The sequence below is a fragment of the Anomaloglossus baeobatrachus genome, chromosome 1, assembly GCF_048569485.1.
Source record: "Anomaloglossus baeobatrachus isolate aAnoBae1 chromosome 1, aAnoBae1.hap1, whole genome shotgun sequence".
Taxonomy (NCBI): Eukaryota; Metazoa; Chordata; class Amphibia; order Anura; family Aromobatidae; genus Anomaloglossus; species Anomaloglossus baeobatrachus.
This window is the reverse complement of record NC_134353.1, coordinates 72,491,732-72,563,820: the sequence shown is the minus strand read 5'-3', so window position 1 is coordinate 72,563,820 and position 72,089 is coordinate 72,491,732. Positions and strand designations below refer to the sequence as shown.

At 47.9% G+C, this 72,089-nt stretch overlaps 2 protein-coding genes and 1 long non-coding RNA gene across 3 annotated transcripts; all 3 read left to right on the top strand.

Annotated features, from left to right (window-relative positions):
* Positions 1-24,417: 24,417 nt before the first annotated feature.
* Positions 24,418-27,463, top strand: LOC142273424 (microtubule-associated serine/threonine-protein kinase 2-like). Its single transcript, XM_075332549.1, has 5 exons — positions 24,418-24,639; positions 24,859-24,960; positions 26,747-26,834; positions 26,999-27,180; positions 27,458-27,463. The coding sequence occupies exons 1-5, from the start codon at positions 24,418-24,420 to the stop codon at positions 27,461-27,463; spliced, it is 600 nt and encodes a 199-aa protein (XP_075188664.1).
* An 18-nt stretch (positions 27,464-27,481) lies between these two features.
* Positions 27,482-29,967, top strand: LOC142285237 (uncharacterized). The gene is made up of 3 exons (XR_012746707.1): positions 27,482-27,577; positions 28,051-28,118; positions 29,897-29,967. It is a non-coding gene; the product is annotated as an uncharacterized LOC142285237 (long non-coding RNA).
* A 3,185-nt stretch (positions 29,968-33,152) lies between these two features.
* LOC142285080 (uncharacterized) lies at positions 33,153-46,422 on the top strand. Its single transcript, XM_075333251.1, has 11 exons — positions 33,153-33,356; positions 34,347-34,485; positions 34,580-34,709; positions 34,881-35,046; positions 35,153-35,251; positions 35,482-35,604; positions 35,755-35,855; positions 35,947-36,947; positions 37,351-37,424; positions 45,541-45,621; positions 45,840-46,422. Exons 1-11 carry the CDS (start codon positions 33,185-33,187, stop codon positions 45,935-45,937), a joined length of 2,184 nt encoding a protein of 727 aa, XP_075189366.1. The 5' UTR covers positions 33,153-33,184; the 3' UTR covers positions 45,938-46,422.
* Positions 46,423-72,089: the final 25,667 nt, after the last annotated feature.

The following is a 72,089-nucleotide window of genomic DNA, read 5'->3' as shown; positions in this document are numbered from 1 at the left end:
GTCACTTCAACCAGCCAATCGGACTGCAGGAAGATCCATGTGACAAACTCAATTACCTCATATCCGGTTTTCCACGATCGCGTCTATGTAAGCATCGTGATACGTCATTTCCGGTCCCAGGACGCTTATGTTACTATGGGAATTGGCGATTCGTCACTTCCTATCCCAGCAGTCATCTGGGACATATTGTAGGCGGGACTATACGTCATGTGGTGCTCTTATATATCCAAAACACTGAGCATCCCTTTGCCATATATAGACATCATATACAACGGGAAGGACCCCTCCTTTCCCCGCCTCAAAAATTTGCCTACAAATATACAATAATTAGGGGGAGGTGCAATAATGATAGGTATTGCAGCCAATAAGGCTGCCTATGCCATGGGAGGTGGCCTATAACTCCGCCCCCATTAGTGGCCATTTTTTTGGTTTGATAGCAACACAGCCTAAATATGGGGATTTCTATTCTCTGTGTCGGTTTGGATAATAAGTGAACGTCACTAGTCTAAGTGTTTCCTACTGGGGCTTAATCAATAGGCTAATAGTACTTCAGTAGTCAGTCGTTATTAAGTGGGGGGAAGGGTGGGAGGGGGATTATGAAAACCATGGCGCAACTAGACCAGGTGTAAAGTATATAGAGTCTAACCTACACTTATTCATCTTATAATTGAAATAATTTTAATGTCATGGACCACTCCTATACAGCGGCCTTTTATTAAAGGGACACTCCCCTTCCTTGGAAGGTGCTCTCTGTGTCTACTGGAAAATTTCTGTATGATGATTAATCTTAAATAAAGCTCACAAAACTGAGCTGCTCATTTAGCCCTTTAGGGTGGGTCGATTGTTGCCAGAAAATCCATCGTGTCTCTCTTTGTATGATGGTTTTATCCCAGACACCCCTTCTTATTGATTTCGGAATGGTCTCAATGCTTCTAAAAGACAGGGATCCTACATCCCCACCGTGACTGCTATTTACATGGCGGGCGATGGGGGTATCCCTCTTATTCCTTACATCTCCCAGGTGTTCACTGATTCTAATCCTTAATTGTCTTTTCGTTTTGCCCACGTAGTTCAATGGGCAGGTACATGTGCACAGGTACACCACCCCTTCCGTCCTGCAGTTGACAAAATTCCTATTTTTATATGTCCTGCCTGTACTAACACTGCTGAATTCCTTCGATGGGGTGATGTACTTGCAAAAGGAACATTTCCCACACTTAAATGTGCCCATTTCTCTATGGTCTAGCCATGTTCCTGCCTTATGTGGGGATGTATAAAAGCTGTGTACCACCTGATCCCCGATGGTTCGTCCCCTTCTGTATGTCACTGACGGGGTACCCGTTATTGAGGCATTAATATCCGGGTCACTAAGGAGTATCCCCCAATATTTTCTCAGGATCCCCATTACTTTGTTGTTTTGGTCGTAGAATGTGCCAATTAGCCTTGTTTTGGCATCACTTTCACCCCTATGTCTCGGGACCAACAATTCTGTCCTCTGTTTTTTCCATGCATGGTTATGGGCCCTATTTATAGTATCCAAAGGGTATCCCCTCTGGAAAAATCTATTTTTTAGATGCCTTGCCTGCTTCTCAAAGTCATCAGCCAAGGAACAGTTCCTGCGCAACCTCAGGAACTGTCTCTTGGGGACGCCCCTTTTCAGGGGAGGGGGATGGTAACTTTTCCAATGTAGCAGACTGTTTGTACAATTGGGCTTCCTATAAATATCAGTCTTTAGTTGCCCATTTTCATCCTTTTGGATGAAAATGTCCAAAAATGGGATTTTGTCCCCTCCTATTTCATACGTCCGTTTAAGACCCAGACTGTTTACATTCAGATGTTCCACAAATGCCACAAAGGATTCTTTGGTCCCGGCCCATATCACAATGACATCGTCAATATATCGCCCCCAGAAATTTATCTGGGTGCTCCACTCAGTATCCTCGTCTCCAAAAACCACCGTAATCTCCCACCAGCCCAGGAACAAGTTTGCATATGTGGGAGCACAAGGGCTCCCCATCGCGGTGCCCCTGAGCTGGTGGAAAAATTGAGAATTAAATACAAAGTAGTTTCTGGTGAGGACGAATTTCATGAGTTTTAATATGAATTCATTGTGAAGGTTGTATTGAATCCCACGGGATGAAAGGAAATATTCTATGGCTCTAAGGCCACAGGAATGGGGGATACGGCTATATAGTGACTCGACATCAATTGATGCTAAAATGGTCTCTTTGTCCACCGTCATCCCTTCTAATCTCTTGAGTAAATCCATGGTGTCCTTAGTGTGTGAAGGGAGGGCTGTCACGAATGATCGTAGGATTTGGTCAATGTATGTGCTACTATTTTGACATAAGGCATCGATCCCTGAGACGATAGGTCGTCCTTTTAGGGGGTCACATCCCTTATGTACTTTGGGTACTGTATAGAATGTGGCTATCCTGGGGTGTTTGGGTAGGAGGAAATCCATTTCCTCCTTAGAGATAAGTTTGTTTTCCTTAGCCTCAATTAGTAATGACTTTAGTTCTCCACTGTAAATATCCGTTGGATCAAACTTGAGCACCTCATAGGTTTCTTTATCTTTAAGAAGTATCGAACACATTTGTAAATATTTACCTCTATCCATGACGACTGTGTTCCCGCCTTTGTCAGATGGCTTTATTATAATCTCATGATTTTTTCCAAGATTATTTAGAGCCTCTTTTTCTTGTCTGGTTAAGTTGTCTGGGGCGGGATTGTGTTTTGGATTAATTCTCATCAATTCCATAGTAACCAATTTACAAAATATTTCGGTGCTATCCTGTTCTCCCTGAGGTGGCATCTTTGTGCTTTTGTTCTTTAATGATGAGAAGGGGCCTTCACCCTGATTCCTTCTCCCCTCCTCCTCCAAGACTATTAGATTGTCCAGATCATTTATCATGTCAATTGGAATGTCCAATTGCTGACATCTTGTCCGATTATTTATCGCAAAGTGTTTTTTCCACCTAAGCTTGCGTATAAAAAGGTTTAGATCTTTTACCCAGGTGAAAGCATCGTACCTCATTATTGGCACAAAGTCTAAACCTGCCCTCAGTACTGACAGTTCTATTTCAGATAATTCATAATTCGATAAATTAATAACCTGTGCCTTTGTAGATGTTTCATCTTGAAACCCACTCCGGCCTTGTTCACTCCTTGTGGTGCTCTTTTCCTCAGATCGTAGGGTCTCATCTCTCTCCTTTCTAAAAAAAGAGGAGGTGAGAGGGGGGGTGTAGCTACAGAGGCAGAGGGCTGTCCAGAAGCAGATGAACTTGGTCCATCTGTTCCCCCATAGTAATTGTCCTGATTGTGTCTTCCCCCTCCTCCTCTCCCCCTTCCTGTGTTTCCCTTCCATCTCCTCCTTGTAGATCCTCTAGGAGTCCAACGGTTCCTGTTATTTCGGTTCTCTGAATCTGATGATTCAGCCTCAGTGGATGATATGTCGCTAGGAGGAACTTTCTGATTACTGTTTACAAAATCATAAGCTTGTCTATCCCTAAAGTCTTTCAAGTCCCTAGAGAATCTCTTGTGCTTTCTATCTTTGATGTTTAATCTGTAACACTCCACTGACGTCTTTAGGGCTGCTTCTCTATTGGCAAAATCTGCCTCAGTTTTATGTTTTAGAGCTGCCTCTATATTTTTTTGCAGTCTCTCAGTGGTTTTCTGTAAGGTTTTTTTTTCCTCCTCAAGTAAGATCCCCATAAATCTCAGTGATGAAGAGATAGATTCCTCCTCCCACTTCGTCAAAAGCTCCGCCGATCTAGACCTTGGAGCTGAGGCGATAGAAATCCTTAACCCTCTAGGGACAATTCGTTTTTTTATGTAATTGTCAAGAGACTGCACTTCCCACCATGATTTTAAAATTCTCTTTATATCCGATAAGTAATTCTGAAAAAATCGATCTTAAGGCTTGTGTCTGTGTGGGGGCTTCCTCAGTGAGCAGTTCAGAAAATGCTTCCTTGGCGTCCTTTAGCCAAGAGTTATCATCAATCGGTCCGGACAGAAATCCAGCCATTCCAAATCAGTGACAAACCTCAAAACAGATTCCTCTCTTTACTATAAGGGTATCAGTCAAAAGAAACCATTAAAAAAACCCTTATAAAATATATAAACTTTATTTATGATTACCTAATACACATGTGCAAGTTAAAAATTGTTGGTGCATAGATTATGGTTTGGGGTGGGTCCCTGGGCTCATTCCCTATTCTCACCCCTTCCTAACCGTGGAGGTCGGCACCCTCAATTGGACGCCGTGGTGCCCCCACTCAACGTAGACTATCCCTGAATGGCCCTTTACTGCAGACTAATTTGTGCTGCTATGCTAAAATGAGGGGTCTTACATAATATATAGTAATTCACACACTCTCACAATGCTGTCCGTTTGTGTCAGAAATACTGACAGATCTAGTATCAGGTTCCCCCTTATTTTTATATATATTCTCAATTAAGCAGATACAGGATGAAGTTTTTCAAATAAAGGGAACTAATCAAAGGCATAGTCTTGTTTCCTATGCAACCACATATGGATGTATCATCTGTGATAGATCAGCCCAATGGCCTGTCCTTTGCCGTCAACCGCGGCTCTCTGCCCAACGCGTTTCCCCTCCAGGACTTCCAATCAAACGGAGGTTCCTCAGGGGCTGTCCATAATGGGGTCATAAACACGATATACTGAAACAACAATTTGTCTTAATCAATAAGCAGCCTGGTCATCATTACACCTAAGTTCTCAAATTACTCCCTGATAAATCAGTACTCACATTTTGTTTATAACATCAAAGAGTGAATTGGTCCTTCAGTAAGGAGTTTCTTAATCACTGTGAACACACATATATGGATATAAGTTTCAAGGATATCCCCTCCCTATAAAGGAGAAACTCCCCAAAGATCAGAGTACTTACTAGCCGATAGGGCCTGCAAAGATGCATTTACTGGGCGTCTGCTGGTGATGCAGTGGATGATTAACGCCTTCCTGTTGTTATAATGCATAGAGATAAATTCTAGATAGTCCCCTCATTCTCTAGATATACCTCCCCTTTCATCAAAGTACTTACTTGCAGGTCCGACTGTATAGATGTATATGCTAGACGTCTGGCGATAAAAGCAATGGATAGTGGACGCCTGCCCATTGTCACCACTCTGGGGTTTAAATATCCCTCCATCTGGGCGTATTGTTAGACCATTTCCGGTTCCAGACATTCTGGAGGCATGATTGTCACTTCAACCAGCCAATCGGGCTGCAGGAAGATCTATGTGACAAACTCAATTACCTCATATCCGGTTTTCCACGATCGCGTCTATGTAAGCATTGCGATACGTCATTTCCGGTCCCAGGACGCTTATGTTACTATGGGAATTGGCGATTCGTCACTTCCTATCCCAGCAGTCATCTGGGACATATTGTAGGCGGGACTATACGTCATGTGGTGCTCTTATATATCCAAAACACGGAGCATCCCTTTGCCATATATAGACATCAGGTGAAAACCAAACCAAACCAAAATTATAGAAAAAAAACCCCATCAAAGTAGCAGAGCTAGCCCTATTATCAAGAGCAAACTCTGCCAATGGCAAAAAAGAAACCTAATCATCCTGATCTGCAGATACAAAACACCTCAAATAAGTTTCCAATGTCTGGTTTGTTCTCTCCGTCTGACCATTGGTCTGCAGATGAAAAGCAGAAGAGAAGGACAAATCATTTCCCAATTTGGAACAAAATGCCCTCCAAAACCTAGACACAAACTAAACCCCTCTATCTGACACAACGATCTCAGGAACCCCATGAAGACGAGCCACATGTTAAAAAAAAAAATTGGAAACAACTCTGAAGAAGATGGCAATTTGGGAAATAGTACCAAATGGACCATCTTAGAGAATCTATCACAAATAACCCAAATAATGTAACTATCATCCTCTGAGAAACCGGAAGATCCAAAATAAAATTCATAGCAATATGAGCCCAAGGTCTCCTGAATACAGTCAATGGTGACAACAACCCACTAGAACGTGAGCAACAAGACTAGGATCTTGAGCAAATCTCACAAGACTCCACAAAACCCCTAACATCTTTAGATAAAGAATGCCACCATAAAGACCTACTCACCAAATCTCTAGTACCAAAAATCACTGAATGACCAGCCAAGACCGAGCAATGAACCTCTGATATAACTCTACTCCTCCACTGATCAGGAACAAACAATTTTCCTACAGGACATCTCTCAGGTTTTTCACTCTAGAACTTTTCAAGTTCTAACCTTAAATCTGGTGAAATAGCAGAGAGAACCACACCATCATTCAAGATGGCAAATGGTTCACCAACATCAAGTGAATCAGCCAAAAAACTTCTAGATAGGGCATCAGCTTTAACATTCTTGGTACCTTGAAGAAAAGAGACCACAAAATCAAAGCGAGTAAAAAATAAGGCCCACCTAGCCTTCCTAGGATTCAGTCTCTTGGCTGATTCAAGATAAGTCAGATTTTTATGATCTGTGACCACCACACAATTTGATGTCTCACCCCCTCCAACCAGTGTCTCCATTCTTCAAAAGCCCACTTCATAGCCAATAATCCCCGACATCATAGGTTTGTTCAGAAGGAGAGAACTTCCGAGAAAAGAAAGCACAAAGTTTCATTTTAGAAGTTACATGATCTCTTTGAGACAAAACAGCTCCTGCTCCAATCTTTGAGGCATCAACCTTCACTTGAAATGGAAGAGAAGTATCAGGTTGCCTCAGGACTAGAGCAGAGGTGAACCTCTCCTTAAGCTCTTGAAAGGCTTTAATAGCCTCCGGAGTCCAATTCTCAACATCCGCCCCCTTCTTAGTCAAATCAGTCAAAGTCTTGACAATACTGGAGAAATTTTCTTCGATAGAAATTAGCAAAGCCCAAAAATGTTTTGAAGGAACTTGAAAGATGTGGGCTGAACCCAGTCATAAATGGCCTGAACCTTGACCGGATCAATCCCAATAGAAGACAGGGGCAAAATATACCCCAAAAATGAAATATTTTGTATGCCAAAGAGACATTTAGACCTCTTAACATAAAATACATTCTCCTTGTGTGACGCCCTGGCAAAACCAGGTAGTAACACATAGGTCTCCGCATAACACCTTCCCTCACAGGGTTACATACAGCTGACCTGAAACCCTAGTTACCCCCCTTAGGGAAAGACAGACAAAACAGTGGGTGGGACCAGGCGGTAAGGAAACGCCCACCTAGGGGTCTAGACAGCCCGGGGCGGGAAAACAGACAGTTTTTTTTTGTAGAATTCAAGTTGAGAGGAGTGGAGGCTGGGGCTAGGTGTAGCTCCAGCAAGAGGAAAAGCTCAAGTTGAACGGTGCCAGGGTCGGAGCCCTGGTACCTTGGCTAGGTGGCAGACGGGGGTCTCCGTCAGCAGGAGACAGGAAGACAGCTCGGCAGATGCGAGGTGGACCGGGGCAGGGTTGTAGCCCGCCGGTACCGACACCGGAGAACCGACCCGGAAACCGTGCACAGAGGGAGTACTCAGACTCTGAAGCCAGGACTGGAACCAACGGCCTAGCTAATCAACCGATGGAGGGCAGGATTATAGGTCCTGTCCCAACCAAAGTCCCTAAAGCAGACAACCACCTACAGAGAGGGATAGGGCAGCCGCCAGGGCCCATAGATCCCACGGGTCAGCGTCAGCGGGTACAGCTCCTCAGGTACACAACAAGCCGGGAGCGGACTCCTGAGTTCCATACCAGGAAGTCCAACACAAGCAAAAACAGTGCAGAGGGAAAGACGGCGATCACCAGCCCAGATGGGGGACCAGAGTACAACAGGCCGCGGCGGCCGGCCACCAGCACCTTGGTTTACCAAAAGACTCGTGTGATTCATTTACTTGTATCTAAACATCCCCTCGCACATCTGGGCGCGCAGGCTCTTGCTATTGCCATACCCTGCACAGAGATACTGGGTCCTGGGGCAACCATCACTACCCACTGAGGGGTTAACATCCAGCTGCCATTACATCTCCCCCGAGTGTCCCACAACAGCAGTGGTGGTGTCCCACTTCACCACACACTGGGGGTGGCGTCATGAACTGAATACGGCCAAGCCCGTACATCTATGTCCCCCTTTTCATTAGGCGTGTCCACATGACCCCAGGGTCCGGAGGATCCCTCGGGCCACACACAGCGGGTCCGGTTCCGAGCAGCCAGGCTGCTGGCACGGGGGCGGCACACTTGAGTACCTGAAATACTGTACGAACCTGTTCAACATGGGACCCCCAATCATCAGAGAAGATCAAAATATCATCCAAATATACAACCAGAAATTTACCAATGAACTCTCAAAATATCATTCATAAATGACTGGAAGACGGAGTGAGCCCAAAAGGTATTGTCGCGGGCGGAGGAGGGGACGCCGCGCTCTCCCACTGCTCGAGTCCGGCTGCCGCTGCGGCCTGCTGCTGCTGCTCGGTGGCTCGAGCGATGGGCCGGATCCCGGGGACTCGAGCGGCGCTCCTCGCCCGTGAGTGAAAGGGGATTGGGTTTTGGGATAGTTTATTGTCCGTGACGCCACCCACGGTTGTGGTGATTAAGTGGACACCACCGCTGCTCTTTCTGGGGAGCCCGGGAGTGATGGTATGGAGCAGCCAGTTGTTGGTTTGCCTCTCCGTGGGTAGGGTTTTGGTGGTCCCGGGGCCCAGTGATGGGGTTGGTATGGTGGACAGGCGGGTATGGGGCCTGCGGAGGTGCAGGGGCGCAGGGACAGCGCTGTGCCGCACGGCACGGAGGTACTCACTCAGCCAGTAAACACGACACAGTTCTCGGTAAACAAACGGCTGGTTGGACGGGTCCCTCGGACGGTTACGGTGCTGATGTTCCCTGCAGTTAGCGGTGACGGCCTCTTCCCTGCACCTATGTAAAGTCTTTTTGGTAGCGATGGGTTCCCACCGGTTACCCCCTCCCCGACCTGGACATGAGCCGGAGGAGCCCCTCTCTTGCCCGCAGGCGCTGGCCCTGGGAAACTGGTGCCTTGGCGGTGGCGGTGTCTCCCCTTAACGGTCGGACTGTTGCCTTCAATCGGGACTTGGTTGTTAGGAGACAGAGGTCCCCTTCACTGACGGATTTGGCAAATTATGGCGACTCCTAGCCTTGCTGGGATCCGAAAGGCCCCTGCCCTGGTGCTGACTGTTCTTCGTATACCGCTCTGGTACCGCCGGGTCACCACCCGTCCGCGGTCCTTCCGGCAACCTCCAAGCAGTCCCCCTGCAGACTATCACCGCCGTCTGCTGACCTTGCTGTCTCAGTCCGGGGCACACACCCGGACCAACTTCAGGCTTTACAAACTGTTCCTTTTCACTGTCTCTTCTCTCACTGTTTACTCCTTCACTTCCCTAGCTTAACTCATCTCTCTCTTATCTGCCTGGTTTTCCCGCCTCCAGGGCTGTGAACTCCTCGGTGGGCGGAGCCAACCGCCTGGCCCACCCCCTGGTGTGGACATCAGCCCTGGAGGAAGGCAACAAGGATTTTAGGTTAGCCTTGGTGTACCTGCCGGGAATGTGGGGTGCATGTGATGTTGTGACCTGTGATCCCTGGCTTGCCCAGGGCGTCACATTCCCCCTTAGCAAAACGCAGACCGTCCTCGGGCTTCCCGTCCAACACCGGTTTTATTTTCCTTTTGTTTTTCTGAAAAGATAAGAAAAATGGCAACATATATACAAGTAGAAAAACATCATCCCACATCGGGAGGTTCAGTTCTTAAACGTTACAGTTTTTAACGGTTAACGGTTACGGTCTCCGCTCTCTCCCACCCAAGTAACCTGGCCCTGATGCTGCCCCTAAAACCCAGGCAGCACCCCTTGACCCCAGTCCTGAACCAGTTACCCGAGTGGGATCTGTCCTTCCCCTCCAGAGGGTAGCCACCGGTTCCTGTGGTGGCTGGGCCCCAGCCTGCTCCGCTGTGGGCCCTCCCTCCAACCTGCCTCTCCGGAGGCGGCAATTGCGGAAACGGTAACACAACTTATTTACAAGCCACTAGCTTCTGTGGTTGCCCTGCAAGTTCACGGGCTTGTCCATAGAAAGTTCTCTATGCAACTAAGGGGTTCCCACGGGGACAACGGTGCCGGCAACGGCCGGTTGCAAATCATGGTGCAATCAGGTGACTGTTCAGTAATCAATTCTTCATTTTCACAACTTTTTAAACAACCACACTGGTGGTCCCAACGGGGACTGGACAACAGGGTTCCGCTGCCCTACTCAGAGTCTTCGACTTCTTCTGGGGGAGGAGGTGCAGCACTTACACGGGACTCTTGGCTGCCCCTCAACTTCGCATCTAGGGCAAACCACCCCCTCTCTCCACAGTGCCGGGTGTACTGCACTATGTCGCCCGGCATCAAGTTACGACCGGGGTGCTCCTCGGGCAGGTGGGCATTCACATCCCGCCGGGCTATAAACACTTCGGCCTCCAGGCCCGGTTCATAAATAAACCCATAGCCCCGGCGGACATCAAACCGCCTCACCTGTCCCTCATACAGCGGGCCCCGGATACGGAAAGTCGCTTGTCTCAGACTCTCCTTTTCTCTGATTGCACGGGCCACCAGCTCCGCTTTCTTCCTCTCCCTCTCACCGATCTCCGGGCCCAACGGTACCGGCTCCCTGTCCCAGTACGGCGCTGCTGCGAGCTCCAGCGCACGGGTCGGGCCCCGCGGGACATTCTGAACGCTGCCCACTGTCAGGGATCTGAGCGGCTGGTCCCGCGGCGTCTTGGCCTTGGTCGCCGCCTTGCAGCGGCAACCCGGCGCAACCTCAGCCGAGGTGTGGGGGATGGGCACAGGGGCTTTCCGCGGTTGGGCCTTCGGCACGGAACGGGTTATCAGCTCCGGCTCGGGGGACTTCTCGGAAGACGCCTCCGGTTCGATTTTCGGGGCTTTCCAGGGCAGCACCTCCGGTCGACTACGGGCTCCGGCTACAGGTCGGCCCGCCTGGGCGGGCATGCTGGGTATCGCTACCGGTGGCGGTGGTAGCGGGCCTAGTGGCGGGGTCACGGCTTCCGAGACGGGTGGTGAGGGAGGCAGCAGGGGGAGAGGGTTTGGACCGAGTCCCGCAGCCGCGATGACCGGCCCTTCAAGGGCATCGGGGCGTGGGTCACTCACCCTCCCTTCCTCCGCTTCCTCCTCGCATCTCCGCACAGTCGCTATGACGTCCGCCATGTCGGTCTCCCACTCCTCCATGAGGAGCTGCATCTTGACCTGCAGCCTCTGGTAGAGCTGCGCGGTCCGGATCTCCACCCACGCCGCGGTTCCAGGCGCGGGGGCTACGGTGCTGCGGGACGGCATGAACATGTTGCTGGCGGCCTCTCCCAGGAACAAGATGTCTGCAGAGTCCTGGCATCCCTGCTTTTATAGCCGCGGCTACATGCGACCAGTCGCCATTTCGTCCCCCTTAGCCTTTTTTCGGCCCCTCCTCTATCGGGGCGGGGTTTTGGCCTTCGCACCTCTACTACTCGAGAAGACGCTCGAGCGGGAACTTTTCGCGCCAAAGATGGCGACTTCTGAAATTTTCCGGCCGGATACCTCCGGCGGTCACAAGGCGCACCTCAACCCAATGGCAGAGCGGTAAGAACCTGTTCGTGACGCCAAGTTGTCGCGGGCGGAGGAGGGGACGCCGCGCTCTCCCACTGCTTTGGTCCGGCTGCCGTTGCGGCCTGCTGCTGCTGCTCGGTGGCTCGAGCGATGGGCCGGATCCCGGGGACTCGAGCGGCGCTCCTCGCCCGTGAGTGAAAGGGGATTGGGTTTTGGGATAGTTTATTGTCCGTGACGCCACCCACGGTTGTGGTGATTAAGTGGACACCACCGCTGCTCTTTCTGGGGAGCCCGGGAGTGATGGTATGGAGCAGCCAGTTGTTGGTTTGCCCCTCCGTGGGTAGGGGTTTTGGTGGTCCCGGGGCCCAGTGATGGGGTTGGTATGGTGGACAGGCGGGTATGGGGCCTGCGGAGGTGCAGGGGCGCAGGGACAGCGCTGTGCCGCACGGCACGGAGCTACTCACTCAGCCAGTAAACACGACACAGTTCTCGGTAAACAAACGGCTGGTTGGACGGGTCCCTCGGACGGTTATGGTGCTGATGTTCCCTGCAGTTAGCGGTGACGGCCTCTTCCCTGCACCTATGTAAAGTCTTTTTGGTAGCGATGGGTTCCCACCGGTTACCCCCTCCCCGACCTGGACATGAGCCGGAGGAGCCCCTCTCTTGCCCGCAGGCGCCGGCCCTGGGAAACTGGTGCCTTGGCGGTGGCGGTGTCTCCCCTTAACGGTCGGACTGTTGCCTTCAATCGGGACTTGATTGTTAGGAGACAGAGGTCCCCTTCACTGACGGATTCGGCAAATTATGGCGACTCCTAGCCTTGCCGGGATCCGAAAGGCCCCTGCCCTGGTGCTGACTTTTCTTCGTATACCGCTCTGGTACCGCCGGGTCACCACCCGTCCGCGGTCCTTCTGGCAACCTCCAAGCAGTCCCCCTGCAGACTATCACCGCCGTCTGCTGACCTTGCTGTCTCAGTCCGGGGCACACACCCGGACCAACTTCAGGCTTTACAAACTGTTCCTTTTCACTGTCTCTACTCTCACTGTTTACTCCTTCACTTCCCTAGCTTAACTCATCTCTCTCTTATCTGCCTGGTTTTCCCGCCTCCAGGGCTGTGAACTCCTCGGTGGGCGGAGCCAACCGCCTGGCCCACCCCCTGGTGTGGACATCAGCCCCTGGAGGAAGGCAACAAGGATTTTAGGTTAGCCTTGGTGTACCTGCCGGGAATGTGGGGTGCATGTGATGTTGTGACCTGTGACCCCTGGCTTGCCCAGGGCGTCACATTCCCCCTTAGCAAAACGCAAACCGTCCTCGGGCTGCCCGTCCAACACCGGTTTTATTTTCCTTTTGTTTTTCTGAAAAGATAAGAAAAATGGCAACATATATACAAGTAGAAAAACATCATCCCACATCGGGAGGTTCAGTTCTTAAACGTTACGGTTTTTAACGGTTAACGGTTACGGTGTCCGCTCTCTCCCACCCAAGTAACCTGGCCCTGATGCTGCCCCTAAAACCCAGGCAGCACCCCTTGACCCCAGTCCTGAACCAGTTACCCGAGTGGGATCTGTCCTTCCCCTCCAGAGGGTAGCCACCGGTTCCTGTGGTGGCTGGGCCCCAGCCTGCTCCGCTGTGGGCCCTCCCTCCAACCTGCCTCTCCGGAGGCGGCAATTGCGGAAACGGTAACGGTAACACAACTTATTTATAAGCCACTAGCTTCTGTGGTTGCCCTGCAAGTTCACGGGCTTGTCCATAGAAAGTTCTCTATGCAACTAAGGGGTTCCCGCGGGGACAACGGTGCCGGCAACGGCCGGTTGCAAATCACGGTGCAATCAGGTGACTGTTCGGTAATCAATTCTTCATTTTCACAACTTTTTAAACAACCACACTGGTGGTCCCAACGGGGACTGGACAACAGGGTTCCGCTGCCCTACTCAGAGTCTTCGACTTCTTCTGGGGGAGGAGGTGCAGCACTTACACGGGACTCTTGGCTGCCCCTCAACTTCGCATCTAGGGCAAACCACCCCCTCTCTCCACAGTGCCGGGTGTACTGCACTATGTCGCCCGGCATCAAGTTACGACCGGGGTGCTCCTCGGGCAGGTGGGCATTCACATCCCGCCGGGCTATAAACACTTCGGCCTCCAGGCCCGGTTCATAAATAAACCCATAGCCCCGGCGGACATCAAACCACCTCACCTGTCCCTCATACAGCGGGCCCCGGATACGGAAAGTCGCTTGTCTCAGACTCTCCTTTTCTCTGATTGCACGGGCCACCAGCTCCGCTTTCTTCCTCTCCCTCTCACCGATCTCCGGGCCCAACGGTACCGGCTCCCTGTCCCAGTACGGCGCTGCTGCGAGCTCCGGCGCACGGGTCGGGCCCCGCGGGACATTCTGAACGCTGCCCACTGTCAGGGATCTGAGCGGCTGGTCCCGCGGCGTCTTGGCCTTGGTCGCCGCCTTGCAGCGGCAACCCGGCGCAACCTCAGCCGAGGTGTGGGGGATGGGCACAGGGGTTTTCCGTGGTTGGGCCTTCGGCACGGAACGGGTTATCAGCTCCGGCTCGGGGGACTTCTCGGAAGACGCCTCCGGTTCGATTTTCGGGGCTTTCCAGGGCAGCACCTCCGGTCGACTACGGGCTCCGGCTACAGGTCGGCCCGCCTGGGCGGGCATGCTGGGTATCGCTACCGGTGGCGGTGGTAGCGGGCCTAGTGGCGGGGTCACGGCTTCCGAGACGGGTGGTGAGGGAGGCAGCAGGGGGAGAGGGTTTGGACCGGGTCCCGCAGCCGCGATGACCGGCCCTTCAAGGGCATCGGGGCGTGGGTCACTCACCCTCCCTTCCTCCGCTTCCTCCTCGCATCTCCGCACAGTCGCTATGACGTCCGCCATGTCGGTCTCCCACTCCTCCATGAGGAGCTGCATCTTGACCTGCAGCCTCTGGTAGAGCTGCGCGGTCAGGATCTCCACCCACGCCGCGGTTGCAGGCGCGGGGGCTACGGTGCTGCGGGACGGCATGAACATGTTGCTGGCGGCCTCTCCCAGGAACAAGATGTCTGCAGAGTCCTGGCATCCCTGCTTTTATAGCCGCGGCTACATGCGACCAGTCGCCATTTCGTCCCCCTTAGCCTTTTTTCGGCCCTTCCTCTATCGGGGCGGGGTTTTGGCCTTCGCGCCTCTACTACTCGAGAAGACGCTCGAGCGGGAACTTTTCGCGCCAAAGATGGCGACTTCTGAAATTTTCCGGCCGGATACCTCCGGCGGTCACAAGGCGCACCTCAACCCAACGGCAGAGCGGTAAGAACCTGTTCGTGACGCCAAGTTGTCGCGGGCGGAGGAGGGGACGCCGCGCTCTCCCACTGCTCGGGTCCGGCTGCGGCTGCTGCGGCCTGCTGCTGCTGCTCGGTGGCTCGAGCGATGGGCCGGATCCCGGGGACTCGAGCGGCGCTCCTCGCCCGTGAGTGAAAGGGGATTGGGTTTTGGGATAGTTTATTGTCCGTGACGCCACCCACGGTTGTGGTGATTAAGTGGACACCACCGCTGCTCTTTCTGGGGAGCCCGGGAGTGATGGTATGGAGCAGCCAGTTGTTGGTTTGCCCCTCCGTGGGTAGGGGTTTTGGTGGTCCCGGGGCCCAGTGATGGGGTTGGTATGGTGGACAAGCGGGTATGGGGCCTGCGGAGGTGCAGTGGCGCAGGGACAGCGCTGTGCCGCATGGCACGGAGCTACTCACTCAGCCAGTAAACACGACACAGTTCTCGGTAAACAAACGGCTGGTTGGACGGGTCCCTCGGACGGTTACGGTGCTGATGTTCCCTGCAGTTAGCGGTGACGGCCTCTTCCCTGCACCTATGTAAAGTCTTTTTGGTAGCGATGGGTTCCCACCGGTTACCCGCTCCCCGACCTGGACATGAGCCGGAGGAGCCCCTCTCTTGCCCGCAGGCGCTGGCCCTGGGAAACTGGTGCCTTGGCGGTGGCGGTGTCTCCCCTTAACGGTCGGACTGTTGCCTTCAATTTTGACTTGGTTGTTAGGAGACAGAGGTCCCCTTCACTGATGGATTTGGCAAATTATGGCGACTCCTAGCCTTGCCGGGATCCGAAAGGCCCCTGCCCTGGTGCTGACTGTTCTTCGTATACCGCTCTGGTACCGCCGGGTCACCACCCGTCCGCGGTCCTTCCGGCAACCTCCAAGCAGTCCCCCTGCAGACTATCACCGCCGTCTGCTGACCTTGCTGTCTCAGTCCGGGGCACACACCCGGACCAACTTCAGGCTTTACAAACTGTTCCTTTTCACTGTCTCTACTCTCACTGTTTACTCCTTCACTTCCCTAGCTTAACTCATCTCTCTCTTATCTGCCTGGTTTTCCCGCCTCCAGGGCTGTGAACTCCTCAGTGGGCGGAGCCAACCGCCTGGCCCACCCCCTGGTGTGGACATCAGCCCCTGGAGGAAGGCAACAAGGATTTTAGGTTAGCCTTGGTGTACCTGCCGGGAATGTGGGGTGCATGTGATGTTGTGACCTGTGACCCCTGGCTTGCCCAGGGCGTCACAGTATCACTAGGTACTCAAAATGCCCCTCAGGTGTGTTGAAAGCCGTCATTCATTCATTACCCTCCTTAATTCGAATAACATTATACGCCCCACTAAGGTCAAGTTTGGTAAACCATTTAGCACCCTTTACTCTAGAGAACAAGTCTGACATCAGAGGCAATGGATACTGATATTTCACAGTGATTTATTAAGCAAGCGATAATCAATGCAGGGTCTCAATGATCCATCCTTCTTGGCCACAAAGACACAAAGAAAAAGACCGCACCAAGGGGCGAAGATGACGGTCTAGTATGACCTTTCTCTAATGACTCCTTAATATATTTGCTCATAGCATCATGTTCAGTCACTGACAAATTGAAAAACCTTCCTTTAGGAAATTTGGATCCCGGCAATAATTCAATAGCACAATCACATTCCCTATGGGGAGGTAAAAAATCAGATTTAGTCTCACTAAATACATCAATGAAAATCAGACAAAAATTCAGGTACTCCATCTACTTTAGAAGAAATAGCCAAAACAGAGAGGTCATTATGCATACATTGACAACCCCAATTAACAACAGACAAAGATCTCCAATCCAATGCGAGCTTTATACGTTGCGACATCGCTAGCGATGTCGAGCGCGATAGCACCCGCCCCGTCGCACATGCGATATCTGGTGATTGCTGCCGTAGCGAATATTATTGCTACGGCATCTTCACACGCGCATACCTGTGCAGCGACGTCGCCGTGATCGCCGAACAATCCCTCCTTCAAGGGGGAGGTGCGTTCGGCGTCACCGCGACGTCACTAATCGGTCGGCCAATAGAAGCGGAGGGGCGGAGATGAGCGGGACGTAACATCCCGCCCACCTTTTTCCTTCCGCATTGCTGGTGGACGCAGGTAAGGAGATGTTTGTCGTTCCTGCGGGTTTACACACAGCGATGTGTGGAGATGCAGGAACGACAAACAACATCGTACCTGCAGAGGTAGCAACATTATGAAAATGAACGACGTGACACAGATCAGCGATTTTTGTCACTTTTGCGCTCGTTCATCATCGCACCTAGGATTTACACATTGCGATGTCGCTACCGACGCCGGATGTGCGTCACAACAATCGTGACCCCGACGATATATCGGTAGCGATGTCGCAACGTGTAAAGTACCCCTAAGACCGGATCATGGGTCTGCAGCCAAGGGAATCCCAACACCAAATCATCATGTAAGTTATGTAATACCAAAAATTCGCATTCTTCCTGATGACCTGGTTCAACCTTCATAGTTACCTGAACCCTAAACTGGGGCTTATTCTTAGCAAGAGTAGCATCAATCCACCTTAAAGGAATCGGAGTTTGAAGAGGTGCCAAAGAAAAGCCACACCTCTTAGCAAATCCAAAATCCATCAAGTTCAAAGCGGCCCCTGAATCAAGAAAGGCCATAGCAGAAAATGATGATAGAGAACAAATCAAAGAAACAGACAATAGGAATTTAGTTTGCAAGGTACCCACCTTACATGAACGAGCAGATCTCTCTCATTTCGAGCAGACAGCAATACTATGAGAAGCGTCCCCACAATACAAACAAAGCTTATTTCTCCCTCTAAAAACCTGTCACACAACACTAGAAAAAGAACCCCATCACAATGCATAGGTTCACAGATCTCTTCCTTAGCCAATACATCAGCTTGTAAATTTTTACGCTCGCGCAGACGTCTATCAATCTGGATGGCCAAAGTCATAGACTCATTGAGACCCGTGGGAATTCGAAATCCCACCATTACATCTTTCACTGTGTCTGCCAGACCTTTTCTAAACAGTGCTGCAAGAGCATCATCATTCCACCTAGTGAGGACAGCCCACTTTGTAAACTTCTGACAAAATAATTCAGCTGAATCCTGCCCTGGGACAAGGCCAACGAGGCCTTCTCAGCTTGATCAACAACCTTAGGTTCATCATACAACAATCCCAGGGCCTGAAAAAAAACCCACATTATCAATAGCAGGAACCAAAGAAAAGGCCCAGTATTGAGAGTCACCACGCAACAAGGAGATAACAATCTTGACTTGCTGCACGGAACTCCCTGAGAATTTAGGTCTTAATGCAAAAAATAATAATAATTTACAAGGATTTTTAAAATTCAAAAATTTAGCTCTATCCCCCAAGAATAGTTCAGGAATAGGGATTTTAAGTTCCAATACAGGACTCTGAGTAAGATAAGCAGATATTCCCTGAACCTCAGCAGCAAGATGACTAACATGATCAGCTAACTGATCAATATCCATGATAACAGAAGATCTCCTATGTGACCCAGAGAAAAAGAGGAAAAATAAACAGAATTCCCTTCTTTTGAGTACTTATTTTTTGTGTGGCCGGTGATAGTGTTTTGGTCAGGAGACCACAAAAGATCTTGCAAAAATCCCATAAAAATGGTATAAGATAATACACAAGAATAGTTGGAAACTTAGCTGGCTGCAATCCACTGACTACACAAACACAACTAGAAGTAACGGTGGAGCGTTCCTAACAAACCTAAACGCCTCCTCACCACCGGAGAACTAACTAATCTCAAAGATGAAATGAGGAATCCTGACTTGCATCAGAGCAGCCCCAAAGGAAAGTCAAAGCCCCCAACATATAACAACGGTGATGTAAGAAAAAACAACACACAGATGGGAGATATAAAATTAAGCAAAGTAAGGCCCTGCTAGTTAGATACAAAAGTATAGGATAGATTGCTGGTTGCAGCCAGAAAAAACCCTGAATAATACCAAAACCTTACAATTAAAAATTCCCTTAAAGATCACGCGATCTTCCTCCCACTATATCAGGAACTCTTGTGCAAATACATTTAATTAGAAAATGCAGATATAATAGTAAAGATCTTAACATACAAAAATACAAAACTCCTGATCAAACAGGGAGTAAAAGCTCCCTCTCTTGCTGGGAATAAATAGTCCTCCAAAAATAGTGCAGGAAGAGCACTTATTCACTTGCAAGAAACAAAAAGGGAATATTCTCAAACATAGATTTAGAAAAAGACATAGATTAAGCAGAAACGCCCTTCAGTGCAAATTCAGCCTTTAACCAAGCCCAGACTAAGAGAACAAAATACTTCTCAGGCATAGCTGCAGACTCAGGAAGACATGGAAACAAAACCGATGCAAAGGAATGAAAAACCGCTGTGGAAATCATTCCTGGAATATCCAAAAAGGCGCTAAAAAAAGGCAAAACACAACCTACAGGAAAAGGCAAAAGCCTAAAGACTGGAGGACAAATTCAGGACATCTTAACATCGAACAGAAACAATTATCACCGGCAAAGGTTAGACTGCCTTTTTATATGCCCCCAGGCTGGACTCCATAGGCTTCCTGAAACAGCAATCATCTCCAATACCTGTGAGCGACATATGCAGAATCAGACTCACTACCAGCACTAGCCACCAGAGGGAGCACAGAAACACTCCCGGGAAGAGCATCATCTCTGATGATATTCACAACAGGGTCTACCCCTTAACAAGTGTAGACCCTTGTGTATTTTGGGAAGACAGTAAAACGTGGCCATAACTGCATCTTTCTGATACAAAAAATCATATTCAGCCCTATTGATCACCTGGACTGCCAGACCATCATCCAGGATATGCTTAAGTTCTTCAAGATACGCACCCAAGGGATTAGATGAAAGTATCTCATATCACGTGAGATCATTTAAGAGATCCATACACATCTTCTCCATATCCATGACAACCACATTGCCTCCCTTGTCAGAGCGTTTAATGACAATGTGGTTGTCATGTTCAAGTCACCTTAGGGTTTTAATCTCCAACTTAGACAAACTGAACTGGGTATATTGGGATGTTTGTGACAACATCTCCAGCTCCCGTGTTACCAATTCCTCAAAAATGTCAATGGCCGATTTATCCCCAAGAGGAGGAGGGAATTTAGCACTCTATTCTTCAGGTCAGTAAACGGTCCCTGGCCATGAAGATAAGGATTAACCATTCCGATGCTGTCAAGTAAATGGACATCTGGTAACAGATCCAGTGGAATTTCCAGATCCTGACATAGTTTGTTTTCTTGGTGAAGTTGAGTTCACTCTCTCCTGCCCCTTCCTCTCCCTCTTTTCCTTTTGCGCCTAGGTCATCGTCGGCCCTCGCTGTCAGAAATATCAGTATCCGTAGAGGAGGGTTCTGCCTCTGTCCCCTGGCCACCTATCTGGTTTCCAATGTATTGATATGCTCAATTATCCTTAAAGTCAGCAATGTCCCTCGTGTAGTGATTATGCTTCCTTTCTTTTAGATGGTATTGAAACCGGTCTAAAGTATCCTTAAGTCTAATCACCTTGGTGATGAAGTCCGGCACGTTCAAAAAATTTTTGATAACTCAATACATTTTTTAAGTTTGTCATTCAGCTGTGAGAGACTGGTTCTTTCCTCATCAAGCATCAACTGCATAAGACGTACAGAACTGTTGGTTGCCACTCTCTCCCAGCTGGTAACAAAATTAGGGATGCTATATCTTGACCTAGCAGATAGGTGAATCCTCAAGCCATGTGGGACGATACCCGCCTTCATGTAACTATCCAGGCTCTGGACGTCCCACCAAGATACAATATGGTCCTTGTACACCTGTTTTAGCTCCCTGAATGCTGCTCCATATGAGGGTGTATATTTATTCTGAGTAAAACCCTGATCAGAGAAAACCTCCTTTACTTCGGCCAGCAACTGGTCTGTATTAAGTCCCGTAGATAGAAATCCAGCCATACCTTGTAGTCAAAGTCAGTATTAGATAGCAGCAAAATATGCAATATATGCCACTTATTAGATAAGAATGAAATAAGCAAATAAGGGGCTAAAATATAACCTTTAATATGTCAAAGTTATTAAAAACCTATACTCATAGGTCAGACGGTAACCATAAGCACCTCTGAATTCCAAAATACACCCAAGAAATTAATGAGATGTGGCCAGCTACAAGAAAAATAGCAAGACCAGCCCAGGGATGCCACTAATGTATAACAAAAAGAACAAACCAAACAAAACAGGGACGAGGTACACGTCAGGGGTGCCCTTTGTCTCCTGCTCTATTTGCGTTAGTCATCGAGGCCTTGGCAATTCGGATCCGTACTCATCCATCTATCACGGGAATTACCATAGCAGATCGCACAGACACTATTGGCCTATACGCAGATGATATGGTTGTCTTCATGGATAGGGCAAGTGTCACTTTGCCAGTCGTCATTGATACTATAAATAAATATGGAGAATTCTCCAACCTGTATATCAACTGGGACAAGTCAGCCCAAATGCCGTTAACACATTGGTCAGAGGTCCTGATGGATGATATGTCACCCTTGCCTGTTGTATCTAGCTTCAAAAATCTAGGTATACATATCCAGAAAGACTACACACTTGATGTTAAGATGAATATATCACCATTTTTAGATCATGTCAAACTTAAGTATAACTTGTGGGGAAAGTTGCCACTCTCAGTGATTGGAAGGATAAATTTAATTAAACTGATTTTGCTTCCTAAGCTTAGCTATGCTCTGCAACATAGTGTGGTGCTGGTGCCCAGGACCTTCTTCTCCACACTTAACTCACTCACCTCATCCTTTATTTGGGGGAAGGCTCGGCCTAAACTCCGGATGTCCATCCTACAGAGATCTAAGTCATTGGGAGGGATGGCCTTACCAGAATTTTTCCTATACTATTTAGGAGGACAACTCAAGATGCTAGGTACATGGATGCTGGACTGTCAGCTGCCTAACTCAGAGGATCATTTGGCACGTGCGGTAGGGGCAGATTGTCTGTTGGGCTTTCTGGAGTCGGACAGGGCGGGTGTCCCGAGGCTGTTGCCTATCCTAAGGTTGGCACGATCAGTGTGGCGACAAGCCAAAAAAGTAGCGTGCTTTGAGTGGGCAGTGGCAGAGCTTCCATTATGAGTCAATGGTTACTTCCCCACCCTAAAGGGCCACCCGTTGGCACAGTTTTGGATAGCTCATACAGTCCTTGAGTTGGGAAATCTTTATGTCTCAGGAACTGCGGTCTTTAAATCTTTTGGACAGATACAAACCGATTATAACATTCCACGTTCACAATTCTTTAGGTATCTGCAGCTCCGTACAGCGATTCAATCTCATCTGCGGAGAACAGGGTCAGGGGCATTGATATCATCGTTCCCAATGATAGACATACTGAAGTCACAGGAGCCCTGGGGTATGATCTCGGCTATCTATACACACCTGTTATCGGTTGGAGTAGAATCTGTGCTGTTGCTGGTACAGGACAAATGGAGGCTCCTAATTCCCTCTCTACAGGGAGAGGAGTGGGAGGAGGCATGGGAGTCTCCAACTATGGTATCTCCGTCCGTCAACAATAGATTGATACAATGCTATTTTATACATCAGGCATACTTAACTCCTGCTCGCTTATTTACTATGGGCCAGCGCCGAACGTCGGAATGCCCACTATGCCATGGACCAGATGCAAACTTTCTGCACATGGTGTGGAATTGCCCGATCATATACATGTAATGGCAGGAAGTGACTTTCCTGTTGTTCTCAATAGTGTTGATGCCTGTTCCATGCGACCCTCTGTTGTGCCTATTTGGAGTAATGGAGGACGGGGTGGGAGATCACTACGTAAGAATACTTCTTAGAGAGACATTGTTCCTGGCCAGGAAATTAATTGCCTTGAGGTGGATGGGGGGTTCAAATCCAGCTGTGTGAGCCTGGATTAAACTGGTTAACTCGATAATTCCATATGAGCGGGTGGTATACTTTAATAGAGGACGTCCAGAAAAATTCAGGAAAATTTGGGATATGTGGAATTCTTCCCCCGGCACACTCGAAGAAGCCTCAGGTTGATTACTGTTACAATAACAGATTCATACTCGGTATTGGATAATGAAGCACATTCGGGTGCATAGCTAGGCGGTATAGAATAGGAATAGCTATTGTTACTAATTTTTGTTTTCTTTAGGTTTAGAGACTACAGATTACATTGAATAAAATTGACTACATTCTATATATCAGTATGTACTGGCAGGATCAGTGCTGTAGCATGTCGTTCACAAGGTTGACAGAGGTGCAGATAGTGCTATGAAAATCTTATCTTATCCGTTAATGTTACTATTTGTTGATGCTATTGACAGATATTCCTGGAAAGTACTTGAGTAATGCTATGTGTGATTTATTCTATACCACATGTTTTTGGAATTAATAAAACGAAGTAAAAAAAAAAACAACTAAACAAACAAAACAAAAACCATAAATTGTGTATGTTCTGAACCCTAAGCGGACAGTGGTCCTTATAGGAAGAAATAACTAAATAGAAAAACACAATATAATAAAATCAAAAAGTCTGTTGACAGTGGTCATCAATTAAAACATAAACAATGGCAGTACATATGAAAAAGGACCAATCTCACCGGAGGGGTGGGGGGTGGGGGTGAACCAGCATCTCCTTCAGATGGGTCTTCTAGTTGCCATGTTTATGTTTGGGGTCATTTGAATTGTTCACCACTGTCAACAGACTTTTTGATTTGATCATATTGTGTTTTTCTATTTAGTTATTTCTTCCTATAAGGACCGCTGTCCAATTAGGGTTCAGAAAATACACAATTTATGTTTTTTGTTTTGTTTGTTTTGTTGTTTTTGCTATACATTAGTGGCATCTCTGGGCTGCTCTTGCTATTTTCCTTGTAGCTAGCCACATGTGATTATGTTCTTGGGTGTATTTTGGAACCCAGAGGTGCTTATGAGTGCTACTTAAAGGATACTCATAGGAGTATAGGTTTTTAATAACTTTGACATATTAAAGGTTATATTTTAACCCCTTATTTGCTTACTTCATTCTTATCTAATAAGTGGCATATATTGTATCTTTTGCTGCTATCTAATACATTCAAATAAATGAAAGAAAAAAAAACACTGCAAAAACATTCATATTGTACATAGTGTTTTTTCTACCACCACTCTACTTTTGGGCAGAAAAAATATGCTGCAAAAATACAATGTGTGAACATAACCTTATCCTGGTTGTGTTTCGAATTGGAAATAATATAGAATGACATCGTAACATGGAGACAAATGTAATTCTATGGTATTTCCACTTTATATATTGCTGGCAGCATCTATTTGTGCAAAGTCACCTCCTTAAGATTCCATCACAAGATTCCATCATGACATCACTGATGATGGTGGGCCATTATGACATCACTAGTGGTGGGCCATTATGACATCACAATTCGGAATCCCTACATATACAATGCTCACAGTTCCGCGGGTGCCATTTGTTGGTTCTATAGTTCGTGATTGGATTAATTTTTCAGTTGCTCGCTATGGCTCAAAAACTTTTGGATAACATTCAGGTACATGCACTATTGGTGATTCTTAACAATCGCCCTGACATTGTGTGTCTACCACCCGATGGCGTCCTCAGCTTCTCTCACCGGCTGGTGATGGAGCTAGTTAGAGACTGCCTGACCAAATTCCAACGAGGTCAATTAACCTCAGAGAATCTGACGGATTTATCTCAGAACATCTGGACAATATTACAGCAGGTAAATGGCGGACAATCCGCACAAAACTTCTCCATAACACATAAGGATGGTGGGTGGGATAGAAGGGTCTTCTTTCCACCAATATAAAACACATGGAGTCCCCAAATATCTTGTCATTGTATTTGCAGAAAGCAGAGCAAATGTCACAGACATTGGAGACTTCCATTCTGCCCTTTCTCATCTCAAAATTTTCCTTTTCATTTATTTTTTTCTTTATAGGCTGAACAAAGATCTCAAAATGGAGATTTGGCTTTTCTTAAAGAACTGGCCCAAAAAGTCCTGTCTGTCCTGGAACGTCCGACCCGCTCATTGAAACGCCCGGTAAGTACCCATCCCCTTTTCTATCACATGGCCTTGTTTTCTCATCTTCTCCAGATCACTAGTCAGATATGAGAAGATCTATGTTACAGGCCTCCCTGTCTGCTCCCAGAAATTTTATTGCCTCCTGTCTTTGTGGCTCCATTGTCTGTGATGGCAGTCTGTATTCTGCTGATGGAGTCATGGCTCAGTGGTGAGAAGTGTGTATTTCTGCCTGTGTCTCGCTCTATTATCAGAGTCTTCACTGCCTGTAAATGCTGCAGCAGAGATAATAGAGCACTGGGATATTACGGTGCAGAAAAATAAAATCTGACTAGGGCTAGGGTAGTAAGGCTATCCAATAGCTGTCACTGGGTTGTAGGGCTAAGGGCACTATTTTATGGGTTGAAGGGTTAAAAGTGCTGCCCCTGGATTGTAGGGCTAAAGGCGTTGCCCCTGGATTGTAGGGCTAAAGGCGTTCTCCCTGGAATGTATGGCTATGGGGGCTATCCCTGGGATGTAGGGCTATGGGTGCTATCCCTGGGATGTAGGGCTAAGGGTGCTGTCCCTGGGTGGTAGGCCTAAGGGGACTATTTCTGGGTTGTAGGGCTAAGGTCGCTGTTCCTAGGGTGTAAATCCTACCGCAAGCTTTGCCCTCTTACCTAGAGCATTACACACCCCAAAAAATCCCACTACAGTCAGCCTCAAGCATCGCAAACCCACAAAAATCTCACCATAGGCCTACCCCCATAATTTGCACACATCCCAAATCCAACCACAGGCATCATAGAACCACAAAATCCCACCACAAGCATCTACCGGCATTGTACCCCCCAAAATCCCACCACAGAAGTCCTGACAACAATGTATACCCCCAAGTCCCATGATAGACATGCCTACAGCATTGCGCACACACCCCAAAATTCTAATACATGTATGCCCACATCATTATAAAAGGAGCCCATACATTCTAGCATCTACCATTTATACTGTGCATGACAGTCTCTTTAGCTAATGTGCTGTTAAAATTGGTGAAAAATTTAAAAAAATTACGGGTTTTTTCTGCCCAGAGATATGGACGGCAGAGAAAAGCATCTAGGTTTTACTGGCAAAGCTGCTAGAGGGCCACATAAAATGATGTAGGGGCCGGATTTGGCTCGCAGGCCTTGAGTTTGAAACCCCTGAATAGAGCACGTGATCAGAATATTACAGAAGTGGTGCTTGTATTTCTATTATACTGTGTTTTATTGTCCCACTCCTGGTTTTGGCTACAAATACTGAGGTTTAAAACTCACCACGTGTACACGAGGCCTAAGAGAACTTTCTGAGAAAAGTTACCAGATGGCGCAGGATTTGTAGAGTTAAGCGGGCTTTACACGGTACGATCTATCGTGCGATTGCACGAGCGACCGTACCCGCCCCCGTCGTTTGTGCGTTTGACGCAGGTAAGCTGTGTTCATCGTTCCCGTGGTGTCACACGATGCGACGTGTGCTGTCACGGGAACAATGAGCAACCTGCACTAGGAAAAATAAACGACTTTTTAAAATTAAACGACGAGTACACGACTCACGATTTGTGAGCGATACTGCGTCACTCGGAGGTGTCACACGAGACGACGTCGTGTACGATGCCGGATGTGCGTCACGAAAACCATGACCCCGACGATGCATCGCACGATAGATCGTCTCGTGTGACGCTCGCATTATAATTGGCTTCATCTGTAAATGCAAGTTTAGTCCTTCCCGATTCATGGATTTGGTGATTTAGTGAAATCCTCCACATATTAATTATATATATTATAACCAGCAGGAAAGAGCAGAAGGCGACACCAAAGATGAGCAAAATCTAAACCAGGAAATCCCTGACCTTAAAATGGGTCAGGGGGATGTGATTACAGGTAAGCCGGTCACCGGACCTCCTACCAGGAGCCTCCAGATACTATGGAGAACAGGGACTATTGTTAGATTTATTCTTTCCACTGTATAAAGGGAGCCTCATCACATTATTACATATGGAAGTTGTGGTATGTCTGTATAGGTCATTATCCTCTAATTTTTGCAGAAATCAAATGTGTCAGTCAGGAAATACCAGAAGACGACACCAAACTCGGGCAATATGTAACCCCGGAAATCCCTGACCCTAAAGGGAGTCAGTTGGAGCTCAACAGTGATCTGATCACAGGTAAGCCGGTCACCGACCTTCTACAAGGAGCCTCCAGATACTATGGAGAACAGGGAATTATGGTAGATTTTCTATTTCAACTCTATGTAAGGCCTCTTCACACATCGGTGTCTCCAGTACGTGTGGTGTCCGTTTCCACACGTACCGGAGACATGGACACATGCAGACCCATTAACATCAAGGGTTTTCTCACACGTCCGTGTATTGACATGGACCATGTATCCTTGTGGAGCACATGAGTGTCCGTGTAAAGGGAACCTGTCAGCATATTTTTACATATAAAAGTAGTGGTTTGACCCTACAGTACATTTTTCTAATAAAAATTATCTTTTTTTGCAGAAATGAAATGTGTCAGTCAAGAAATACCAGAAGACGACACCAAAGACGGGCAAGATGTAAGCCCGGAAATCCCTGACCCTAATGGTAGTCAGTGGAAGCTGAACATGGATCTGATCACAGGTAAGCCGGTCACCGACCTTCTACAAGGAGCCTCCAGATACTATACAGAGCAGGAGGAATGTTAGCTTTATTTTTTCCACTGTGTAAAAGGAACCTGTCAGCACATATAGAAGTGGTGGTATGCCTGTATGGGCCAATTCCCCCTAATAAATCTCACGAGACGCCATATAGAAATCAGGATGGAAGTGCGCTGAGGGCGTGGTCGAAGTCTGAGTGCAGAGACACGCCCCCAGTGCACTTCCAGACTAATTTGCATATGTTTGGTGGGATCCTCATTCATGTGATGATTGAGGATTCCTCCATCATTACATTACATGTATCTGTCTATGGAGACGCCGTACGTTCTCATAGTTAGACTTTCCATATAACTAGAATTAATCCCTTGTCTTTCTTCGTTATATTCGCATGATTTGTATGATTGATCTCATCTAATACATTTTATTTCTTCATCGTTGTATCATTTTTAATTTTAGAAACATCTGTGCTGTCGAATCCTGACAGTGTGATCTGTGAGATCCCAGAGATCCAAGAACCCGCCGGTGTAAGTATTTTTAGAGGGAGATGTGTGTAGATCACCAGATCATGGGGTGTGAATGACACGTCCAGTATTAACCCCCATATAATATGGGATATCTCTATTCTAAAAGTAGATGACATGATCGCATTAGATAATGGCATTTATATTAAAGGAAATCTGTCACCAGGTTTTTTCTAACCCATCTAAGAGCAGCATGATGTGGGGGCAGAAACCCTGATTCCAGCGATGTGTCACTTACTTTACTGGGTTCAGCAGTTGTGATAAAATCACTCTTTCCTCTGCTGCAGATCTATCAGTGCTCTGACTGCTGAGCCCTGTATAACCCCGCCCACACCACTGATTGGTAGCTTTCTGTGCACACTGTGAATAGGCAGAAAGCTGTCAATCTATGGTGGGGGCGGCGTTACACAGAGTAATAGGACTACATGGCACAAGACAGCTAGTCCTGTAGTGATAATCTCCTGATGATGAAACATTGATTTTATTAAAATAACACGTCTCAGTCCTGACATTATGCTGCTCTTACATTACTATATAAAACCTGCTGACAGATTCCCTTTCAGTTCTCCTCTGTGATCTCCCATATTATCCAGCTGTCACACTAGGTACGGAGAAGCACCAAGCGAACGGCGAAAAGGAAGGGAAATCCTGTGTCTGCGGAAGGGAGAGATTGTGACCCCTGACCAAACCTACTGCTGGCCCCTCGCTTCTTTCACCACACTAGTTATGTTCTGCACCTATGTGCCGAGCTGGATACCTGACCCTGGCTGACCCTGAAATCGGCCCGTAGGTAGGGAGCGGATGGGATGAGTGCATAGTCTACCCCACTAAGCACTCACACACAGGGAATACAGACAGGGGAAAGTAAAGGAATAACTTATCTCCAGATGGCTCAGGGAGAGGAACTGCAACAACAACAAAGTTTCTCCAGATGAATACAAGCTGCTTGCACTGAAGACTTGTTAAGGGTATTAAGGCCACTTCACACATAACGAGATCTTTAACGACATTGTTGCTACGTCACAGTTTCTGTGACGAAACAACGACTTCACCAGTGATCTCGTTATGTTTGACACATATCAACGATCCGCCTCGCCATTTTTGGCCCGTTGGAGTCCTGCTGGGCAGGATGGATCTGTATGTTTGACACCTACCAACGATCTTGTTAACAACCTAGATGAGAACTTAAAGTGTGACACGTAGGCGTGTAGTTGCGTCACCTTTTCCGCGCCCCCTCTGCATCGTTACTAAAGTGTGACTGTGTGACATCTCACCAACAATCTCACCAATGATTCAACAATGATCCGGAAACTGTGAAGTAGTAAAGATCTCGTTAACGATCTCGTTATGTGTGACTGGACCCTTAGATCTATCACCTGCACAGAGTAAGGGGGAATGAGGGTATATAACAACATATAGGGAAGTGCTGAAGATTAAGAACTGAAAAGGTGAGGAATTCCGAAAGGTCCTAAAGAGAAAGGGGTAAATCTCAAAAAGGGAAAGTCAGAGAGAAGCTTGTGCAGCCAAACGCTGCGACCTTCTACAGCAGGAAACTACAGGACTGTCTGACAAGCGTGACAACCCCGTGACACCAGCAATTCCAGTATATGGAGAACCCCCCTTAAATTACATCTGTACCTGCGGAGCGTCCAGCCTGTGTCGTCTCATACACTAAATCAGGGTAATCATCTGGGACATAATATAGGGAGGAGACGTTTTTGCATCTGGAGCTTTTTTCTTGCAGTTTCTTAATCTGAATATCATTTCTTATTCATTTATAGAGTGAAATGAAATCATTGATCCCGGTGAGAAAGCCGCATATGGACGACTTTGAAACATCCAAACTGATCAGCAGTGGAGCTTTTGGGTAAGATTTCTCATGGCATGATACACATATTTACATCTCTCAGCATCTTTTATGCAGATATATAATAATATAATATAACTAGAAGGTGGCCCGATTCTAACACATCGGGTATTCTAGAATTAATTGTGTAGTTAATGTATGATTTTTGTTATATATATAGATGTTGTTGTGTGTAGTTGCCAGTGTTTGTGTAGTGCGCTGTAAATGTTCTGGGTGTTGTCTGGGTGGGGGGGGTGTGAGAGCGGTGTTGTTTGTGTGTTGCGTTGTGTTTTGCGTTGTATGTGGAGCGCTGTGTGTCTGTAGCGTTGTGTGTGTGTGGTGCTGTGTGTGTTGCGCGGTTTGTGTGGGTGTGGCTGTGGGGTGCGTGTGTGTGTTTTGGGGAGGTATGTTTTGTGCAATGTGTGTGTGTTGCGCGGTATGTGCGTATATTTGTGTGTGCCGCGGTGTTTGTGTGTTGTGTGTGTGCGGCGTTGTCTGTGTGTGTGTCTGTGTAGGGGGGTGTTTGTGGTTCCCAGTGTGTGTGTGGTGTGTTGTGCGGTGCGTGTGGCGGTGTGTGTTTTGGGGGGAGGTGTGCACCCCCCATCGTGGTCCACCCCCCCATGCTGCACCCCCATCGTGCTCCATCCCCCATGCTGCGCACCCCCATCGTGCTCCATCCCCCATGCTGCACATCCCCCATGCTGCGCACCCCCCATTGTGCTCCATCCCCCATCGTGTTTCATCCCCCCATTCTGGGCACCCCCCATCGTGGTCCAACCCCATGCTGCTCCATCCCCCATCGTGCTCCATCCCCCATCATGCTCCATCCCCCATGCTGCGAACCCCCATCGTGCTCCATCCCCCATGCTGCGCACCCCCCATCGTGTTTTATCCCCCAATTCTGGGCACCCCCCATCGTGGTCCATCCCCCATGCTGCAGCCCCCATCGTGCTCCATCCCCCATGCTGCGAACCCCTCAGAGAGGAGTATAATAGGAGGATTATAATAGGAGGAGTATAATGGGAGGAATAATCCTGGGGAAAGAGGAGTATAATGGCAGGAGTTGTCCTGGGGGGAGGTGTACAGGTGCCCAACGTGTGCGGGGGGCGTGGCCGAGCGGGCATAATGTGAGGGGGTGTGGCCTAGCGGGCATAGTGTGAGAGGGCGTGGCCTAGCGGCATAGTGTGAAGGGACGTGGCCTAGAGGGCATAGTGTAAGGGGGCATGGGCTAGCGGGCATCGTGTGCGGGGGCGTGGCCTAGGGGGCATCGTATGCAGGGGGCGTGGCCTAGGGGGCATCGTGTGCGGGGGCGTGGCCTAGCGGGCATCGCATGTGGGGGCATGGCATAGCGGGCAGCGCGGGCAGGGGGCGTGGCCTAGCGGGCATCGCATGCGTGGCGCGGGGCCTAGCGGGCACTGCGTGCAGGGGGCGTTGCCTAGCGGGCATCGTGTGCAGGGGGCGGGGCCTGGTCAAACGGCCAATCCATGCGGGGGCCGGGGCCTGGTCAAACGGCCAATCCATGCGGGGGGCAGGGCCAGGCCGAGCCGAGCGGCCAATCCGTGTGGGGGAGCGGGGCCAGGCCGAGCCCAGCGGCCAATCTGACGGTTGTCACTGTAAGGACACAATGTCCCTTTAACGACACAATTTTGGAGCAAGACAGACAGACAGACAGAATAAGGCAATTATATATATAGATAATACTATTTATTAGTTTATATAGCGCAATTAATTCCACAGCGCTTTACATACATCAGCAATACTATCCCCACTGGGGCTCACAATCTAAGGTCCCTATCAGTATATTTTTGAATTGTGGGAGGAAACCAGAGAACCCAGAGGAAACCCACGCAAACACGGGGAGAACATACAAACTCCTTGCAGATGATGACTTTAGGGAGATTTGAACCGAGGACCCCAGCGCTGCAAGACTGCAGTGCTAACCACTGAGCCACCGTGCAGCCCGCAGATGACACTCATACTGATGAGTAGAGGAAAATCTGCAACAAAAAAGCTGGTAATAACGTATGTAAAAAATAAAATAAAATGCACCTATTTTGTAAAGCTTTTTTCCTTCCAAGAAATTGTGCAGAAATTTGTTCTGCAAACACTTAACGTGTGCATATTCCCTAAAAGGGCTATTCCCATCTCCAAGATCCCATCCCAATATGTAGTAGGTGTAATAAGAATAATATTAGGAAACACCTCCAATTAGAAATCTATAATAGTTTTCCTGATTAGTTATGTTTCTTACTTCATGTGCAGGGCATTGCAGCTTAGGAATTCATGGATATGACCACAACAACTAACTGTATTATATGCATTGTCGTATCCATTGATACCTAAGCTATTGTAATGCCCTACACACGAGGTGAGAGACATGGCTATATCAGGAGAACTATACTACATTTCTAATTGGAGGTATTTGCTAATATTATTATTACACCTATTATATATTGGGATATGATCTTTAAGAAGGGAACACCCCTTTAAGGAAAGGGATAAAAATAATATTATACATTACACTCACCTGTCCTAGACCCTCATCTGTTCTGATGCTGCCACCTCCATCCGAACCTCCCGCTCCTCCGTGCCGGTCTTCATTTTTATCAAAGCTCCCTTATGGAGGTGGTAAAAGTAATTGGCTACTCACGATCATGTGATGATTTGCACGATATTAACGTCAATGACATCTGCACCCTCCACCATGACTATGTGAGTCCAATCACTGCCCTCAGCACAAGAAGTGCCAGAAGAACCAACGACAGGCACTGAGGATGGAGAACTGCAGTGATGGACAGATGAAGGCCTAGGACAGGAGGGAGAAGGTGTTTCATTACTTTTTATCTTCTTCCCTCCATTTATTATGCCTTGTGTTGGGAGATCAGAATAATCTTCTTAGGAGGTCCTTCATTCGTATCTATCGGTCATATACAGTGAATCTGCCGACAGAATTTTGATAGATTCATCTCTAATGTGACCGGGGTGAGGGTCTCCGGCAGACCTGACATTGTGCGGACCTTCCATAGGTGATCTATATAGTGCTATTCTATATATTTATACAAATGGATTTTCAGTTACTGCCGGATTTCTAGTATTGAGCATTAAGACAGAAGAACATATAATGGCTTCTATAGATGAACTGTTAATAAGGATTTAATATAAACCATGGATTCTCCTTCTCTCCAGTGCCGTCTACATAACGCACCATAAAGACTCACGCCAGATGTTTGCGATGAAGAAAATGACCAAGCGGAGCCTGGATACTCCATATAAAGTGGAAAAGGCCTTTTTAGAGAGGGACATCCTAACATACGCTGATTGTCCCTTTGTGGTCTCCATGCTCTGCTCCTTTCCAACTAAATCTCACCTGTGTATGGTGATGGAGTATGCAGGAGGTAGGACATGTCTTCTAATATCTTATTACCGCTCATAGAAATAGGATTTGTCCACGTGGTTGGTTACATCCCCACAGAGCATACACTACAGGCTATATATTACCAAGATGCCTAGAAAATCGTTGTTCCGTGTGCAGGGGCACTTTAGGACACTGGGCCCCATCTATCCACCTGTCATGACCATGCTTATGCAATATAATTTTCATGCATCGGGCCAGGACTGTTGGCCGGGACTGTGGGTAGGTCCTTGGAATCTATTGCGGCCCCTCCGCGTATGTGCAAGCCTCTTTATTCTATTTTTTATAGCATTGCACGCAGGAAGGGCAGCGTTTGCATACATTTTTCTCCTGTGGTTCGTCAGCATAATGGCGCTGTAGGCAGTGCATGTGCACAATAATATCAAGCGGTCTTCATCAAAACAGTGTTGTGTGAAGCGCATGTGCAGATTCAGACCTCGGCTCAATAACAAGTGCCATTTTGCTGAGGAAATCAGATGTCAGAATGCGCATGCGCTCCCCACGGTTCCATTTTGCTGAAGACAGTTGGATATCAGTGTGTTTATGCGCCGCCCACTGCTCCATCATGCTGAAGACCACCGTGAGATGAATCCTGCGCAAGTGTTACAAACTTTCTTTAAGTTTGTAGGTAAAATGTAAAAAATATACATACTGTATAGACATGAGGGTTTTCTAATGTGGGGGGGATTAGAACTTTTGCTATGGGGCCCTGTGATTTCTTTGTACACTACTGTCTGTGTCATCTCCCCTGTATGTCCGCACTGAGCACATCAGTATCTCCAGCTGTAGATGTGATATCACTTTATGTTATTAGATACATTGACGACATTTCACCAATACTGAGATTATGTGCACTACACATAATATCTGCAGATATTCTCTCCTGCCCCAATGTCTCCGCTCACTTCTCATTATAAATCATGGTGATCTGCTGTATACACCCCTCACCCGTCATATTTTCTTTTCTCTATAGGTGGAGACTGCCTGAGCCTTCTAAGCAATAGGGGCCATTTTTCTGTCCCTTTGGCCCGCTTGTACTTTGCAGAAGCCGTTCTAGCTGTGGAATACCTGCATAGTTATGGTATTATCCACAGAGACCTGAAGCCGGATAAGTAAGTACCCCCCGTAGTATAATACAAGTGTGAAATTTACCATTTCTTCTCACACGGTCTGTGAGGCTGAATCCTTTCTTTACTTCTTTAACAGCCTCCTGATAACATCTACTGGACACATCAAAGTCACCGATTTTGGAATATCAAAACTTGGTGTCATGATACCAGAGAGCAACACCTCCAAGGAATTACGGGAGGACATCTCCAGAGAGTTGCACCATGAGGTCAGTGTCACTTACAGGAACCCAGCTTGTTCTGTACAAATCCCATCACACTATTGTCTCTTCTCCACTTCTCTCCTTTTTCCACTGATCTGTTATATTCTATAATTATATTTTTATGGAGAGAATTAATGGCTTCATCGATTCTAATCTCTATCTTCTGTTGGTTTCCAGTTCGCCGGCACCCCATATTACATTGCACCAGAGATCCTCCTGGAAGAAAACTATGGAAGACCTGTAGACTGGTGGGCAATGGGGGTTATCTTATATGAATTTCTTGTTGGAAATCCCCCATTTGACGGGGATTCAACATCAAGTGTTTTTCGATCTATTGTGCGTGGTAAGTAGAATAAAGCCATCATTGCTTTGTTACATCGGTTTAGTTGTTTCCTTTATCTTACAGTCCTATAAAAAGGTTTTATGTTCTGTAATTTTCTATATAACAGGAGACATAAATTGGACTTATGATCCTGCTCCTTCCCCTGATGCCCAGAAAATCATTACTGAGCTGCTCAAGAAAAATCCTGCAGATAGACTTGGGACAGGTAAGAGATAATATTAATATTTACTTATTACATCTAGGACATATTGTCCATGTCCATGACGATCAGCTCTTCTCTATCTGCTTTTCCATCTCTAAGTCTCCATACTATAACTTTGAGTCTATCTTCTTCCTCTCGCCTCTGTTATGTCATTAGTTTAGATTATGTTACACTGTTAAGATACGGAGCCGTCTCTGACAATGTCTGCAAAACTTTATTTTGTATTTTTCCAGAGGGTGCATTTCAGATCAAGGAACATCCATTCCTGAGGGTCTTAGACCTTGACAACCTTCTAAGTCAGGAGCCGGAGTACGTTCCTCAGCTTAAGTCAGACATGGACACCAGCGCCTTTCTCAGTAAGTAAAAAAAGACGTCATCTAAAATAAGCGGCTGTTTGTGTCGTCTTTCCTAATGTGTGACGATCGGTATCCACTAATTTTAGTAATAAATCATGACTGTGTTATACTGACAACTTCTAGTAACATTTCATTACCTTTATCTTATAGTTCACGTTGACGAAGAGATTCACTTGATCTCAGAGGATGAGGAGGATGATGAGAACCCGGACTTCCAAAACTTTACAACATCTTCTCAGAGGCTTTCGAAAGTACGTAATCAATCAATCTAAAATATGCAAAAAAAAGAGCTCTAAAAGTAAAAAAAAAGTATTTAATATGTTATTTTTCTCCGAATTTTAGCTTTGTACCACGACAACAACGGTGAACACGTCACCTCCAGACTGCTCGCCAGAGAGTACCCCAGCGTGCTCCCCAGAGTGCATGTCAGAGTGCTCTTCAGAGTGCTCCCCACAGTACATGCCAGAGTACTCCCCAGAGAGTACCCCAGAGTGCTTCCCAGTGTGCTTTCCAGAGACTACCACAGAGTGCACCGCAGAGAGTACCCCAGAGTGCTCCCCAGAGAGTACCCCAGAGTGCTCCCCAGAGAGTACCCCAGGGTGCTACCCAGAGTACATGCCAGAGTACTCCCCAGAGAGTACCCCAGAGTGCTTCCCAGTGTGCTTTCCAGAGACTACCACAGAGTGCACTGCAGAGAGTACCCCAGAGTGCTCCCCAGAGAGTACCCAAGAGTGCTCCCCAGAGAACATGCCAGAGTACTCCCCAGAGAGTACCCCAGAGTGCTTCCCAGTGTGCTTTCCAGAGACTACCACAGAGTGCACCGCAGAGAGTACCCCAGAGTGCTCCCCAGAGATTACCCCAGAGTGCTTCCCAGAGCGATTGCCAGAGACCGCCACAGAGTGCACCACAGAGAGTACCCCAGAGTGCTTCCCAGAGTGCTCGCTAGAGACTACTACAGAGTGCTCGCCAAAGACTACCACAGAGTGCTCCCCAGAGAGTACCCCAGAGTACTATCCAGAGACTACCACAGAGTGCACCCCAGAGTGCTTCCCAGAGCGCTTGCCAGAGACTACCACAGAGTGCACCCCAGAGAGTACCCCAGAGTGCTCCACAGAGACTACCACAGAGTGCACCCCAGAGCGCTTGCCAGAGACTACCACAGAGTGCATCCCAGAGAGTACCCCAGAGTGCTCCCGAGAGAGTACCCCAGAGTGCTCCCAAGAGAGTACCCCAGAGTGCTTCCCAGAGTGCTTGCCAGAGACTGCCACAGAGTGCTCGCCAGAGACTACCACAGAGTGCTCGCCAGAGTGTATCCCAGCATGCAGCACAGACATCTCAGAAATGTGAGTAGATTATTCGTTTATTACTGGGAGCTCCAAACTGATATCTGTGCACAACACCAAATATAGGACATAAATATCATAATATCAAATGCCATCGGCATCACCCCATGATTAGCAGTCATTGTGCTTTTGGCTTTTGAAACTGCTGGTGACAGCCCCTAATTGCAGCCGGTTATGCATTTTTGCAGCTGCTCAAAAAGTGGAGTAGATGCAGTATTACATGACAGCCATTCCTGGTAGTTGTTTTCCGCTCCCCTCTATAGAAGGTAGTTTTCAGCAGGAGACCTCCCCAATATGATTTCCTTATGTCCTATTAGGTCTTATAGTAGAGGTTCTTCTAGTGAGACGTCCCATTTTATACTGCGTTTACTTGTGATTTACAAGATTTTCTTCTTCCAAACAGGCAGAAAGAATCTTCTCCTGCACCTGATAGAGACGATGCTATAACCAGCTTGTCATCCTCGTCCCCATTGTCAGGTATGTACAACTCTACAGCACCAAAAATGTGAATTTTGACATCAAGAATAAAGCCCACTTTACACGTGTCGATATGTCGTGCGATCGCATTTGCGATCACACCCGCCCCCATCGTTTGTGCGGCACGGGCAATTTTTTTCCCGTGTCACACAAAGTCGTAAACCCCCGTCACACGTACTTACCTTCCAAACGACCTCGCTGTGGGTGTCGAACATCCTCTTCCTGAAGGGGGAGGGACGTTCGGCGTCACAGAGACGTCACACAGCGGCCGGCCAATGGTAGTGGAGGGGCGGAGATGAGCGGGACATAACATCCCGCCCACCTCCTTCCTTCCGCATTGCCGGCGGGACGCAGGTAAGCTGCAGTTCATCGTTCCCGGGGTGTCACACGGAGCGATGTGTGCTGCCCTGGGAACGATGAATAACCGGCGCACAGAAGGATGTTTGATTTTTGGAAAATGAGCGACGTGTCAACGAGCAACGATAAGGTGAGTATTTTTGCTCGATCACAGACACTCGTAGCTGTCACACGCTACGATATGTCAAACGATGCCGGATGTGCGTCACTTACGACGTAACCCCGACGACATATCGTTAGATATATCGTAGCGTGTAAAGCCCGCTTTATACATTACCATATGGTTTTCTGTAATAGGTTTTCCTTTGTTATCCACGTTTCATGGATCACAATTATGTTGCCCATTGGCCCAAACTGTATTTCTATTTCTCTAATTTTGTCCTGGAGTTTTAAGAATATATCGTTACTAGTGATGAGCGAGTACTAAAAAGCTCGGGTGCTCGAAGCTCGGGCCGAGCCTCCCAAGATACTCGTGTACTCGGCCCGAGCAACGAGCCCAATGTTATCCTATGGGAGACCCGAGTATTTTTGTGAAATGACCTCCCGGCAGCATGGAGAAACCCTAAAAATGGCACAAAAGTCTCAGAAGAGTGCTCAAATGACATGGCAACAGCATGGGGAAGACCCCTTGAAGCATTTATCACTCAAAAGTCACAGCTGTGAACAATTTTGTCCGCGTTTTACGCCATTTTTACGGACTCACCAGAAAACCTTCCAAAATGACCCCAAAATGATTTTTCATGGCAGAAATGTTAAGGGCACATACCCAATAGTGAGATAGAGCTGGTGTATGTTACTTTTTGAGATTAATACATGAAAGATTTTACGTGAAAACATTGTGTGGCACTCCGATGTCCCTGAGAAGAGACGTACATGAAGGCCTCTTGAGTCTAATGTGCCCATTTTGAGGAAGTGAGTCTTTGTAGTATTTTCCTTTGCCAGGGCAGTCCAAAATTGTGAGGTTCACCAATGTCCCTGGATAGAGACGTGCATGATGGCCTGTAAACCTGAAGTGCCCATTGTAAGGAAGTGGGTCTATTTTAGTATAGCCCTTTGCCAGGGCAGCCAAAAATTGGGAGGCTCCACATTGTCCCTGGATAGAGACGTGCATGATGGCCTGTAAACCTGAAGTGCCCATTGTAAGGAAGTGGGTCTATTTCAGTATAGCCCTTTGCCAGGGCAGCCAAAAATTGGGAGGCTCCACATTGTCCCTGGGTAGAGACGTGCATGATGGCCTCAAAACATTAAGTGTCCATTTTAAGGAAGTGGGTCTATTTCAGTATAGCCCTTTGCCAGGGCAGCCAAAAATTGGGAGGCTCCACATTGTCCCTGGATAGAGACGTGCATGATGGCCTGTAAACCTGAAGTGCCCATTGTAAGGAAGTGGGTCTATTTCAGTATAGCCCTTTGCCAGGGCAGCCAAAAATTGGGAGGCTCCACATTGTCCCTGGATAGAGACGTGCATGATGGCCTGTAAACCTGAAGTGCCCATTGTAAGGAAGTGGGTCTATTTCAGTATAGCCCTTTGCCAGGGCAGCCAAAAATTGGGAGGCTCCACATTGTCCCTGGATAGAGACGTGCATGATGGCCTGTAAACCTGAAGTGCCCATTGTAAGGAAGTGGGTCTATTTTAGTATAGCCCTTTGCCAGGGCAGCCAAAAATTGGGAGGCTCCACATTGTCCCTGGATAGAGACGTGCATGATGGCCTGTAAACCTGAAGTGCCCATTGTAAGGAAGTGGGTGTATTTCAGTATAGCCCTTTGCCAGGGCAGCCAAAAATTGGGAGGCTCCACATTGTCCCTGGGTAGAGACGTGCATGATGGCCTCAAAACATTAAGTGTCCATTTTAAGGAAGTGGGTCTATTTCAGTATAGCCCTTTGCCAGGGCAGCCAAAAATTGGGAGGCTCCACATTGTCCCTGGATAGAGACGTGCATGATGGCCTGTAAACCTGAAGTGCCCATTGTAAGGAAGTGGGTCTATTTCAGTATAGCCCTTTGCCAGGGCAGCCAAAAATTGGGAGGCTCCACATTGTCCCTGGATAGAGACGTGCATGATGGCCTGTAAACCTGAAGTGCCCATTGTAAGGAAGTGGGTGTATTTCAGTATAGCCCTTAGGCAGGGCAGCCAAAAATTGGGAGGCTCCACGTTGTCCCTGGGTAGAGACGTGCATGAGGGCCTCAAAACATTGTTCCCATTGCAAAGGAGCGGGTCTCCTGTCGTTGTAATGTCCATTCTGCAAAGAATGGGCGAAAAAATTTACCACTGGGGGTATACCTGAAACAAAGACCTAACTATTGTAACGGTCATCATGATGGCGCATGAGGAGAAGGAGGAGCAGTCCAGCGATTATCCAAAGTCGAGAAGTGTACCCATGGGTGAGTGGAGGTACATGGCAAACTTTAAACTCCGCTCTCATTTGCTGGTGGTGTGGTGAAGTCTGGCCCAATCCAACCCTTGTTCATCTTTATCAGAGTCAGCCTGTCAGCATTTTCAGTTGACAGGCGGGTGCGTTTATCTGTAATGATTCCACCTGCGGCACTAAAAACACGCTCTGACAAAACGCTAGCAGCAGGGCAGGCCAGGACTTCCAAGGCGTAGAGAGCCAATTCATGCCACGTGTCCAGCTTGGATACCCAATAATTGTAAGGCACAGAGGAATGTCGGAGTACAGTTGTTCGATCTGCAAGGTACTCCTTCAGCATCTGGGCAAACTTAGGATTTCTTGTGGCACTACCCCGCACCTCAGGGGCTGTGGTACGTGAGGGGCTGAGAAAACTGTCCCACATCTTAAAGACTGTTCCCCTACCTCTGGCGGATTGGACTTGTGCCTCTCTCGGCTGTACGCCTCGGTTGTCCACTGATTCCTGACCTATGCCGCTAGCGTTTTGTGAGGGGAATGCTTTGCCTACTTCCGTGAGTATGGCCTTCCGAAACTGCTGCATTTTGGTTGACCTCTCCTCCACGGGAATAAGAGACAAAAAGTTCTCCTTGTAGCGTGGGTCTAACAGTGTTACCAACCAGTAATGATTGTCGGCCAAGATGTTCTTAACGCGAGGGTCACGAGACAGGCAGCTTACCATAAAGTCAGCCATGTGCGCCAGACTCTTAACAGCCAGGACTTCAGTAGCCTGACCAACAAGATGACTGAACATGCTGTCCTCCTCCTCCTCCTCCTCCTCCTCCTCCTCCTCATCTACCCTGTCCTCTGGCCAGCCACGCTGAATCGAGGATATGACTGGTGTGCATGTCATATCCTCAATTTGGCCGGAGAGTTGCTCCATGTCTTCATCCTCCTCCTCGTCATAGTCCTCCACTGCACGTTGTGATGAGACGAGGCTGGGCTGTGTGTTATCACCCACACCCACTACTGTTTCTTGCTGCAACTCATCGCGCTCCGCCTGCAATGCATCATGTTTGTTTTTCAGCAGGGACCGTTTTAGAAGGCAGAGTAGCGGTATGGTGACGCTAATAATGGCGTCATCACCACTCACCATCTTGGTGGAGTCCTCAAAGTTTTGGAGGATGGTACATAGGTCTGACATCCATCTCCACTCCTCAGGTGTTATGTGTGGAGTTTGACCCATTTCCCGACGGCTTAGGTGATGCAGGTACTCAACAACTGCCCTCTTCTGCTCACATATCCTGACCAACATGTGCAGAGTTGAATTCCAACGCGTGGGGACATCACACACCAGTCTGTGAGCCGGAAGATGCAAACGGCGCTGAAAGCCGGCAAGGCCGGCTGAAGCAGTAGGTGACTTTCGAAAATGTGCAGACAGGCGGCGAACTTTTACCAGCAGATCAGACAGCTCTGGGTATGACTTTATAAACCGCTGAACCACGAGGTTGAGCACATGGGCCACGCATGGAACATGTGTCAGCTGGCCTCGACTCAAAGCCGCCACCAGGTTCCGGCCATTGTCACAAACGACCTTTCCTGGCTTTAGGTTCAGAGGTGTGAGCCAGTGATCTGCCTGCTGTTTCAGAGCTGTCCACAGCTCTTCTGCATTGTGGGGTTTGTCACCTATGCAGATTAGCTTCAGCACAGCCTGTTGCCGCTTCGCCGAGGCAGTGCTGCAGTGCTTCCAGCTTGTGACTGGTGTGGAGGGCACAGTGGATGAGGATGCGCAGGAGGAGGAGGAGGCTGAAGAGCATGACATTCCGGAGCTGTAGAGTGTGGGTGAAACACTGACTGAGGTAGGGCCTGCAAACCTTGGTGTGGGAAGGACGTGTTGCGTCCCTCGCTCAGACTGGGTCCCAGCTTCCACAATATTAACCCAGTGTGCCGTCAACGAGATGTAGCGGCCTTGCCCACAAGCACTTGTCCACGTGTCTGTGGTTAGGTGGACCTTGGGTGAAACAGCGTTGTTCAGGGCACGTGTGATGTTTTGTGACACGTGGTTATGCAACGCGGGGACGGCACACCGGGAGAAATAGTGGCGGCTGGGGACCGAGTAACGTGGGACAGCTGCCGCCATCAGGTCACGGAATGCTTCTGTCTCCACCAGCCTAAAAGGCAACATTTCCAGCGCAAGCAGTCGCGAAATGTTAGCATTTAGAACTGTGGCATGTGGGGTGTTGGCAGTGTATTTGCGCCTGCGTTCAAAGGTTTGCTGAATGGATAACTGAACGCTGCGCTGGGACAAGGACGTGCTTGATGATGGTGTTCTTTCTGCGTAGGCAACTGCAGGTGCAGGAGTGGAGGAGGCTTGTTCGCAGGCAGCATGGACAGAGGATTGGCTCGCATGCACAACCAGCGAAGACGTAGCAGTGACATCAGCAAGCACTGCTCCTCGACTCTGTTGTACTTCCCACAAAGTCGGGTGCTTGGCTGACATGTGCCTGATCATGCTGGTGGTGGTCAGGCTGCTAGTTTTGGTACCCCTGCTGATGCTGGCACGGCAGGTGTTGCAAATGGCCTTTTTTGAATCATCTGGATCCAACTTAAAAAACTGCCAGACTCGTGAAGACCTAACATTTGTACAGGCACCTTGTGTCGTCGTGTTGTTCCGGGGAACGGTTGCCTGACTTCTGCCTGGGGCCACCACCCTGCTTCTTACTGCCTGTTGTGATGCTACGCCTCCCTCCCCCTGTGCACTGCTGTCCTCGCTCTGCATATCCTCCTGCCAGGTTGGGTCAGTTACTGGATCATCCACCACGTCGTCTTCCTCTTCCGCACCCTGCTCCTCCTCCTGACTTGCTGACAATTGTGTCTCATCATCGTCCACCACTTGTTGAGACACGTTGCCAACTTCGTGAGAACGTGGCTGCTCAAATATTTGGCCATCTGTACAGACGATCTCCTCATGACCCACTTCAATATGAGCTGGCGAGAGGCCAGAATGTGTGAATGGAAACGTGAACAGCTCTTCCGAGTGTCCAAGTGTGGGATCATTAATGTCCGAGGAGGACGTGTACTCAGCCTGGTGGTAGGAAGGAGGATCAGGTTCAGAAATGTGCGGTGCAGTATCACGGCTACTGACACTTGACCGTGTGGAAGACAGAGTGTTTGTGGTGGTGCCAATCTGACTGGAAGCATTATCCGCTATCCAACTAACAACCTGTTGACACTGGTCTTGGTTCAAGAGCGGTGTACTGCTGCGGTCCCCAAGAATTTGGGACAGGACGTGCGAGCGACTAGATGTGGCCCTTTGTTGTGGCGAAATTAGAGCTTGCCCACGACCTCGGCCTCTGCCTGCACCACCATCACGTCCACTTCCTTGTTCCTTGCCAATGCCCTTGCGCATTTTGCAATGCTGTGCACTGCTGACGTGTATATTCACTACTTGTGCGTTATATCAAAGTTTCTGGAAATTGCACACAAGTGCACCTGTACGCTGCCACCGACAGGCACACACGTGCGGTTTTTAAATGCAAGCACGGACGCAATAATAACCTAAGACAGGTTTTAGGAGCAAAAATTAAGAACTCTGACACTATCAGCCACTGCTGACTGACGTGTATTATACACTACACTTGTGCGTTATATAATAGTTTGGTAAACGCACACCAGTGCACCTGTACGCTGCCACCAACAGGCACACACGTGCGGTTTTAAAAACCAAGCACGGACGCAATAATAACCTAACACAGGTTTTAGGAGCAAAAATTAAGAACTCTGACACTATCAGCCACTGCTGACTGACGTGTATTATACACTACACTTGTGCGTTATATAATAGTTTGGTAAACGCACACCAGTGCACCTGTACGCTGCCACCAACAGGCACACACGTGCGGTTTTAAAAACCAAGCACGGACGCAATAATAACCTAACACAGGTTTTAGGAGCAAAAATTAAGAACTCTGACACTATCAGCCACTGCTGACTGACGTGTATTATACACTACACTTGTGCGTTATATAATAGTTTGGTAAACGCACACCAGTGCACCTGTACGCTGCCACCAACAGGCACACACGTGCGGTTTTAAAAACCAAGCACGGACGCAATAATAACCTAACACAGGTTTTAGGAGCAAAAATTAAGAACTCTGACACTATCAGCCACTGCTGACTGACGTGTATTATACACTACACTTGTGCGTTATATAATAGTTTGGTAAACGCACACCAGTGCACCTGTACGCTGCCACCAACAGGCACACACGTGCGGTTTTAAAAACCAAGCACGGACGCAATAATAACCTAACACAGGTTTTAGGAGCAAAAATTAAGAACTCTGACACTATCAGCCACTGCTGACTGACGTGTATTATACACTACACTTGTGCGTTATATAATAGTTTGGTAAACGCACACCAGTGCACCTGTACGCTGCCACCAACAGGCACACACGTGCGGTTTTAAAAACCAAGCACGGACGCAATAATAACCTAACACAGGTTTTAGGAGCAAAAATTAAGAACTCTGACACTATCAGCCACTGCTGACTGACGTGTATTATACACTACACTTGTGCGTTATATAATAGTTTGGTAAACGCACACCAGTGCACCTGTACGCTGCCACCAACAGGCACACACGTGCGGTTTTAAAAACCAAGCACGGACGCAATAATAACCTAACAGGTTTTTTTGGGGAGCGACAATTACAGTACAGACAAGTCAGACACTATCTGGACTGTTTTACACTGTGTACACCAGCCCCAGATATGAAGGCTGGTATACGGTCACCACTACCCTGCCTGCCTGCCTGCCTGTATACTGCTACAATAGTCCTGACAAGGACTCTTTTGGTCACTAGCCTGTATTCAGACCTGGCTATACCCTGCCTGTATATAGCAACAATAGTCCTGAGAAGGACTCTGCTACTGTACGCCGACCTGGCTATACCCTGCCTGCCTGTATACAACTAGAATAGTCCTGAGAAGGACTTCTGGTCACACTGTTTGCAGCCCTGCAACTGAAAAAGCTATAAAGGGCCGCAAAGCTTTCCCTGAATCAGCGACACTCTCCCTACACTCACTGTCAGAATAGCTGTGAGCAGAGCACAGCGCGCCGGCCTATATAAAGGCTCGGTGACGCTGTGCAGGCCGGCCAATCACTGCAATTCCACAACTAACAGGGCTGTGGCATTGCAGTGGTCTGCCAGCCAATCCCTGCATGAGGGCTGGCTCTCAAAAGAGCGCCAACATGAAGAAATGAAGACCACGAGTAAAGCACGAGTATCGCGAGATTACTCGGTCCCCGCCGAGCAGCCCGAGTACAGTGATACTCGTGCGAGTACCGAGTAGTGACAAGCATGCTCGCTCATCACTAATCGTTACTGATTTTTATTTTTACTTTCTGATCAGAATTTCCAGCTCAGGAAGAAAGTACATCTGAAATAGAGGAAGAAAAATCAGAAAAGAAAGAAAAGGGAAAAAAGAGACGAGGTAAGTGTGAGAATCATCTCCATGTTATATCAGTCAGTGAGAAGAATCCATGTGGAGCAGATGTCATCTGTCAGTGATGGGATTGTCACATGTATGATGGCTGACAATGACCCCTGACCTCTGTATGATAAGACTCTGCCGTCCCAGCTACAGTGACCGCACAGTAGTATCATGTAATCTGGAGTCCCATCACTTATATTACTCTTCTCTTCTCATAGGCAACATCTTCCGCCGGATCTTATCATCCTGCCGGCGTGGATTATCCAGGGCTGCTCGCGCATTTGTCTGTTGCGGCTGTTGCTCTACAACCATCTAGCGCCCTGAAGAACAGCAGATCCACCATCACTGCTGCACCTGTATAGAAGGACCTTCACCATCTACCTGTGTCCTTCTATTGTTACATCTGTACCCGGACATGTTTCGGTAACGCCTCTGTCACCAGGCTCCGCGGTATTCATACTGCTCGCCTGAATTGGCTTTTACTGATCACCCGGTATCTGACCACGGCTATCTTTATGACTATGATTTCATCTATTGGTGTATAGAACAAATTATTGATAAAATATGGGATATATAGTATGTAGTAGTGACCAATAGATTAGCATAAAAATAAATATATAAATAGGGAATATATAGTATGTAATAGTGACAAATAGATTAGCATAAAAATAAATATATAAATATTTTTATGGGAATGGATTTGTCACTACTCACTACTACATAATATATTCCCTATTTATCTTTATGGGAATCGATTGTCACTACGACTGTCTATTGTTTTACTCCTATTTTCCCCTCCCTCATCCCTTTATCCATTTCAAAAATAAATAAATGAATTACATCATTTTTGTTACTGAGAGTTTTTTGTCTCCATCAAACTTCACTCTGCATTTTGTTAATGCATAAATAATATATTAACACTTCTGTTTATAACATGCAATGAAGCAGCACAAGCTTCAAAAAATTAATAGTAGGATCCAGCCCAGTACAACCCAATAACCACACCCCCTACAGATCATATAAAGGGAGACGGCGCACTGAGGAGAAATATCAAAAGTGTAAAAAAGCTTTTAACCCCTTAACGACTGGCCGATTTTTAGCTTTTCGGGGGGGGGGGGGGGGTTGGGTTCGCCATTCTTCTTCCAAGAGATGTAACTTTTATATTTTTCGGTCAAAATGGTCATGTGAGAGGTCATTTATTGCGGAATGAGCTGTACTTTTAAATGAAACCTTACATTTTACCATATAGTGTACTGGATACATATAGTGTACTCTCTTTAACCATATTCATACTGCTCGCCTGAATTGGCTTTTACTGATCACCCGGTATCTGACCACGGCTATATTTATAACTATGATTTTGTCTATTGTTCTATAAAACTTATTCATAACATAAATAGGGAATATATAGTATGTAGTAGTGACCAATAGATTAGCATAAAAATAAATATATAAATATGGAATATATAGTATGTAGTAGTGACAAATAGATTAGCATAAAAATAACTATATAAATATTTTTATGGGAATGGATTTGTCACTACTCACTACTACATAATATATTCCCTATTTATCTTTATGGGAATCGATTGTCACTACGACTGTCTATTGTTTTACTCCTATTTTCCCCTCATCCTTTTATCTATCTATATATATAATTGCCTTATTCTGTCTGTCTGTCTGTCTTGCTCCAAAATTGTGTCACCGTGACAGTGTCACCGTGACAGTGTCATAAAAGTGACAACCGTCAGATTGGCCACTCAGCTCAGCCTGGCCCCGCCCCCCACACGGATTGGCCGCTTACCTTGCCCTGGCCCCGCCTCCCCCCCGCACTGATTGGCCGTTCACCTTGCCCTGCCCCCCCCGCACGGACTGGCCGCTCACCTCGCCTTGGCCCTGCCACCCGTACGGATTTGATGCTCGCCCGGCCCCGCCCCCCGCACGCATTCCTAGAACCCACACAGAGCCCTGACTCCCAGGTGACTGCTGCAGCCCTGGAAGCCCACACCGGCAGGACAAAGTCAAACCACTAGCTTACCTCGGCCCCGGCACACGTGTGCCAGAGCCGGCGTAGGCTGCTGGGCTCGGCCTGGCCCCGCTCCCCCAGCCGCCTCACGTATTGGACGCTCACCCTCACGCATTTGACGCTCTACCTGGCCCCGCCCCCCACACGCATTCCTAGAACCCACACAGAGCCCCGACTCCCAGGTGACTGCTGCAGCCACGGAAGCCCAGCCGAATGTGTTAAACCACTAGCTTACCCCGGCTCCCGGCACACGTATGCCAGAGCCGGCGTAGGCTGGTAACTATAGTACACATCGGGTAACTATAGAAACAGCTTTCCTTAGTTACCCGATGTAATTAGCTTGCCCCGGCACACGCATAATCTTACAGGTAGATAGAAGAGCGACCTAGATTATGAGAGGAATGGGTCGGCTGCAACACCAAGACAGGTTATTAAACTTGGGGTTATTTAGTTTGGAAAATCAAAGGCTTAGGGGGGATCTAATCACAATGTATAAATATATGAGGGGACAGTACAGAGACCTTTCCAAAGATCTCTTTACACCTAGGCCTGTGACTGGAACACGGGGGCATCCGCTACGTCTTGAGGAAAGAAGGTTTAATCATAATCACAGACGAGGATTCTCTACTGTACGAGCAGTGAGACTATGGAACTCTCTGCCGCATGGTGTTGTAATGAGTGATTCACTACTAACATTTAAGCAGAGCCTGGATGCCTTTCTTCAAAAATGTAATATTACCAGTTATGTATATTAGATTTTATGACAGGGTGTTGATCCAGGGAACTAGTCTGATTGCCGTATGTGGAGTCAGGAAGGAATTTTTTTCCCCATTGGAGCTTGTTTGACACATTGGGGTTTTTTTGCCTTCCTCTGGATCAACATGTTAGGCTACGGGTTGAACTAGATGGACTTAGAGTCTCCCTTCAACCTTAAAAACTATGAAACTATGAAACGTCAGCACTGTCTCTTTTAATACTTACCTTTTCTCCACTTTGTCAGATCCAGATCCGGCGCGATCCCATGCACTGTGTACAACACAGTGGCCGCGCAACAACCTCCGATAACGTGTTGTCATGTGACCAGGAAGTTGCGGCGCTGCCAGTGTACTGTACACAGTGTACGGGAGCGCGCTGGATGTGTGAAATCACTAGCTTACTCCTATTATCCTCCTCTCCTCCCAGGACTACTCCTCCTATTATCCTCCTCTCCCCCAGGACTACTCCTCCTATTATACTCCTCTCCCCCCAGGACTACTCCTCCTATTATACTCCTCACTCCTCTAAATTCTAGAATACCCGATGCGTTAGAATCGGGCCACCTTCTAGTTTTAAAAATAAAAATCTGAATTGAATCTTTTATGATTACTGAGAGTTTTTTGTCTCCATCAAACTTCACTCTGCATTTTGTTAATGCATAAATAATATATTAACACTTCTGTTTATAAAAGAAAATGAAGCAGCACAAGCTTCAAAAAATTAATAGTAGGTTCCAATTTATACTTTTATATAAGATAAGGGGTAGTTGTTTTGGTTGAAATAGTTGATTCTACCCCTACCGAAAAGAAAAAAATCTTTCTGAGGGTTGTAAGTTTAACTGGCATGACTGGATTTCTATCTGGACCAATTGACGATAACACATGGCTTAAAGATGCCAAAGAAGCTTTTTCGGAGCTGCTTTGTGAGGAAGCCCCTACACTGACACAATCCCTGAGATCAATCTTTGCAGACTTGCTAATTGATTACAAGGAAAACATAAAATCTTGGTTGGAAGTGCAGTCCCTTGACAACTATATAAAAAATCGTATAGTCCCTAGGGGACTAAGAATCTCTATTGCACCTGCTCCCAGATCAAGATCAGTGGAGCTTTTGAAGAAATGGGAGGATGAATCCATCTCCTCTTCAGTTAGGTTTATGGGGATCCTATTAGAGGAAGAGAAAAAGACCCTACAAAAAACTACTGAAAAACTACAACAAACCATAGAGACGGCTCTAAAATTCAAAACGGAAGCTGACTTCGCAAATAGGGAAGCAGCCCTAAAAACATCAGTAGAGCGCTACAGACTAAGTATAAAAGAAAGGAAGCATAAGAGATTCAAAAGAGATCTCCGGGGTTTTGAAGGAGAGACAAGCTTACAACTTTACGGACAATAGCCATAAGATCCCCCCAAGTGACATATCATCCACGGAGGCTGAATCATCAGACTCTGAAAATAGAATAAATAGGAAACAGTGGACTCCCAGAGGACCATCAAGGAGGAAATGGAAAGGGGGCAATGGAAGAGGGAGGAAGGTACAATCAGGACAGCCGCCATGGGGGAACAGATACCTTTGGTTCATCTGCCTCAGCACAGCCCTCTGTCTCTACAGCCCCTCCCACCCCAGCTACTCAATTTTTTTTTAGAAAAGAGAGATATGAGACCCTACAACTTAAGGGAAAGAATTCCCCAAGGAATGAACAAACCCTAATAGGGACCACTGATGAGAGAACGGCCAGGACACAGGTGATTAATATTTCTAACCATGAGTTATCTGAAGTAGAATTATCAGTACTTAGGGCGGGTTTGGGCTTTGTGCCCACGGTGAGATATGATGCTTTCACGTGGATAAAAGACCTTAACCTGTTTACACGTAAACTGAGGTGGAAAAAGCATTTTGCAATCACCAACCGGACAAGGTGTCAACAACTTGACATCTCTCCGGATATGGTGAATGATTTGGATAATCTACTAAGCTTAGAGGAGGAAGGAAGTAGAAATGTGGGGGAAGGCCCCTTCTCATCTCTAAAAAATAAAAGCACAAAAATGCCACCTCAGGGAGAACAGGATAGTTTCTGCAAATTAGTAACTACTGATCTCATGAAAATTAACCCTAAACATAACCCAGCCCCGGACAATCTAACTAGACAAGAAAAAGAGGCCCTAAATGATCTTGAAAAAAATCAGGAGATCATTATAAAGCCTTCTGACAAGGGAGGGAACACAGTTATCATGAATAGGGATAATTACTTGCAAATGTGCCTGGCGCTCTTATCAGATAGGGAGACCTATGAGGTTCTTAGACAAGATCCAACGGACACCTTCCTTGGGGAACTAAAGTCACTATTAACAAAAGCTAGGGAGAACAAACTCATCTCAAAGGAAGAACTTGATTTCCTTCTACCGAGACATCCAAGGATAGCCACCTTTTATACAGTACCCAAAGTACATAAGGGGTTGGATCCCCTGAAAGGACGTCCCATCGTCTCGGGGATCGACGCCTTATGTCAAAACAGCAGTACCTACATCGATCAGATCCTCCGACCCTTTGTGACAGCCCTCCTTTCACATATAAGGGATACGATGGATCTTCTCAGAAGAATAGAGGGATTGACGGTTGAGAAGGAGGCTATCCTAGTATCAATTGATCTCGACTCACTTTATAGCCGTATCCCCCACACTTGTGGCCTGAGAGCCATTAGTCACTTCCTCTCATCACGAGGGATCCAATATGGTCCACATAATGAGTTCATACGTGAGCTCATGGAGTTCGTCCTCACCAGAAACTACTTTATATTCAACTCCCGCTATTTCCACCAGCTCAGGGGCACTGCGATGGGGAGCTCATGTGCCCCCACATACGCAAACCTGTTCCTGGGCTGGTGGGAGGATACCGTAGTTTTTGGTGAGGAAGAAACAATATGGATCCCCCAGATTACCTTCTGGGGGCGATATATCGATGATGTGATCATTGTGTGGACTGGGACCAGGGAGTCATTTATTTCATTTGTAGAACATCTCAATACAAATGACCTGGGCCTAAAACTTATGCATGAAATAGGGGGGGATAAAATCCCATTTTTGGACATCTTCATCCAAAAGGATGAAGATGGACGATTGAGAACTAATATCTACAGAAAACCCAATAGTACGAACAACCTGCTGCACTGGAAGAGCTATCACCCTCCCCCTCTTAAAAAGGGCATACCCAAGGGACAGTTCCTGAGGTTGCGCAGGAACTGTTCCTTGGTTAATGATTTTAACAAACATTGAATTTTTTAAAAAATCGATTCCTTCAGAGGGGATACCCCTTGGACACGATCGAGAGGGCTCAAGACTTTGCGTTGAAAAGCCAGAGAACAGAACTCTTGATCCCTAGAAAAAGAGAGGGGGAAAACATTATAACAAGATTGATTGGCACATTTGATGACCAGAACAGCAAAGTTTTTGGGATTCTGAGAAAACACTGGAGGATACTTCAGAATAACCTGGATATTAGTGACTCAATCACGGGGATACCCTCAATAACCTACAGAAGGGTCCGTATAATTGGGGATCATGTTGTACATAGTCTATACACCCCCCCACAAAAAACGGGAACATGGCTGGACCAGAGGGGTGTAGGCACATATAGATGTGGAAAATGTTCCTTTTGCAAGTTTATTTTTCCATCAAAAGAATTCAGTAGCGTGAGCACGGGCAGGGTGTATAAAAACAGGAACTTTGCCAACTGTAAAACAGAAGGGGTAGTGTACCTCTGTACATGCTCTTGTCCACTTAATTATGTTGGCAAAACCAAGAGGCAATTGAGAACAAGGATTAGCGAACATCTGGGGGATGTGAGGAATAAAAGGGATACCCCCATCGCCCGACATGTGAATGGTTGCCATGGTGGGGATGTGGGATCCCTCTCCTTCAAAACAATTGAGACAGTGCCTAAATCAATCAGGAGAGGAGATTGGGATAAGACCATAATACAGAGGGAGACACGATGGATCTTTTGGCTGCAGTCCATCCATCTAAAGGGGCTTAACGAACAGCTCAGTTTTGTGAGCTTCATCTAGGGTTAACACAGAATGGAAAAAACCAGCAGACACATTATGTACCTTCCAAGGGAAGGGAAGTGTCGCAAATTTAGGACCACCATAGGTCCAAATAGTAGTCCTATTCGATTTGATGTAATATAAAATAAAGTGGAGGTTAGACTCAACTATTTATACTACAGGCTCGATCTAAGCCTTCACAGCCCTCATATCTAGAATATCCCCTCCCCACTATTAATGTAAGCAAGGGTTATGCTGGCAAAAGTGTCAGAAATACACGAATTGATGAGAGCTTAGCCTCTCCAAAATAGCGAAAGTTATGGTCATGAATGGGGGTGGAAAGCAGGGATGTCCCTAGTCCTAAGACCCTTGGACCCTGGCAATATAAACATCTCTCCCCCCACATTGTGTGGAGAGGCTGTGAGCTGATATGGAGACAAATAACATCGACTAGCCCAGGGGAATGCCCCCTTGGTCAATCAAGATAAAGATTCTGGATGTAGGACACCAATAGTAACGAATGGGACTGCTCCCTGCTGGATCATTAAGTTCCCTTTGAAGTGACATATCGCCACACTATACATCTACTAGTATACTTAATCTGGGCTAAAGGTGGTGTATTGTAACACCCCTAGTTACCAGCACTACCCCCTTGCTGAATCGCTAATGTGTTTATGTAAATAGGAAGTGACAGATCGCCACACTATACATTTACCATCATACTTAATCTGGGCTAGAGGTGGTGTATTGTAACACCCCTAGCTACCAGCACTACCCCCATGCTGAATTGCTAATGTGTTCATCTAAACAGGAAGTGACGTATCGCTACTTTACAAAGAATTAAAACTAGGCTGAGGTGTATGTATTGTGACACCCTTGGCTACCAGCACTGCCCCTTGCTAAATCGATAAGCATTCTCTCCAACAGGAATGCTTGGAGTCAACCGCTTACCGGAGCACCAGAAACCGGGTACTCAGAACCCGTCCTAGCTTAGAAGCCACTGAGTATAGGCAAATTAACTGGTTGCAGTCTGGACCTCACGGGTTCATCCTCACCCAAAGTCCCGAAAGAAGGCAAAAGCCCACCGATACCGGGTGACAGCCACCGCCAAGGGCCAAACATCCGACGGGCCAGCGCCTGCGGGCAACCGAGGGCTCCTCCGGCAGCCAAAATGCCGGGGAGCGGGCTACCACTGTCCAGGCAGGGGAGCCAACAGTCAAACAAGAGGTGCAAGGGAAAGGGGCCACCATCAGCCTCACAAGGGACACAAGCAGCGGGCTGCGGGACCCGACCAGACCCGAACTTTGGTTTACCAGTGACTCTGAGTGTGAATTAATCGTGAGTACACCAGTGCCATCCGGGCACGACACTGCACCGCAGCACAGCACCCTGCACCCTGACAACAACACCGTCGTCAGTCCCTATCAACCGGGCCCCGGGACACACTGCCCCTACCCACGGAGGAGCTAACATCTAGACTGCGGCTGCAACACCGATCCCGGGAACACCCTCCACTCCAGCCGCAGCGGTGGTGCATCCCATCACCACGACCCGTGGGTGGCGTCACGACCCGTACGACGACAATACGGCCCCCGGCTGCGGACCTCGTCCCACACCACCACCACCACTCCACTGCCTCCCCTTAACAGAGCTACGTGGCCCCCGGTCCGGAGGCGCTCGTGCCACCGACAACCCAAGCCCGGACCTCGAGCAGCTCGGCCTGAGCAGCGGAGAAGCAGCCGGGCACCTCAGGGCGGTACATTGGCAGTGTTCTGGGACTGACTGCTCAGCTAAGTAGCTGGGCAAACAAACTGGACAGGTCACACCTGGTAACACAAGACCTCCCAGTCTCAGATTGAATGGCTCAGCTGTCACTGAACACATCATCAGCTCAGCCTGCATGGAACTGTCTGTATACATAGATAATAGTGATGAGGGAGCACTACCATGCCTTGGAGCTCTGTACTCGTAACTAGTGATGAGTGGGCACTACCATGCTCAGGTGCTCTGCACTTTTAGCTAGTGATGAGCGGGCACTACCATGTTCAGGTACTCTGTATTCGTAACTATTTGTGACTGATTACTACTATGCTTGGATGTTCACTACTCGTAACTAGTGATGAGCGAGCACTACCATGCTCAGGTGCTCTGTACTCGGAACTAGTGATGAGCGGGCACTACCATGTTCAGGTACTCTGTATTCGTAACTATTTGTGACTGATTACTACCATGCTTGGATGTTCACTACTCGTAACTAGTGATGAGCGGGCACTACCATGCTCAGGTGCTTTGTACTCCCCTGCACTAGAGAAGCGGATGCAGTGTAAAGAAGTGACCCAAGTGCATCCAGACGGCAGTTGCTGCCACGACTGACACTGCACCCCTCCGCCCATCTAACAGTCGCACATGGAACTGTCTGTATATATAGATAATTGTGATGACCGAGCACTACCACGCTTAGGTGCTCTGTACTCGTAACTATTGATGAGCGAGCACTATCATTCTCAGATGCTCTGTACTCGTAATTACTGATGAGCGGGCACTACCATGCTCGGGTGCTCTGTACTCGTAAGTAGTGATGAGCGGGCAATACCATGCTCGGGTACTCTGTACTTGTAACTAGTGAAGAGCAAGTACTACCATGCTCGGGTGCTCTGTACTCATAACTAGTGATGAGTGACCACTACCATGCTTGAGTGCTCTGTACTCATAACTAGTGAGAAGTGAGCACTACCATGTTTGGGTGCTCGGTACTCGTAACTAGTGATGAGCGGGCACTACCATGCTCGGGTGTTCTGGACTCGTAACTAGTGATGAGCGGGCACTACTGTTGGGGGGGGGACTCAAGCGGTCTCTCAAAGTCTGACTTTCCTTTCAGATTATCTGGAATGTCATGTGTGCATGCAGGAAGAAATATCAGAGTATGGTCGGTTAATAGCTTCCTCTCATGACAGACGCCAGTGAGATTCTGCTTGATTTATTGTTTAAAGAAACTTTTGTAGTTCTAGAAAGAAAAGGGCATAGGCAAGATATAGTCCAATCAAACATCGCGGGTCAAGCTCGAGGCATGAAGCAACTTGTGTGCCGCCCCCGTGCGAGCAGCCGCCGCTGCTCGGATCTGGATCTTACGGTACGACTCGAGGGGTTCTCTGGACCCGGGGGTGGCGCGGACACTCCGAATAAAGGGGGGGACGTATTTATACGGGATTGGTTGTAGAATGTCTGTGACGCCACCCACAGTGCGTGGTGAGATGTAGCACCACCGCTTCTGTTGCGGGGGATCCTGGGGTGATGGAATGGCAGCTGGATGTTAACCCCTCCATGGGTAGGGATGGTGGCCCCGGACCCAGTGTCTCTGTGCTGAGGATGGTGATTGCAGGGGCCGGCGCACCCAGGCAGGCCAGAGGTGTTACTCACGGTTGAATAATGCACACAAGTCCTGTGGTAAACCAAGGTGATGGTGTCCGGCTGCCGCTGACGGGTGTATCTGGTTCCACACCCGGGCTGGTAGTCAAAGTCTCTCTCCTCTGCACTTGGTGTGTTCTGTGTTGGACTTCCTGGTGTGTAACGCAGGAGTCCGCTCCCGGTCCTCTGGTTGGTAGCCGTGCCCGTCTGACGCTGACCCGTGGGATTTACAGGCCCTGGCGGTGGCCCTATCCCTCTCTTTGGGTGGTTGTCTACTTTTCGGGACTTAAGTTGGGACAGGACCTAGAATCCTGCCCTCAATCGGTTAATTAGCTCCTGGCTTCAGGGTCTGAGTACCCCCTCTGTGCACACGGTTTCGGGGTTGGTTCTCCGGCGTCGGTACCGGCAGGCTACAACTCTGCCCTGGTCCACCCCGGATCTGCCGAGCCGTCTTGCTGTCTCCTGCCGACTATGGCAACCGTCTGCCACCTAGCCAATGTGTCAGGGCTCCGACCCTGACACCTGTCAGTTCAGTCTCAGGCCTACAGTACAGGCCTGGACCCCACTCCACTCCAAACTTAAACTTCGACTTATCTGACTGTTTTCCTGCCCTGGGCTCTCTAGACCCCTAGATGGGCGTTCCCTACCATCTGATCTCGCCCACTGGTGTGTCTGTCCTGCCCTGAGTGGGGGTGACTAGGGTTTCAGATCGGCTGCTGTAACCCTTTGTGGAATAGGTGTTCTACAGGGGCTTACATGTACCTATACCTGGTTCTCCAGGGCGTTACACTTGCATAGTCTCTACTGGATTGGTTGGTCCAAACTTCGGGTGATCTCCATATCGTTATCATCTTAGGCGTTGTCCAGGATGCAGGTGCCAACATTGAACTACACAAGTTGGCATATTGCATTGGGGAAAATCGCTATATATATATATATATATATATATATATTTATTTTTTTTTAGAAAGCAAAAGCATTTATAAATATGTGTTAGGCTATATCAACTAGAACACGTATCTGGGTCTATGAAATGGCTGAATTAAGTATTTTAGATAACTTAATTCTTACCCTTAATAGTCCCCCCTAAAGGCTTATTTCTGCCATTTCCGAATACTAAGGGTACTGTGTTCCCTTAGGAAGAGAGGAAGAGAGATCATTGGGGAGGGCCTACCTGGCTGAACGTTGAGGCATGGGAGGAGAGGGGAAGGTTTTTATTCAACAGTTTGAGAACAAGGACTCCTAGGCGAGTCCTCACCCTTTTTAGTTGGGCTTTCCCATGTTCCAGGGTTCTATAAGTCCTCTCTTCTACCTTTTTATTCTAGCAGAGTCATTTTGTAACTGAGGGGAATGGTCGTGCTGGACTTTATGGGCATATCCTCTGTCATAGCAAGGCTTTCTGTTTCCAGTAAAGGGAAAGTCACTTTCAATGTGACTTCAGCTGTTTTGGAAAATATTTACTTTAAACATGGAATTACACAAACCAGAATAATTAGTAATATAATTAAAACGATACCTATGGCGGTTCCTATCTGAATCAACCAGCCTTTGAGAGAGCCCATTCACCCAAAGTAGTTTCCCCAGGGGTCGGTTACTCTTGAATTCTTCTTTAATTCTTCAGACAGTGTGGTGAGTTTATTTATAGCGAAAGAGCTAAAGTGACCTTCCCATCCACCCCGGTGTTGTCTGGTATGTATGTGCAACAGGTGTCTCCCAATATTTTGCAGACCCCACTTTTTTCTGCAAGGACCATGTCTAGGGCCATCCTATTTTGGTAGGTCATGATGGAGATCGGGTCTAGTTGTTCTGCCAATTCCTGTAAGGCGTCTCGTGTATAATTAACTAAATGTTGCTGATTATAGTAGATATAATTGATCCAGTCTACATTTTTGTTTGCAGTGACAATGGGGATAATGGATTCAAATCCTGTCTTGACCTGGTCCCTAGCTTTATATTCGTCAAGGATCCCCCTGGGCACTCAGATAGCATCAATGTAAACATGTGGGTCAAAATAGCCTTTAGGTGTATTGGTACCAGTACGGCTGTCATCAGCACTCCGGCAGTTCCTTGAGTTGACCTTGACGTGTGCTAAGAAATCACTTTATTTGACAGTGTGGTCAGAGGGGCTATTTGTATAGGCATACGTGCCTTTGCTAGGGTACATTCTCCTGTCCAATTTCCTTCTACTCGTGATCGAATTTTTATATCGCCACAAATCCAAAACCCATCTGCCACGGACTGTACTTGGTTAATTAAGTGATCACGGGTTAGATTGCTATAGGACCCACAGAACCCTACTTGAAATCTGCCCATATCTCTCCCTTGGCCACTTACATTATATTATAGTTGAATTTGCCAAGGTATATAGTGATTCCCTGCCTAGGGAAGGTAGTCTTAGTTATTATAGGGTATTTCCTTTTCCATTTATCGCATGTATTTCCCTCAGTCATATTTTTGAACAAACTAATAAGGCTTCGTAGTTCACTTCAGCTTCGTAGTCTAAATTTAGTGGGACAGATTCTAAATGGGGCCTGGCTCCTGAGCAGACAGAACAGTCGGACCTGTTGGCTTGGTGTAATGTATATTTCATCTATTCTAACCACAGGTTAACGTCTGTATAACTGTGTTCGACTGTGTATACATCTTCCATGGTGGGATTGGCTATGGCTACCATGCTGTGAAAGGTCTGAATATGTGGAAGTAAAGGACGCTCAGTGCAAGCTCTGGTGGGTCTACCCTTCTGCAATGCGAGGCGTTGATCCATGTTGGCTTGTCCTCGAACTTCACGGAGGTGGGAGTCACCAGGATTATCTGGAACAGGCCTTCGTATCTGGGTTCCAGACAATTCTTGCTGACGTGCTTCTTGACCACCACCCACTCTCCTGGTTTCAATGTGTGGGTGGTTAGATCTGTCTCAGGATCTGGAAGAGAGGAAAAAACTGCCGCATGTGTTTTAGTCAGCTCTCAACTTAGTTCAATAACAAACTACACCATCGACTTATGGTGGTCGGACAAATTCTGAGGGAAGTAATGTCCTAGTATGGTGACCGAGCCAAAAAGTATCTCAAAGGGGGTCAGGCCATGTTTTGCAATGGGGGTATTTCTGGCATGGTACAAGACTATAGGGAGAAGTTCTGGACAGTGTAGTGTTCTGTCTTGTGAGGCCTTCAGTAGTTTAGTCTTCAGGTTCGAGTTCATCCTTTCCACTTTCCCACTGCTCTGGGGATGATAGGGAGTATGCAGTCCCAAACTTTCTCCAATTATATTCCACAGTTACTGGTAAATGTTGGCTGTGAAGGCTGGCCCTTGGTTACTTTCGATGACTTCCGATATTCCAAACCTGCACACGGTTTCTGTGATGAGTCGATTAGCTGTCACTTCAGCAGTCATATTGACTACCGGGTAGGCTTCGGGCCAATTGGAGAAGATATCGACAACTACCAAAACATACTCATATTTCCCCACCTTGGGTAGTTGGATGTGGTCTACTTGTATCCTCTGGAACCAGAATAGAGGTTTCGCCAGATGGTTTTGTGGGATCTTCTCTGTTTGTGCAGGAATGCATGTTATACAAGTCTGGCAGCTTCCAGTGTACATTGATATTGCTGAGGAGATTCCCGGTGCATAGTAATACTTCCAGATAAGTGCCAACATTTGGTTTTTGCCTCTGTGCATATAGCCATGAGCTCACGCTACTACTGCTGGAAACATTCTTCTTGGTAGACAGACCTGACCCTCCAACTTCCAAAGTTTCCCATCCACCTTGGCTGCCATCTTCTTCCATTCTTTTATTTCTTCAGGTGGAGCATAAATCTGCTCTGATGTTAGTTTATTCTACGGGGTCCTCCCCACTTTGTCATCCTATTTTACTGGTTGTGTGGCTTTCCCCGCTCTGGTTGTTACCATGCCAGTCTTCGCTAGTTCATCAGCATAATGATTGCCAAGTGCTTCTGGGCTGTCTAGTCACCCATGAGCTCTGACCTTCATGACAGCTATTTCTCTGGGCAATTGAACTGCCTTAACTGTTTCTGGATAAGTGCCGCATTTTTCACTGGAGTTCCAGCAGCAGTGAAAACTCCTCTGTGCAATCATAGCAGTCCAAAGTCATGTACGGCCCCAAAAACGTACCTGCTGTCAGTATAGATGTTGCCTCTTTTTCCTTCTGCTGCTTCACACACCTTCATGAGGGCTACCAATTCTGTTTCTTGTGCTGACATGTGGGGTGGTATGGCTTCCGATGTGATCGGCTGATCCAAAGTAGTTACAGCAAATCCTGTGTAGAACTTGCCACCATCTGCGTACTGGGAATTATCTGTCCACAAAGTGAGATCTGCATCTGGCAGGGGTGTTTCAGATACTTGGCGAGGTGTGATAGTTTCTTTTTCCATCACCTTTAAACAATTATGGCTGCAAACAGGGTCGCAGGAGCTGCAGCGTTCATGGGCTTCATGTTGATATGTGGGGTATTCTCCCCTAGAAAGCGGAAGAAGAGTGGCAGGATTCAAGGTGGTACACCGCTGCAGAGTAACGTTGTCAGGGAGCAGTAGGGAGCACTGAAGGCGAAGGTGGCGTTGCGCACAGAGGTGTTTTGGTTGAGACTGGTCAAGAATCGTCTTCAGATCATGGGGTGCTTGGACAACCGTGAGGTTGCCAAGGGTAATGTCGGCTGTTTTGTCAAGAAGGAGGTGTGCAGCATGTACCGCATGGAGACAGGTTAGCCACAGGGTCCAGCCTGCAGGAGTAGTATCCGACTGGGCGTTGTCTGGAGCCATGATTTTGTGTCAACACAACAGAGGCATGACCATCGGTCTCATGGAGGAAAAGAGTAAATGGCAAGGCGTAGTTCGGGAGGCGCAGTGCTGGGGCTGATAGGATGGCATCTTTAATTTTTTCAAAAGCCTAATAACGTTTGTCATAATCCTCAGGGAAGTCGTTATATGTGATATGGTTGGTTTTGACAGCATCATACAACAGTTGCATGATCCTAGAGGCGTCTGGTATCCATTGTCGGCAATAGGTGATAAGGCCTAAGAAAGCTTGTAGTTGTTTGATACTCCTGGGGAAAGGTATGGCTTCGATGGCAGGTTTCCTGTCGTTCGTCAGGTGTTTGGAGCCTGGTGAAATACAGTAATCAAGGAATATGACTTTGGGTTGGCACCACTGAACCTTTGCTTTAGAGACTTTACAATTTTGGGCTGCAGGGAACTGGAGTAAAGATACGAAGAAATCATAACAGTCCTTTTAACTTCCTGCACAGAGGAGGAGATCATCCACGTACAGTAGAAGAGCCACTTCCGGGTGATCTTGTTGCCATGGTGAAAGAACGGTAGACATCGCCTAAGTTAACTGGTTAGGGCTATTTTGTGCTCCTTGTGGCATGATAGTTCATGTATACTGGCTCCCTTGAAAGGTAAAGGCGAACAGATATTGACAATCCGGATGCAGAGGTACACTGAAGAAAGCGTTGGCCAGAAGAATGATGGTGAAAGTGGTCGCTGAGGGTGGGATCTGACCCAGACGAGTATATGGGTTGGGTACTACTGGAGTTTAAAACAGAGTGGCAGCGTTGACGGCCCTCAGGTCTTGCACTAACCAGAACTTGGGGGCATCTCCTTTAGGAGTCTTTTTTTTAACAGGAAACAACGGCGTGTTGCAGGGTGAAACAAGAGTAAATGAGGGCCCCATTGGCGAGGAGGGCAGATATCTGCTGTTTGAGTGACTCTTCTTGGATGGATTTCGGGGGATACTGCGGCACTCGAGGTAGTTGGGCCCCATTTTCGTGGTGCACAATAACAGAGGGCACTTGTAAGCGACTAATATCGTCGGGTACCCCTGACCATAGGGACTGTGGTATAAGGGCTATAGCACTATCTGGTATTGCGTACAAGGGGTCGTCCCATTATAGGAGCATTAGGGGCAATGCTGAGACAATACACACCTCTTTAACTCCCTCTGACGTATTGGGATTGTGGAAGGTTACTGTCATTCCATCAGAGTCGAAATTGATATTGGCCTGGAGACGATTTAGGAGGTCAGCCCCTAGAAGATTAACAGGACAGGTAGGTGACACCAGGAGTCTGGCCAAAACGTCAGGGAAAGGACCGACTGGGACAGACACTGTGAGCTGGTTTCTGGTTGGTGTATCGTCTAAAACCGACACAAGTAAAAGAATCGGAAGTAAGAGGGACAGACAAAGGTAGGTCTTGTTGCCTAATAACCATTTTAGCTGCACCTGTGTCCACCATGAATATGATTGGGTTCTCATCTACCAATAGGGTGACTGTAGAGCAAGCGGAAAAGGCACTTGTGATAGACGCCATAGTGGGCTCAGGCGTGCCCACCATCATTGCGGCTGTGGTTGGGCCTGATGTTGGTCCCATTGTTGGGGTTCCAGGTATTGTCTCCTTTGTTGTCGTCTACCGTCATTCCGAGGGTTGCACTTGTTGGACGGTGTTCGACAATCACGTTTTATATGTTCTTCTCTTCTGCACAGGAAGCAAAGACCTCTGTTTCCTCTCTGGTCAGGGTAGTCTTGGGACTGTGGTGGAGGCTGGGCTATAGTCTGATAGATAGTAGGAGGGTACACTTGTGTAGGAAATGGTGATACATTAGACATGACATATTGAGGGTCCCCAGAGTCCTCTTCCGTCAGGACGACCAGCGTCTTTTTGGAGGGCTTCATATTCTTCTGAAAGCTCTTAGCTATCGTAATAGCATCTTTCATGGGGACATTTTTAATTTCAGAACGAGTCTTCATTATGTTATTCCTGAGGTCCTCCCTCAGACCAGAAATGAAGGCTTGTGACAGAAGTTGAACCTGAGGCTTAACTTTCTGTGAAAATCCAAGGTTGGCAAACATCTGTGTGAATATGGAAGCGTACTTTTCAACTGACTCTGTTTGTTCTTGGATCACGTCATTGAGGCTAGTAACTTGGTCAGATAAGCGCTCTTGAGCCCAGGATTTCAATTACTCGCAAGAGGTGACACCGGATTGCCAAGTTTTATCAGAAGACAGGCGGAAATCATTCAGGGTCCCTTCCATGACCGGCCAATAGGAGTCTTCTGCTTTAACTTGGGCCAGTGACATTAGATATTGCCATGTAGCTGCGTACATCTTCTGGATTTGTACGATACGGTGGTAGAATGGCATAGGTTGGGCCTCCGGGTCTGGCAGTGTGGAGACTAAGGTGGCCGCCTGTCCATGTGTGAACTTTATATACAACAAGGGTTCTGGGTCTTCAATGTCGAGTATGGCTGGCTGTGTCCGGGCTGGTACGTGCTCATGGCTTGCATCCTCGACCATGATGGGCAGTCTCCTGGGGGTGGTAGTGGTGGGTTTGGATGGCGTCTTTGAGGACTTTAACAGTCGCCTCCAGATTGCCAACCAGACGGATTTCCTGTAGATCCAACGTTTCGCCATGGATCGGGGCATTATGGTTTTAACAATCTCAGCCACACAGGCTTGGATAGGAAATTCAAAAACTCCAGCTGAAATTGGGGGCAGGGCTATTGAACGTAGAGGCATCTGGGCATGAGAGGTTCGGGTGGCATGTAGGATGGCCGCTTTGGCTGCCTCACGGAGGATTCGGCAACTGGTGTCATATTTGATTGGAATCATAGTTCGGGCCAACTGCATGAATAATAGGATTGCAGGGCAGGTTGCCAGGGCCTGTGATAGCAATGTGACCCAGTTGGATAGGACCCTGGGAACGTATCAGTATGTCTGAGTCACGTTGAATGGACTCGCCCCCTGCCCTGACTATACAGGCGGCTAGGCCACCTCAGTGGTGTAGGTGGCCGTTGGCAGGATTGACTACGGCTCTTACTGGCATGGTGGTAATGTCTCCCTTCCCAACTAAGAGGAAGAGGGTGGCGCCGTTGGTGCCGGCATAATATCGCTCAGAAACAGGGTCCCACTCCTCGAAGTTTGTGGTGTATGAATCCTGTGACCCTCCCTCCGTGCTGGGGTCATCATAGGCCACACCTTCCTGTGCATTAGTTAAACCTTTCTGTCCGTGTGGGTCAAGGTCTATAAGCTCATGAGACAGTATAGAACGGGTGGTACGCGGTGGGGGCCTATAGAGTGTCAGCACTACAGGTGCCACTGGGGGTACTGGAAGGCTGGGACAGAGAAAACCGGGTTCGAGCACCGGGTTGTAATAGGTGCCAGCCAGGGTGATAATCGTTTAGATCGGCTATGGTCTATGAAGTGTACTGCTATCAGCGGGTGGAACAAGATTGCCCCCGCAGGAAGTCCCAGGCACCTGATTTCTGAGATCGGATGTTGTAATACCGCCATCTTGGGACACAATGGGGGTTACGGAAGGGGCAGGGGCAACAGGCGGAGCTAAGGGTGTTGACGTAGGGGCGTGTGGAGCCGTGGGCAGGGCCGCAACTTGTGAAGGTAGGTGGTGGGTGATGACAGGAACAGGGTGTGGTCTGTGAGCTCCACAATTATAACACATTTTGCGATTGTCAGGATTCTGACAGTCACAAACAGAACAAGTCCACCCCGCCTTGACCAGCCACGGCATCATTGTAGGACGGTGGTGGCGGGTGCGGTAAATCTGTTAACTGGACCTTTGGTTTTTCACTTAACAAGTAGCCATACAATTTAACACTTCCTTGGTCCACTTCTACTTCCTCCCACCCCTCTCTGCAAGATTTCAACCGTTCGAAGCCAAGCCTTTGCTGTGTCTACCAGATTATTGTCCTCAATTATACCATTTTTGGAGGTCAGTATGGACTTCCATGTACTGGGTTGCAACCTCCCCACTTTGGACGGCCACCAAAATGTTGGGGGAGACTCAAGGGATCTCTCAATGTCCTACTGCCCTTTCAGATTATCTGGAATGTCATGTTAGCATGTAGGAAGAAATAACAGACAATGGTCGGTTAATAACTTCCTCTCATGACAGACGCCAGTGAGATTCAGCTTGATTTGTTGTTTACAGAAACTTTTGTAGTTCTAGAAAAAAAAGGGCGTAAGCAAGATATAGTCCAATCAAATATCGCAGGTCGGGCTCGGGGCGTGAAGTAACTTGCATCGTCTCTACTGGATTGGTTGGTCCAAACTAACAAGTCGTACATGTAACTGTCTGTATATATATAGATAATAGTGATGAGCAAGCACTACCATGCTTGAGTGCTCTGTACTCATAACTAGTGATGTGAGGGCACTACCATGGTCGGGTGCTCTGTACTCGTAACTATTGATGAGCGAGCACTACCATGGTCGGGTGCTCTGTACTCGTAACTATTGAGTGACCCCTACCATGCTTGGGTTCTCTGTACTAGTAACTAGTGATAAGCGGGCACTACCATGCTCGGGAACTCTGTACTCGTAACTATTGATGAGCGAGCACTACCATGCTCGGGTGCTCTGTACTCGTAACTATTGATGAGCGGACACTACCATGCTTGGGTGTTCGGTACTCGTAACTAGTGATGAGCGAGCACTACCATGCTCGGGTGCTCTGTACTCGTAACTATTGAGTGAACACTACCATGCTCGGGTGCTCAGTACTCGTAACTAGTGATGAGCGAGCACTACCATGCTCGGGTGCACGATACTCGTAACTAGTGATGAGCAAGCACCACCATGCTGGTGCTTGGTACTCGTAACTAGTGATGAGTGAGCACCACCATTTTTGAGTGCTCGGTACTCGTAACTAGTGATGAATGAGTACTACCATGTTTGGGTGCTTGGTACGCGTAATGAGCAGTCAGACTCTCAGATGGGGTGGAATTGGGTACCGAGTAGAGTTTCTGGAAAAATGCTTGCGTTTCTCATAGACTTCCATACTGGAACACAAGTTGAGTCCATCTGAGCATCTGACTGCTCGTTTCAAGTGTCGGGCACCCGAGCAATGTAGTGTTCACTCAGCACTAATAACTATAGAAATTTGATAACGTATGGAAATTCTGGTGTGAGGCAACTTTCTCCACTACTACTGAGGGACACTTTATCACCTCATGCCCCGAGGGGATAATGCCGCTCTTCTCTCTCTATTTAACTCATCTTTACTACTTACTGTATTACCTCATTATACCACACGCTGTATCCCTGGGTCCCTGTATTGATGTGATTGACAGATACAAATGATAGATACAGTATATATCTATCTATCTATCTATCTATCTATATATATATATCTATATCTATATCTATATCTATATCTATATATATATATATATATATATATATATATATATATTGTGATAACACGCTCCGGGATCGCCTTTGCTGGGTTCAAAGGGCACGTATTCACCTCAGGCAGACAGCCGAATTCAAGGTGTAACTGACGCTTGGTCAGGTTTATTGCAGTGAAGCATAAACAAAAAGAAAAAAAAACACCAACAAAATAAATCCTTGCCTGTCCGGCACTAACTATACACAGTGTTATCCTAACTACCAACTGGAGGGCTTCCCCCTTCCAGCTAAACCATACAAACATCAGGCACTGCTCCTCACAAGTGTCTCCTACACAGACAGGCTTACTGTGTTCCCAGATGGAGAACCTCCCCCAACTTCCCAGATTCCTTTTACCTCCGTCCTTCACCTCCCATTAATCCATTAGTAGCCAGGTGATCCTGGCCAGGCTAAGTCACATAGGACCGATACCGGGGTGAGATATACCTGCCCTCATCCACTAATCCCACATGAGTCTCACATATCCCCCCCCTCTGCTCAGACCACTGCAGCTGAGCAACAGCACCCACAAAACAGTGCACACGAGACAGGGCATCAGCATTCCCCATCCGCACCCCCGGGCGGTGCTCCACTGTAAAACGGTAGGCCTGAAGTGCAAGGAACCACCGGGTCACTCGGCCATTCCGTTCCCTATTCAAGTGCATCCACTTGAGAGGGGCATGGTCAGTGATCAGCCGGAACTTCCTTCCAATCAAGTAATATTTAAGGGACTCTAGAGCCCACTTAATGGCTAAGCATTCTTTTTCCACTATGGCATAGTTGCGTTCATGCTTATTAAGTTTCCGACTAAGATAAAGGACCGGATGTTCCTCTCCGTCCTTCAGTTGTGACAATACAGCCCCTATACCGGCATCAGAAGCGTCCGTTTGGACCACGAACTCGCTGCGGATGTCAGGAGTCATTAGCACAGGTTGAGAGCAAAGAGCTAGTTTTAAGTTATGGAAGGCTTCTTCGGCTGCCGTGGTCCATTTGATCATGACAGAGTCTTTCCCTTTGGTAAGGTCCGTCAGGGGAACAGCGGTAGCCGCAAAATTGGGAATGAACCGTCGGTAGTAGCCGGCTATTCCCAAAAACGCTCTCACCTGCTTCTTGTTGACTGGTTGCGGCCATTTCTGAATGGCTTGTATCTTGTCAATCTGGGGTTTAACAATTCCCCTCCCAATTACGTATCCCAAATACCGGGCTTCTTCCAGCCCGATATGACATTTCTTGGGGTTTGCTGTTAGACCCGCCTCCCGCAGGTCCTCAATCACAGCCTCTAGTTTCTGGAGGTGCGTCTCCCAGTCCAGGCTGTAAATGACTATGTCATCCAAATACGCAGAAGCATACTGCCTATGGGGCCTCAGGACTCGGTCCATCAACCTTTGAAAGGTTGCCGGTGCCCCGTGTAGTCCAAACGGCATATACACATACTGGTATAAACCTTCCGGTGTAGAAAACACGGTTTTCTCTTTAGCGGCCTCTGTTAGCGGGATCTGCCAATAGCCCTTCGTTAAGTCTAGGGTCGTGATATACCGGGCTTTTCCAAGCCGATCTATTAATTCATCGACCCGTGGCATAGGGTATGCATCAAATTTGGAGACCGCATTTAATCTCCTGAAGTCATTGCAGAATCTAATGGAGCCGTCTGGTTTCGGTATTAACACAATCGGACTCGACCAGGCGCTATGCGATTCCTCGATTACACCTAACTCCAACATGGTCTTCACTTCTCGGGAGACAGCTTCCCGCCGAGCCTCCGGTATTCGGTAGGGCTTTACCTGAACTGTTACCCCAGGCTCTGTTATGATGTCATGTTTAATGAGAGTGGTCTGCCCGGGCTTTTCCGAGAAAAACTCGTGATTGTTGATTACAAACTGCTTGACGTCGGTCTTTTGCCGCTCCGACAGAGTCTCCGCCGTCCCGACATCCGGTATGGTCTGCTTCCAGACCGGAAGGGCCAGACCTGCTGACAGAGCTGGACGGTCCTTCCAGGGTTTTATCAGATTCACGTGATAAATCTGTTCAGGCTTCCTTTTACCAGCCTGGTACACTTTGTAGTTTACCTCACCCACCCGTTCCTTAATTTCAAAGGGGCCTTGCCACTTTGCCAGAAATTTGCTTTCTGCCGTGGGGACCAGGATCAACACCCTATCTCCGGGTGCAAAAGTACGGATCTTGGCCCCCCTATCATAAATCCTTTTCTGTGCTCCTTGAGCCTGTATCATATGCTCTTTAACGATGGGCATCACCGCCGCAATACGGTCCTGCATTTGGGTTACATGGTCTATTACGCTTTTGAACGGGGTGACCTGTCCCTCCCAGGTTTCTTTAGCGACATCTAACAGTCCACGGGGACGTCGGGCGTACAGAAGCTCGAAAGGAGAGAACCCAGTGGAAGACTGGGGCACCTCCCGGATGGCAAAAAGCAAATACGGGAGTAAGTAGTCCCAGTTCTTCCCGTCCTTGTCTATCGCCTTACGGAGCATCTGTTTCAAAGTTTTGTTAAACCGTTCGACCAGTCAGTCCGTTTGAGGGTGATACACGGAGGTGCGTAACTGTGCTATTTGTAACAGCCTGCAGAGTTCTTTCATTACTTTAGACATAAAGGGGGTTCCTTGGTCTGTGAGTATTTGTTTTGGGACACCAACCCGACTAAACACATGGACCAGCTCCTTGGCAATGGTCTTGGTGGCCGTGTTAGGCAAAGGGATGGCCTCGGGGTAACGAGTGGCATAATCCAAGATGACAAGGATGTGCTGGTGTCCTCGTGCAGACTTGGGGAGGGGTCCAACTAAATCCATCCCAATTCTCTCAAATGGGATCTCGATGATAGGCAGAGGTACTAAGGGGCTACAGAAACGGGGCCTAGGCGCAGAGATTTGGCAGTCAGGACAAGACTCGCAATAGGTGCGAATATCGTGATGCATGCCGGGCCAAACAAAACAGTGTAATATCCTTTCGGTAGTTTTCTGGACCCCCAGGTGTCCCCCCATCATGTGTCCGTGTGCCAGGTCCAGCACTCTCCGCCTGTAGGCTCTCGGCACAACCAATCATTGTACTGTGTCATCCCCCTTCTTCTCTATCTGATAGAGAAAGTCATTCTCCAGTGCCATGTAGGGGTAAGACAGCCTAGTACCTGCATCCACCTGCACCCCGTTTATCATTTTAACATTTTTTATAGCCTGAGAAAGGGTAGGATCTCTCATTTGCTCACTTTGGAAGTCATCTTTCTGGACTTCCAAATTCAGCCAAGAGGAAGGGGGACAGCCACCCGTGTCCGCCTCTGCCCCGGGTTCATCGGAATCACCCGCCAGAACTGAAAAGGGGAACTGGGGGTTGTTTTCAGCGGATTCCTCCTCTGAACCCTCTTGTGGGGCATCCTCTAGTGGCTCCGGGCCCACACAAGGTGTGGGAGAAGGATCATCCGTGCGGCTACCCTGGGGTACTAATTGGTTCTCCCACAACTGCCAGAAGTGGGGAAAATCCCTGCCCAAAATGATATCATGCAATAGTGCTGGTACTAGTCCCACCTTATGATGCACAGACCCATAGGGCGTAGTAATGCAGGAGACCGTTGTGAGGTACGAGCAGGTGTCTCCATGCACACGTCACAGAAAATTTATCTGACGGTCCCATCGGGACTGCCACCAGACTGGCCTTTACCAGAGTCACCACACTTCCCGAGTCTAATAGTGCAACAACAGTATTGCCATCAATGGACACTTCACACAGGTGTTTTTTCATATCGCCTTGACATGCAGCAACACACACTACCCGTGCAACCATAGCCCTGCGTTTTTCAAAGTCCGTGACATCACACTGCATCGGTTCTGCAGTTACTGGACAGTTTGCAGCAATGTGGCCCGCCTCCTGGCAGCGGAAACACCTCACGGGCCCCTTGCTAAGACCATAGTTTGGCACCTTAGCCCTCACAGGGCCAGCAGTCCTGTTTTCCTCCTCCACTGCCTTAGGATATTTTCCTCCTCCCCATGACCCTGGAACAGTCTTACCAGATCCTCGTCGAGAAGGGGAAGAGCGAGGATGTGTAGCATCGTCCATAAGTCCTTCTGCCAAGGAATAACGCTCCACTAGATCCACTAGCTGATCCGCTGTCGTGGGGTTTCCATGGCTTACCCACCTCTTCAGAGATGGCGGTAGAGCTCTTAGGTATTTATCAAGAACGATTCTTTGTACCATCTCTGGCGCCGTCAGAACCTCGGGCTGTAGCCATTTCTTGGTCAAGTGAATGAGGTCAAACATCTGTGACCGCGGTGGTTTATCGGGCTGATAAGTCCATTGATGAACTCTCTGTGCTCGCACGGCCATCGTCACTCCCAGCCGGGCAAGGATCTCGGCTTTTAGTTTATCAAAGTCATGCGCTGCTTCAGGCTCAAGATCAAAGTAGGCTTTTTGTGCCTCACCTGCCAGAAACGGTGCAAGCAAGTCGGCCCATCGCTCCTTTGGCCACTTTTCCCGCTCCGCCGTCCGTTCAAACGTGGTCAGGTAAGCTTCCACATCGTCCTCTGTGGTTAATTTCTGCCAGCACCGACTCACATGAATCACCCTCTGGTCAGCCTCCGCATTACTCTCCGGTACAGTCGCCAGACGCTGCGCCACCTGCTGCAAAAGTTGGCGGTCTTTAACCGTCGATTCCACCAGTTCCTTCAACTGTGCCGACATCAAGCGATTAGCCTCTTGCTGCACAGCTGCGGATTGTACCAGCGCTTTCACCACGTCATCCGTTATGATGCGCTGTAACGTGCTGCCCGCATTCTCCACCACAATGTGATAACACGCTCCGGGATCGCCTTTGCTGGGTTCAAAGGGCACGTATTCACCTCAGGCAGACAGCCGAATTCAAGGTGTAACTGACGCTTGGTCAGGTTTATTGCAGTGAAGCATAAACAAAAAGAAAAAAAAACACCAACAAAATAAATCCTTGCCTGTCCGGCACTAACTATACACAGTGTTATCCTAACTACCAACTGGAGGGCTTCTCCCTTCCAGCTAAACCATACAAACATCAGGCACTGCTCCTCACAAGTGTCTCCTACACAGACAGGCTTACTGTGTTCCCAGATGGAGAACCTCCCCCAACTTCCCAGATTCCTTTTACCTCCGTCCTTCACCTCCCATTAATCCATTAGTAGCCAGGTGATCCTGGCCAGGCTAAGTCACATAGGACCGATACCGGGGTGAGATATACCTGCCCTCATCCACTAATCCCACATGAGTCTCACAATATATATATATATATATATCTATACAGAATATTACACAGTTGAAACCAGACTTTTACATCCGCTCTCTATAAAGACACACTATTAGTATTTGGTACCATTGCCCTTACACTGTGACATGGGTCAAACGTTTTGAATCTCCTTCCACAAGCTTCTCACAATAGTGGGTAAGAATTTGGGTCCATTCCTCCTGACAGAACTGGTGTAACTGAGCCATGTTTTTAGGTCTACTTGCTCACATCGACCTTTTCAGCTTTGTCCATAAATGTTCAATAGGATTGAGATCAGGGCTTTGTGATGGCCACTCCAAAACATTGACTTTTTTATTTATAAGCCACTTTGTAACCAGTTTGGCAGTATGCTTCAGGTTATTGTCCATTTGGAAGACCCATTTCTGCCCAATCTTTATGTTTCTGTCTGATGTCTTGAGATGTTGATTCACTATTGCCACATAATCTTCTTTCCTTATAATGCCATCTATTGTGTGAAGTGCACCAGTCCCTCCTGCAGCAAAACAACACCACACCATGATGCTGCCGCCCCCGTGTTGCACAGTTTGGATGGTGTTCTTAGGCTTTAAAACTTCTCCGATTTTCCTCCAAACGTAACAATGACATTATGGCCAAACAGGTCAATTATAGTTTTGTCACACCACAGGACGGGAAAGAGGGATTCCGAAGGGTCAATTTTACAGACTAAAACGAAACTGCTCGGATGAGCAGAGATTCCACCAACAGGCCCTTGATTTGAGTTCCAGATTTCATCATAGAGGATATCCGAACCACGTGATTAAGAAAGCCTTAT

Coding starts and splice junctions, on each gene's coding strand:
- LOC142273424 (XM_075332549.1), top strand. CDS start 24,418: ATGGCTCAAAAACTTTTGGATAACATTCAGGTACATGCACTATTGGTG. Junction 24,640..24,858: donor TCTGGACAATATTACAGCAG/GTAAATGGCGGA, acceptor TTTTCTTTATAG/GCTGAACAAAGATCTCAAAA. Junction 26,835..26,998: donor TCAGGGGGATGTGATTACAG/GTAAGCCGGTCA, acceptor TAATTTTTGCAG/AAATCAAATGTGTCAGTCAG.
- LOC142285080 (XM_075333251.1), top strand. CDS start 33,185: ATGTTTGCGATGAAGAAAATGACCAAGCGGAGCCTGGATACTCCATAT. Junction 34,710..34,880: donor CCAGAGAGTTGCACCATGAG/GTCAGTGTCACT, acceptor GTTGGTTTCCAG/TTCGCCGGCACCCCATATTA. Junction 35,252..35,481: donor TGCAGATAGACTTGGGACAG/GTAAGAGATAAT, acceptor GTATTTTTCCAG/AGGGTGCATTTCAGATCAAG.